Source organism: Barbus barbus (genome assembly GCF_936440315.1).
Source record: "Barbus barbus genome assembly, chromosome: 19".
Lineage (NCBI taxonomy): Eukaryota > Metazoa > Chordata > Actinopteri > Cypriniformes > Cyprinidae > Barbus > Barbus barbus.
In genome coordinates, this window is record NC_136747.1 from 29,650,902 (window position 1) to 29,722,990 (window position 72,089).

Here is a 72,089-nt window from a genome sequence, read left to right on the forward strand (position 1 = left end):
CCATTTTATCATTTAATCTGACTCCATTTTAGCTTGACCTCGTATTTAACTTGAAATACAAATTGATTGCTTGTCCATTTCTAATTTATTATTCTGATATTTGATTATTCTAGTTAACTCTTGACTTTATATTTACTCGTTCATTCAGTTGCTCATGTCTTTAACAAGGATGCAACGTAATCTACTAGAGTCAATAATTACAGAGTAAAACAGAATAAGGTCAAATGTAACAATTTATTATCAGTCAGGTAAATACTGTATATATTATGTCAATTCCACGGCAATTCAAAGAGATCAAATCATATCAATACAAAACATCGAATTCTCAAAGATAAATCTATGAGTAAAGAATGCATACCTGACTTTATAGAAATACATAGTGTGAGCATTGAGACCATCACTACGGGCTTCTGGTTACAGAATCGCCCTGATCCTTTTGCCAAATTTCTTTAAGTACTTCAGACCAGAATAAACATCCCCCAAACTCGAGACAGGAACTAACAATTTGGATTTGCTTTGATCAAGCCAAGTTGGCACCTTTTGGGACAGAAGGTAATTTGCATGAAAACCACTAGTTGTTGGTCCGCCCTCTACAGTATGCAAAATGTCTCTGAACTCTTAGGATTTGTATTACCTTTTAGTTTACTTCTTATAAGAATGAGACCATTGTGCCAGTCGCCCTGAGACAATTCAAATGATACCAAACATGACTGTAAATAACACTTGCATTAATGTAGAATATTACATTCTTCTATTGATCATTCTGAGTGAAGGGAGGGATGGGTGATGGGAAGGAAGGGATGAAAAGGAGTTTATGCATATGCGAGGGAGGCATTTTCCCGCATTTTCTCTCAGTGGGATGTGGAGACAGATGTCTGTATGTTAATGCACTGTGTGTGTGTTGTCCATCTCAGAAGTTCAAAGTGTCTGAGATTCTGTAATCCTTACAGTTACTATATAATATACAGTATGGCTTGTTGTGTTTCTGTTTCCGTGCTAGTGATACCAAGGACATTTTCAATGCAGAATGTATCTGTGATATGATGTTGGTTTTAATTAGTGGGGTACTAATATAATTATTAGATTATTACTGAATATCATAAAACCTGTTGTTTAGTACATTTTTTATTACAAAGTCATAACTTTTTGTATAATAAACTGTGTGTTTTTCAGATGTATTGAGGGCGTATGGGCAAACGAACGCCCCCTGTGTGACTCTTCAAAAAACCCTAAAGACTGACAGATACTTTCCAGGAAGTGGTTTTCAGGTGTTGCCTGCAAAGGCGGTGAGGAATGTACAACAGAAATCTACAGAAACAACATGAGATTTTGCACTCCTGTCTGAGCCACGTGTACAACAATATTACAATAAAAATACATTCACTGCTGCTTTAAAAAAATATAGAATTGACATTCAAATATATTGTTATCTAATATTAATACACCCTAAATCAACTACAATAGGAGTACATTGCACATGGTAAATATGTTGCTTATTTACACTGAGAATAACACTGCCTTCCTAAACACATGAAGTCCTTTATCACTTTAAATGACTGTAAGGGATAGCTTTATTAAAAGATCACTTTTATTCTGATTGTGGATGTGCAGATTCATATCTGGCTGATGGTTTGTTGACTTCAGCATACATGGTGAGATTTGGCTTGCTCCTCTCTGTGAGTGATGCACTCTGAAATAAAGCACAACAATATCAGCTGCAGTTCATTTAACCCTTGTGAATTAAAATGGTTTTTTTTTAAGTTACACATAGGTCCATAGTGGACAAAAATGTCCATGTCAAAAAACAGGAATAAAGCGAGTATTTGCTTTACAGACCAAACCTGAAAAATGGCATCATCTGGTAAGAAAGTAGTAAAAAATTTAATTGTAAAGCATAAATTTATGCAGTTGGCAATAACGCAGGCAAAATTATAAAAAAAAAAAAGAATAAAAAATGAAAAGGACAGAAATGCCCAAAAGGTTGCACAAGGGTTAAAACAATTTTCCAAATAATAATTTAAACAACTACAGGTTGCAAACTGGCAGGTTGTTTCCCAGACATTAAGTCACAATTATAATAACTTTATCATTTGAATGTCGTTCACTGAAACTTGTCTTCACCTTTATTCCAAATTAAGATATTTAATCCAAATTAATCATCATTTAATTTTCAATGAATTGTTACTAAGTGAGATTAGAGTCATTGTTTAATCTTCACCTGATTCCTAGGGTCGTCGTTGGGTGTGGTGGGGTTGGTAACATCAGTTTGTCCTGACTCTCTTGCAGTATCATACACTGTATGATGAGGATTCTCTGATTTCTCCAACATCTCCATCGACTTTTGTCGCTTGATGTTCTCCTGCGGACACAAACCAGTCTAAATGTCAGACTGCTGGTTTGGCTGAAATGAGTGGGGAATGCTTATACACAGATACTATTAGCGACATTCAGTAGCCACATAGAGTATAGTGGGATAATCCTTCTTGGCTCATTTGTGATTGGTCATTACCATCAGATAGAGTACTGATCATTTCTAGCTTGCTTTTGATTTATTTGATAAGGCATGAGGCATTGAACACACACAGCATTTAAACCAATGCAGTAAGATCAACAGAAAGTTGGCTACCCACCCCTATTTTCATACCAAATTATTCACCATAAGAAATAATAAAGAAATTAGAAAGTGATCACCTGTGCCCATGTGACAGTAAATAACCAATAAGAAATAACAGTGAATTAATAAATTAATGCAGACACTAAGTGTCTACACTCTCTGAAAAAGGTACAGAGCTGTCACTGAGGTGGTGTCCTTTCAAAACGTACACCTTTGTACCTTATTTACCCCTAATGGGTGCATATAAGTACCTTAAAGGTACATATTAGTACTTAAATAATAAATATTAGTATCTTTTGAAAGGGTACGCCCAAGTGACACCAAGTTTGTACCTTGTGTGTAGGATTTTACTACCGAAAACCGAGATACAGAACATAATGTTGCTTACTTGTTTTAAAAGATAACAGATGGTGTGATACCATTTAATTAGTGTCTGTGGTTAATGAAGAATAGTTGTATAACACTTACGTCAACTTCTGCGTAGATTGTTTGTTCATTCTTCTGGGTGCCTGTGATGTTTAAACAGAACATCAGTTTTCAAGACAATTTTCTGTGTATAAACATAGAATATACCTTGTTGCTTTATAAAGCTTTTAATAATTTATCAGCATCCTTGGCTGTAATAATATAGTTAATGCACTTCTAATGGAAGCAAACAAGTGCGTTATAAGGGTTTAAAAGCAGAAGTGTAGTTCAAATGAAAATGAATAGGAAGTTGGAAGGCCATGTGGTGTGGCATGTTATATTCTGTTTACGTTTAAAGCACATTAAAAATTAAACTAGTTCAGCTATCTGTAAAAAGAACAAACTAGGGAAGTGAAGTTACCTTAAACTGCACTCATATGCTCTGAAAAACCTCTGTAGAATTACATTACTAAGGAATGTCAAGCTTTGTGTAAAGACTGTTTGGCTGTTGGCTTTTCTCACTGACAAAATATTTTTAATGGATGTGACATAAGCATATTGTCAGTCCTGTGTCTTGTTTTCCCCTCCTCTCGTGTCTCTATTTTGCCTTCCTGTTCCTGTCATCGCTCCCTATGATCCTTAGTTAATTAGTCCCAAGCCCCGTTTGATTTAGTCCGCACCTGTTCCTGTTCTTCCTCGTTAACTTCCCCATGTTTATAAGCCCTGTGTTTCCCTGCCTCTGTGTCCAGTCTGAATGTCATTGATGTTCGTCTCTCCCCCAAGCTCCTCGTGTCTTGTGTTGGATTTCAATAAAGTGTTATATTTGGAATCTCCACGTCTCCTCGCTCCTTGTGCCCCGAGAGGGAACTGACACATATATAGCACAAATATCTGACATTAATATTTAATCCATAAATTTGTGAGACATCTGAGGTATGACTTGATAGTCGCGGGGAAGTCGTGGCCTAATGGTTAGAGAATTGGACTCGTAATCGAAAGGTTGCGGGTTCGAGTCCCCGGCCGGCAGGGATTGTAGGTGGGGGGAGTGAATGTCCAGCGCTCTCAATACCACGACTGAGGTGCCCTTGAGCAAGACCCGGGCGCCGCAGCATAAATGCTGTCCACTGCACGTCCTGGGGACCAAATGTCCCCACAAGGATAGTAATACCAGTAAATCTTAATCTTGTGGGGACATTTTTTGGTCCCCATGAGGAAACAAGCTTATAAATCATACAGCATAAAGTTTTTTGAAAATCTAAAAATGCTGCATGTTTCCTGTGAGGGCTAAGTTTAGGTGTAGGGCAATAGCACATACAGTTTGTTCAGTATAAAAACCATTACGCCTATGGGATGTCCCCATAAAACATGGAAACCCAACATGCGTGTGTGTGTGTGTGTGTGTGTGTGTGTGTGTGTGCGTGTGCTCACTACTCACTGCTGTGTGTGTGCAATTTTGAGTATGGGTCACCATACTTGACAATACGTCACGACTTTAGAGAAATAACCTACTCTTGGTCTGTTCAGTAGCAAGCTATATGAAAGTATAAAAGTGTTATTGAAATTCTTTATGATGTGTCATAAGATAACTGCAGGATTAGATGCTCTGTACCTTTTATTCCTTTGTAAATACAAAAGCTGATCACTGCCACCAATGTTGATGTGAATAGGCAAATAGAAACAATGATCCAAGGCAGAAACACTGATACTTCTTCATGTTTTCCTGTTTATAGACATGAAAAATAAGAAAATATACCTTCAGTTTTCACAGATTGAGGTTTATATTAACAGGAATTTCAGTCCAGTGCCATTTAAAGTGAAGAGTGGCACATCATACAGTATTTTATGAAGATGAAGTATTTTTTTTTCTATTTCTTCTTCTGTGAGTGTTTACAGCTCAGAGCGGATACAGGATGTACTAACCTTGCTTAGAGCAGAGTTCATTAACCTTCTTTACTTGAGTCTTTGAGCTCACTGGGTTGCTGTAGTTACACATGATGGAGTCACCACTGCAGCTCAGTCTAAGAGTGTGATTATCAGCTGATGTCACTTCCTCTTGTGAACAGCTGCTACCATTATAGACGGAGCTGATAAAAATGTTACTTCCTTCACATGTAACGCTACAGCGGTCAGTACTGGACCAGCTTGAGTTTACAGCCAGGACCGGATGCTCCACTTCATCTGAAACACACATATTTAAGGCCACACACACAGATTCAGAGATGCGAGAACTTGCCGATTCAAAACTTAAGTAAACCAAGACCAAACTTAATTTGTTAATACTATTTTGTTCAGACTTCCTCAAATGAACATAAGTAATGCTGTTAACATAGTAAAATATGTGCAGCACGTTTTCATATTAAAGAAAAAATAACATTAAATATAAAGAATTTAAAAAGCCAGATTTTCTATTGTTTTCAAATAAACTATAACTGAATATAATTAACATATAGTCTTATAGATACATCATTAAGCAGTACACAACACACTCACCTATAACAGATACTCTGTATGTAACAATAGTTTTTTCTGATTCTCCAATTGTTTTTGCTCTGTAGAGTCCACTGTCTGTCTTCTGCATGTTCATCAGTGTCAGAGAAAAGGTTGTTTTATTGAAATCCAATCTGTCCTTGTAGATAGGGTGATGTTTTACTTCTTTACTTCCACTTATATATGTAACTATATTTTCTGATTTATCATTACTCCAGGATAACACATAAAACTCTGGTAGGTCTTGTGTCTGTATATCCAGTTGAACAGAAGCCCCCGTCTGCACAAACACAGAGGTCTCAGCACTGAACCCTGAGGAGAGAGAAAACAAGTCTTTGTTTGTAGGAAAAAGTTTAGTAGCTGTTTACATACTGCTATTTTCATACACAGTAATCATACAGTTGACAGAAACTAAAGGTTTTAGTTGAATTTTGATTAAGTTAATGGGCTTTGTGGCATACAATACCTACAGATATAATAGGAACAAAACAAGATGTTGTTTCTTTCAGTAAAGAACACAAAGTTAAAACCAAGATCAAGTCCAACTTTCAACCAATAATAACATTAACCTTTTCTCACATGAGTTTAAATATTCTAGCTCTGAGCCCCCAGGATGAGTTTTTTTAGGCGACCGTAATTTTAGAATGTATCACCTTATTGTTTCCATGACACATTGATTCCACAATAGAGTGGGGGAACTATGATGTCACTTTGTAGACGGATCGGCTGTTAGCATGAAACTGGTTCCTCGACAAAAACCCAATTGGATTTTTCCACAGGCTTTTGGATTATTGCAAAAAAATCAGCTCTGTGTTCAATCATAGGTCATGATACTTACACGTTTTGTCCATCAAGATAATCTTCACAAAATAATATAACTTTGACCAGTGGCAGCTCTAGGCTTGACGGAGCTATAGTCCCATCAGAAACTTGCTTAGCCCCGGCACAGCCGTTAAACAGGTTGTTTTTGAAAATCAGAGCCTGAAATAAATAGTCACTGATGACTGCAGCGTTAATAATTTTAATTATAGGTCTATAATTCATTGTATAAATTAATAGACCTGTTTTAAAAAATTATTTTTAAAAACATTTTCAATGAGGAGTAAGCTAATAGCCTATGTTATTATCCTCACAGCGCATCATGCGGTGATTGTGGAGCAATAATTTCATGTAATTTATTAATAAAAGTAATATAATAATAATAATAGGCCTAATAATAATAAGAATGTAACAGGCCTACATTAATTGGAAATGCTAAATCCTCTTGATATTGCCAATTTTATGCTTATTATCTCTGGCTATCATCAACATGATACCATGCAAATCAGCAGTTCAAGTCAAGTCAGCTTTATTTATATAGCGCTTTTAACAATACAGATTGTGTCAAAGCACTTAACAGTATCAAATTGGAGGATAGAGTGTCAGTAATGTATAAAAATAAGATTAAACACTTAATTTTCAGTTAAAGACATTTCATTATTGAATTCAGAAATGTCATTGTCTAGATCAGTTTAGTTTAATTAGTATCTGTGAAATCAAATTGACGATGAGCACGGGGAGGTTATCACCCACAATATGTGCCCTTGTGGAAATAGTTTTATGAATTAAAACTAAAAAACTAAATTGTAGTTTTTAATTAATTGAAAATAGAAACAATCCCAACTTTCTCTCTTTTCTATATTTGTTCATAAATTATATTACTTTGTAAGTGTCATATTTGGCAGTTGGCATTAATATATTATTAATAACAGTGGCATATGAGAAGTTTAATATCACAGAAAAAAGTTAAATATGCCTTTTTTTTGAAGCTGTATATAAAAAACTGATAGCAAGAGTATAGGCGTTACTTTTTCTCAATTTAATTAGTTTTTTAGCACCCCCTCTGAACTGTTAAGCCTAATATACCCCCCCCCCCCATATTATATATATATATATATATATATATATATTAGGGGTGGCACGGTACACAGATGTCACGGTTCGGTACGTACCTCGGTTCGGGGGTCACGGTTCGATACAATTTCGGTACAACAGGGGAAAAAAAGACATCTACTTTGCTCAGTTTCTTTTATTTTGATGTGAAAATGCTAAATATTATTACATGTTATATATATAAAATCTGTTTTGTTTTCATTGTGAGTGTACACAAATAAAAGCAGACCTTTAAATACAAGCAACAGCACAAATAAAAATACAATAGAGTAAAGATACAAATAAAATAATCAGTGATTTTCAGGGGGTTTTTTAGGTACAGAAATTGAAGTATGATTAAAGTAATCAAAGGTAAAACAGCATTGCATATTTGACTGTATAAATTAAAGATTACTCTTTATTAAAGTTACAAAAGCGATTCAATCAAGAGCAGTGAGTGATTTCTTTGTTGTTGCTGTTTATTTAATATTAACTGTCACTTTAAGAGAAAGCACTGATACTGTACGCCCAGCCGGCTATGTCTGCTATAGGATACTTACCAAGACGGGCATTTTGACAGAATTTTGTGTGAATTTATCCATTAAAACACAATACTTCAGAGAGAGCTTCATATTTGCGCGCGTTCTGAGGCGCAGGTTTGCACGCTTCTGATGAGCGCACGCACAAATCTTCTCACTGCGCGCGCGAGCTCGCGTCCTCTGGCTCTTAAATATTTGAGCTGGCAAAGCTTACATGACTTTAGTCTAAACACCGATATCAACGTGTGCTGTTCAGGTCTCACCTGTGCGCGCGCTATCAGCACCCGGGTGATGACAGAATAAATGCTCATATTCCAGCATACGCACTCGCATTGAACAAGAGTGAATGATTTGTCCACTTATTTTTTTCTTTCTCATCGCTGTTGTTATAATGTACTGGGAAGCCAGAATGCGCATCCATTAACAGAAACATACATTAGCCGAACCCTATTTGTTTTACGTGTTAACCACATGCGTTGTCAGAATTCAGTTGAACCGCGGTCCTAGCGCGTGCCGAACCGTGTGTGGAGAACCGTGCGGTTCGGTTTTTTTCCGCGAACCGTGCCACCCCTAATATATATATATATATATATATATATATATATATATAATGGGGGGGGGGGGGGGTGAACTATCCCTATAAAATACACTTTTTTCTGTATATACTGTACTTTATTATAACAAATCAGTTAAATCTCATAAAATCCTGGTAACATTTTCGAAGTGAAATAATTTAAAAAAGACACAATATGTCAAAAAAAGACTTGTTAGTAAACATTAAGAATTAAAAGTTAATTTCAGAGAGAATCTTATACCCTTCAGTTCAGTGATCATCACCAGAAGGATATTTATTTATTATAATAAAATAGTTGGATTATCTACCTGTGTTGTCCGTAAGAAGAGCAAATAACAGGAACAGCCTAAATGGCATTGTCGCATACAAAGATGTTTCTCAAACCGTTTCTGTGCGGGTCTCAGTTAAGGGTTAAATAAATAAGAAGTGCTACTTTGAGCCACATAACCACATATACAAAAATACTCTGTCATTTCCTCTATCACTCTAGTGCTAGTTCAAGTCAAACAGAAGACTGTAACATAAAATATATTACTCCTTTGAGAGCACGTGAAAAGAAATTCCCACCTAAAGAGTCACAAAGTCAAAGATGGTCCAGAGCAACATAGCAAAATCAAACAAAACAAAAATATTGTAATAATTTACTTTACATTACATTAATGTAATTTACCATATTTGTTTTCATTCCACATTGTTCATAGTTATTTATTTACAGGGAAGTCGTGGCCTAATGGTTAGAGAGTCGGACTCATAATCCAAAGGTTCGAGTCTCAGGCCGGCAGGAATTGTAGGTGGGGGGAGTGAATGTCCAGCGCTCTCTCCACCCTCAATACTACGACTGAGGTGCCCTTGAGCAAGACACCGAACCCACAACTGCTCCCCGGGCGCCGCAGCATAAATGCCCACTGCTCCGGGTGTGTGTTCACGGTGTGTGTGTGTTCACTGCTGTGTGTGTGTGTTCACTGCTGTGTGTGTGTGTGTGTGTGTGTGTGCACGTTGGATGGGTTAAATGCAGAGCACGAATTCCGAGTATGGGTCACCATACCTGGCTGAATGTCACTTCACTTCACTTCACTATTACTAAAGCCTGTAAATTTAGTTTGATTGAAGGGCTGTTACTATGGCAAGCCATTTTGACTTTTATTCCTTCACATGATATGAATTCTTGATATCAACGATTAAATTTTTACTAGTTAAAATGCTAATTCTTGATATCAAGAATTAAATTGTTGATATCAGAAATTACCCTCCCAATTGTTGATATCAGAAATACATTTTCAGATATCAGAAATGAACATTGCCACTAGTGACAATTTAATTGTTGATATCAAGAATAGATATATTTACTAATATGAATTGTATTTCTGAGATGTGAAATTGGAATTTCAACTCCTAACAATGTTAATTTTTGATATCAACAATTCAATTTTCACTAGTTAAAATGTTAATTCTTGATATCAACAATTAAATTTCAATGGCAGCCTATGGTGACATTTAACTAGTGAAAATACAATTACAGATATCAACAATTTAATTCTTGATATCAACAATTAGCATTTTAACTAGTGAAAATTGAATTGTTGATATCAAGAATTGATTTCTTACTAGTAAAAACCTTTATTTTTGATATCAGTAATCACGTGGTTACTACAGACATAATTGTTGATATCATGAATGTAATTGTTGTAATTGCCAACCATTGTAATTGTCAACAATTACATTCATGATATCAACAATTACGTCTGTAGGCTACTAGTAACCACGTGATTACTTATATAAAAAAATAAAGGTTTTTACAAGAAATCAATTCTTGATATCAACAAATTTCAATGGCAGCCTATGGTGACATTTAACTAGTGAAAATACAATTACAGATATCAAGAATTAGCATTTTAACATGTATGAAGGTGAAGTTACCACTGGAGTACCAGCAGAGGCGATCATTTCCCCAACAACTGCACACGGACTAAAGACCAGCGAAATAGCGCATTAAACATGGATTTAGATGACTTCAGGACACAGGTACCTCTCACAAAATACTCCATTGTTCCGTGTTTAAATGAAGTTATTAGTTTAAAATTTGCTTAAAGGGATCGTGTAAAGTCCACACATTTACCATATTTTTACCATATAACTGTCACTCGACCATGTCATGTGTAGTCAATGCACAGTAATCACAAAATATGCCATGCTTCTCACCGTAACCATAGTTTACTGTGGTATTTGTACTTAAAATACAATACCCTCGATGTGTACTATGAGTTTACCTCAGTAACCGTATTTTACTGTGGTATTTGTGGTGAAAGAACCCCAATATTTACTATGAGTTTACCTCAGTAACCATAGATTTACTGTGGTATTTGTAGTGAAAGAACCCCGATATTTACTATGAGTTTACCTCAGTAACCATAGATTTACTGTGGTATTTGTAGTGAAAGCACAATAATCTTGATATTTACTATGAGTTTACCTCAGTAACCATAGATTTACTGTGGTATTTGTAGTGAAAGCACAATAATCTTGATATTTACTATGAGTTTACCTCAAGGGAGGATGTGATGTGACCGTGTCTCCCTCTCTCACACACGCGAACACACACACACTGCGCTGAGACCCCCCCCCCCCCTCCTCCTCCTCCTCCTCCTCCTCTTCCTCTCTCTCTCTCTCTCTCTCTCTCTCTCTCTCTCAATTAATTTCAGCTTTATTAGCATGACTGTGTAACACAATGTTGCCAAAGCATTAACATATATATAAAACAACAACAACATAATAATAAACAAAATCCATCTAAATGGATATCACTATATGATATCTCAGTATCACTAAGTTCAGTAAATGATGGGATCAGGGCTTCAAATCTGGGGAGAAAGGTTTCGCTCATATTGGGATATTTAGAACAAATCAGCAGAAAGTGTTTCTCGTCCTCTATTTGCTGTAGATCACAGTGTCTACAGCTCCTCTGCTCTCGCTCTGTCCATGTTTGTCTGTGTCTTCCACTCTCTATTTCTAAATCATGGTTACTTCATCTGTATTTGGAGAGGATTTGTCTCTTTAAATGGTTTAATCAATAAATAATTGGCCAATTTAGTGGTTCCGTTTAGGGTTGGGTAGCATTGGAGTTTATTTTGAAGGTCAAAGTGTATTTTTAGAGATTCATCATGAGTGTCTTTTAGATTTTTGTAAATTTCTTTAATCTCTCTCTCACACAACGAACAAGACGTGAGGCGTGCGGATCCATGTGCAAGCTTTTATTTATAAACATAGACAAACAGGCAGGGTCAAACTATGGCAAACAGGTATGGTACAGGCAAGACAAAGAGTAATCCTAGGGCAAGCGTGGGTCGACGATCGGCAAACAATATCCAACAGGGCAAGGCAGAGAGATAATCCAGGTACACGAGCAGTAGCTCAAGAGAGGTGCAAACTGAGTCCAAACGGCAAGGCTAAGGGTTAATCCAGGAAACACGGACAAGAATCAAAACAGTAGAAAACACGCAAGGCAAGGCAAGGCAATGATAACTGAGTGGCTCCGTAGAGTAGCTATCGCTATGAAAGTGATAAACGCAATACAATACTCGGCGCTCACAGAGAGAAAGTCCAAGGCTTATAAGACTGTGTGATTGGGTGATATATTGTGAGATAGTTCTCAGCTGTGTGTGTGTCGTCCGTGCAATAGATGATGGGAAATGCAGTCCAGTGTGCTGTGTGGTGTGAGAGTTAATACGATGGAGAGGCGACCTCTGGTGGCTATCGGGTGGAAGGCCACAGACCGGATTCGTGACACTTCACTTATCCATACTGATCAAGGTCTTTGAGTTCTCTTATTGCGTATGTCTTCTTCAGGAGTTCCATTTATCACTTTGCAATTTCTTGTCCATGTAGCTTGTATCTTGTTCTGTTTCCTCAAAATGCGTGCACGTCTAGGGATGTCAGCATTCTTTTGTTTAAGATGTTCATTCAGGTACACCCACATACCCTTCAACTTCTGTGCCTGCCTCAGTAACTCGGCTTTATGTTTCCGATTCACAAACCAAACAACTATTGCAGGCTTCGCTCCGCCATTCCTTCGTGGAAGGGTATGACAGGCCACAGCATTATCGCTCTGAATGATCATATTCTGGCTTTCAAAGAACTTGATTACTTGCTTTTCCAGCATTTGAAGTTCCTCTGGCAGGACGTCTTCACCGTCTCTGTCTCTGGTCACTGTACTGGCGTACGTCCGGTGTTTTGTTTCCAGTACGGTTATAATTAAATCCTCCATTCTTGTATATTGCTCCAGTTTGTCAATCCTTCTCTCCAGTCCTTCAATTTTCTTGTCCTTCTCTTTCACAAGTTGTTTAACTTCATCCATCAGATCAAGTAGCATAGTTTGTAGTTTAGCAACTTTTCTCAGCTCGTCCGACATGAGTTTAGGGATTTTCTAATCTCCTCCAACTCATCCTCAACCACGCTGCTGATTTTCTTCGGTGGCATTTTGGTTTGTTCGTTTTTGTCTCGTGTATTTACAATATCAATTTAACTTAGTTTATTATTAACACTTTGTTCTTTTCTAAAGCAGCTGCACGCCACGGAGTGCCGCCATCTTGATGTTTCATTCAACATTAATTTTCAATAAAAATGAAGGAAATATTCAAAAAATTGAAATATTTCAGTAGGAGAGGAGAGGAAAGGAGGAGAGAGTCAGACAAAGGGCCTCGTTCATGAAACAAGAGGAGAATGTATTTTTGTGTAAATCCTTCACTCATTACTATCGGAAGCTAGCCATCCTAGACAACATAGAAATAACTGCATCAAAGCAATGAGCCCGACGCTATTTGAAAACAGAACAGTTGTGTAAGAACCACCCACCGGCTCAACAGAAAAATCCAGCAGCCTGGTCGAAGGTGTTCTGCATGTATGTCTTTTACTTGCGCTTCTGCAAATTTCACTTAATTTATCAGGATTTAGTGTCAGTTTTAATCTAGCTCTGTGTTTAATCTGACTCAATTTTAAGTGATCATTACAATTACATTGCATTTCTAATTGATCACAAATATCACAAGTGATCACAAATATCAATTATGTATTCATTTAGATTTTTGATTATTTGGACTTACTATGAATCGCAGGTCTTGCGATCACAAACTCGCCAGTCTGATTTTAGTCAGAGGGTGTAGGTTTACTAATACTTTTTTTGTCGGCTGCCTACTGCTTTCTCTTGACAAAACATATAGTTTACTTAGTCTTTTCAAGTACAACTTGCTGACATCAGTGATAAACAGAAATCAGAGGGTCTCAAATGAAGTATCTACTGCTCCGTTCATTCATGAGTCTTAGGAGGAGTTGAAGTGACATGCTCTATGCTTCGGAAAAAATATACTGTCAGTCTGTTAAACTGTTGCACATTTATTTTCACGAACACAAAAATGCAAAACCTAGAAAAATTCTTAATTCATTCAGCCAATACTTCCAAACTCAAATTCCTTTGAAATCTTACATGTCTTATAGGGCACCTATTATGCAAAATCCACTTTTACATGGTTGGACATAAATGTGTGTTGGCAGTGTGTGAACACAACCACCCTACAATGATAAAAAAAAAAATCCATGCACTCCTCATTTTTTAATCCCCTTTAACCCAATTCAGTCTCACTAGGCCTGCCGTTTTGATTCTCACCGTAGCGTGACGTCACATTTCGGGGGGACGGGCCACGGGGGTTGATTGACAGCCCTTCATTGCTATAGTTTCCACAACTTTCTTTAGGTTCTTGGTCAGCGCAGATACTTGTGCAGAAAGTTCATGAATGGCATCGCGATTGGCTTTAACTTCTGTGTGACTCGGGGGGGCATATTGCACATCCACATCATCCTGCTGTGTGACACTTGCAACTGTGACTCTGGGTTAGTATGTGTGACCTGTTCGTTTTTGCCTTTCAGTTTCCTCACTGACAGACTGTAATCAGTACTAGAATGGTTGTCATCTGTGGTTGATCATCTGTGGTTGTCTGTGTCGCTATTGCTGCTTTGATGTCCCTCTGGACAAAAGTGTAGTTTTCATTCGGACCCTGATACAGTGAGTGTAGGAAAACACCTTGGACTGGTTTACGATCATACTGAAACTCAGATTCTGTTTGTTCTGAAGCAAACAACAATCTCTGTTTAAGCCCCATTAGCCTATATACAAACTGTTGAGGGGATTCTTTGTCCTGTTGTTTTGCATTACTCAGCTCCTGAAATAATTCAGTGCTACTTTTATCCCTAAGGTGAGCTCTAAGGAACCATTTTAACTCAGGCACTTTAAGGCTGTCTTTAGTGATAAGCATCTCTTTAAAGGTACCAGGTTTGATGAACACTTTATCACTGTTCGAATAATTTCTGACTCTGTGAAATTTTCTGCAATACCTTCGTCAATTTGCTTGCAAAAGCTGTTAAAATTCAAGTCTGAATTTGAATCAGAAATCTGTCCACCATAAATTTTGAACTCTCTATGTGGCAAATAGGATGCAACATCAGATCATTTAATCAGACCAGTCATTTGTTCTGACACTCTAGGTAGTGGAACAGTTTGTTGAGCTCTTGCATGTGATGTCAGACCTGTAGTTTGTGCTACCTGCTCCCTGGCAGCTGCTGATGTCGAGGCAGAGGGCGATACCAGTCCCATAGTCTCTTCGTTTTCTTCGATGTTGGATGCTAAACCTTGTTCTGTAGAAGTCAACTCACGAACGAGGTCATGAAGGGTCAGCAAGCGGGCCATTCCTTGGTCCTCTAGACTCTGCAGTTGTTCTCCTCGCATGAAATCAACGATGAAGTCATAGAGTCCACTTCCGTCGCCTCCACGCCTGGGACCACCCCTCCTTCCTCTTCAGCACAACACCGGGCTACTTTATAGAGTACGTTGCAGTTCGAAGAGCTGACCAGCAGGTGGAGCTGCTTCTCGATCCCCCACCGTAGTTCTCGAAGAGTGGCCATGACTGGACTGCTGGTGTCTGCCGTTCAACTCACTGGTCTGGGATAAAAGACGTTTAACCACTGTGGTCCTTTAATGATCGGCACCTGACCACCAGGTGGCGCTGATCCCGGACGAGCCCCCAAGTTGTTACCCGCCTTGAGTCTGGGAAGCCTGAGTGGGTAAATTGTATGTACAACACTTGCCAGCACTGTAGAATAATAAGAAGAGACGATGTGAGACACGAGAACTGGCTGCAGTCTTTGTCAATTATTTGATGAGCATCTGACAACAGAATACCCAACTTTAGCCTTTCGCCTATTTTCACAAAAATATAATCTGAGGAGAAACAGAAAGGCATTAATTGTTGTAATGGTCTTGTAATCATTTTTAAAAGTCATCGAAAACATTCATATTTAAAGATGAGTAAAGGAAAACCAGAAAACACATGCAGATAATTTGGATAATTTTACCGTAAATATGAAGTTGGTACGTCCTGATTTGTGGCTCCAACACTGACTGTGCATTAATGTAATAGATTTCCAAAAAGTATTTCCCAGCATCCCTCAGTCTCAGATCCTCGATGATGACGTCACATGCTCCTTTTCTACATACTCGTTTACTGCAGTATTTATTTTCATAAACAAGGATGTGTTTTGACTGTCTGTTTAAGCGAATATGAAAAATCTCTCTGGCCGTAAAATTCACAGGGCAGGATGACGCTGCCTCCCTTTTTTCCCATCGCATGTGTAGAGATGGTTTCTGCAAATACAGACAGTTTAATAGTTATTCAATAAAAGTGTAAATGCTGTTTGTGTATTTGATCATTTAAGCCCAATAAGGTGTCAAAAATAACTCATTTCAGTGCTCACGCTCTGTGTGAGAAGCAGCTGAAATGTGTGCTCAGAAACCTTCATGTCCCTGTTGACGCACACTATGCACTTATATAATATCAAGCACATAATGTGTGCAATTCATGAGGTTATTTTGTCATTTTAAAACACCCACCGTAAGAATGTAAAGTAAAGCCACCTAGATGTTGTTCTACAAAATCAACTAGATTAGAATAACTCCTAATAAAATCAAAATGTGTTACAAATTATAAAGAAAAAAATACTGTATACTCACCACTGTAACTGAAAACCCACAACAGCAGCAGAAGTTTTAACCTGATGATGAAACAGAAAAGCTGGTTATGTGGTTGATACAGGCTACATAGAGTTCTACACAAAAGAGGTTCATGTAGGAATAAATGCTTTCCTCAAATAAAAACCAAAAACTTTCACTTTCACATTTTGCATGAATATGTAACGTATGAATGTTACATGATAAAAATGTCTGATTTAAAAACAAATAAAAAACTAACTGAACCGGTTCATTGAAACGAACTGTCCGAAAGAACCGGTTCACGGAAAAGAACCGGACTTCCCATCACGAGTACAAAAGTCCTAAATTTAATGACGCTGGTTCCACCTATTGGACACTTTAATTTGTTGCCTTTATCCTTTATACATTATGGGCCTCATTCATTAAACATTCGTAAAATATAGGAGTAATATGGTAAAACGGACTTTCCCGAAAACTCTCCTCCAGATTCACAAATGCTTCGTAAACATCAGATTTGATAGTTAAACATGCATATGTTAATGCATTCCAATCATTCGTAAATAGGGAGCTCCTGCAGCTCATTCACAATTAGCATAACCCCTGCCTATGAATGACAGCTACGCAAATTGCGTGTCCAGGAACGCAGTTGAATATTCTGGTCTACTTTCTCATGTTTGGCTCCAGTATATTGCATAAATGTAGAAAAAGACTAATAGGCCATGCCTAACAAGAAATTTTCAATTCATTTATTATAATTATTATTTTGTGTTCTCCACATAGTATTTAAATTTCGTCTAGGACTGAGGACTTCTCTTTAGATATTCACTGATCTGCCACTTAACATCATTGAGCAAAACCCAACACATCGGTAGGTCTACAATATTTGCCTAATATCAGTTCAGGCTTATCGGCATGTTAGTTATAGTGGGTGACAAGCTACAGAATTAAGCTTGGTAACCTAATAATCGCTCACAGAAAAATACATCGGATATCATCATTTTTTGTTATGACTAATTTTTTAATGATCCAGCATCATCTGTATTAAATAGACTAATTTTTAATAATTAAATAGAATTAAATTTCCCCCCCCCCCCCCCGGGATTTACGCCTATACGTTTTGCTGTAATTGTAAATAACTATGGCAGTAGCGTATTACTAGTATCTCATTTTGAAGAAACTTACTGAATATAAAAATTAACAAGCAATATTAACTTCTCTATTGTTGTTCAGTTGTTGTACAAGTAGGATGATTGGTCGGTGTAGTATTTGTCCCGCCCCCCCTACATTGAGTATAGTCGGCTGGGTACAAAGTGACAGTGACAAGCGCTGCGTTTTACCCAAAGCTAAACAGTTATCAACTCTCAGCTACCAAATAAATAAATAAATAATAATAAAAAACAAAAAACAACTTGTAAAATATTAGGATGGCAGTGCATCAAAATTCAGTGTCGTCAGTTTGCCCAAAAAAACTGACATTTACATTTCTTTCGTACCAACTAACATTTTGAAAATACGAACACTTTCATGAATCCAAAAATTTACGTCAGAACGGCTTTATGAACGATTTACACAAAAATTTGTTCTGCTCGTGTTTCATGAGTGAGGCCCAATGTCTGAATCACGTGATCATTATTTCTGTAATTTCTTTGGTTTAAAGCAGCAGAACTAAATGTCAATCAAAGACTTTTCATGTCCAGACACGTATAATAATACAAATGTAATGTAATGCGTTTCAATTTGGTGTTTTCAAACAGTGATGTTTTTTGTGGGCGGAGCCTATCTGGTGCCTGAAAATTACAGTTTTCAAGTGACGGTCTTTGGAAACCATGGAATAAAAATTAAAATTTGAGTTTATATTTCAAAATTCAGACTTTATTCTCACAATTCTGATAAGAAATATCAACTCTTCATTCTCTCTTTTGAGTTTATATCCCACACTTCTGGCTGCAGCAGCAGTTTTAACATTAACTGACATGACATATGACGCACAGATGCCATTGGCACATGCCACTATGCTCGGTGGCACTTCCGTTTTTCAGTGGCATGTGTCACTAAAACCTGTGACACATGTCAATAGACTGCGTCTTGTGTCACTGACATTGGGACTATACAGGGGATAACTTATAAGAAATATCCAATGTAATGCTTTAGTTCAATTTTAATGTTAGTTTAGATTTTAGTTTGAATATCGATTTATAACTGAGTAAACACATTCTTCCTTTAAGTTACAAAAGCTGCTTCCGGTGATCATGTGACGTCATAGAGAGATTGACAGCAGCTGGGGCTAACTAGTACACTCGATCCACACTCGATTAGTTTATGTGGGAGGGGATTTGTCATGTCTATCATAGCATCCAGTGCAGACAGCATTAATAGAAATATATATAGATCAGTGGTTCTATTGTATTTTGTCGCGTCGGGTGAAGCTTATTAATTGGCTTATTCTACTTACGTTTGTATGTAAAGTCAAAATAAACCCCAACTTTGCTTTAAAATGCATCGCAAGATCTCCTAAGTGAAGATCACATGATCACAAATGGAAATCACTTCCGTGAAGTGATCATCGCACGTTCCCTTCGCTAACGGACTTCTTGAAGGGCCCTTCATCAAGGGATTCAGTTGTTCACTTTCATTTGGAACATCCCTACAAATGGTGTCCCCTTCCCGAAGCTCCCTTCAAGGGCCCAAAAAGCCGTTTGGAATCCGCCCCTTGTCTGTACTTGTGTTCTTGTGAACTTGTGAAACGTCATCAGTCATCGCCCAAGTACTGTTCCAATTCAAAGTTCACATCTAGCCAAGTACAGTTCAAATCCCCGGATGTGTTCTTGCTCCGCATCCAGAGGTGACAAACTTGTGCGAACTTGAGGCAGCCAGGTATCCCAGAACGTTAATGGCGGAGGGGAAAACCGCTAAATTATTGTGTCATGAAATGCCATTCTAAGAGTATTTCAGGCGAGAATGTAGTTGTTTAAAACTCAAATCTGCGGTTTATTTATAAAGATAGCGCCTATTTGAAATTTTGTTTCGCCAATTCGAGTTCCAGGCGATCACCGGGTGCCCAGTGCTCGTGTATCTGCCGAGAGAAGCCTCACAGCTGGCTCTGATGTCTCTGTAGTGATTAAACATGAGGTAAAATTAGTTTTGGGTATATCTAACAGGCAATCTTTGGTCTCATGAATCTATTATTTCTTCCAGGTCATATCGTTTTGGCTGAGCACAAAGTTATGTTTCATAAATTATTTATTTATTAATCCCAATACAGCGCTTTGTTAACGTGACTGAATTGTTTGCTTTTGTCTTTAGGCCTATTTCTATTACATAAGTCTCTTATACTTTTATAATGGCTATTATTGTTCATTAAAACTGACATTTAACAAAAAAGGCAGAGTTGTGGTTGTCATATTTCATTTTATTATACATACAGTGAATCGGTGAGTATATGTGCACATATTAACTTACCTAAACCACATATTAATATTTGATATTTTTAAAATGAAAATGAAAAGATGGTTGTGTTTGATATTTAGTTTAATTGTAATGCGTGTACGCGTTGCATGAACCACATTTTTGTGGCTATTAATATTTTAAATGAAACAGAAAAGAGGCAACGCTGTTTGATATAATATTTAGTTTCACTGTAATGTATGTACGTTCCCTGAACTACATTTTTGCGGCTATTAATATGTTTACATGAAAACAAAAAGAGGCAGTGGTGTTTGATATCATATTTCGTCGTATTGTAATACAGTGTAGATAACTTAGGCGATCTGATTGACGTTATCAAGTACACTGCTGTTCCATTTGCAGAATTACTGGACTTGCGTCCAGGGGCGAACTTAGTGATTTAGGGGCCCTAAGCAAATTTCAGGTACGGGGCCCCAACACAATAACTATAACCCAGCTAACAGGGAACGTTCCCACAACTTTCATTAACATTGTTTCAAAGGTATTTAAACGTTAGGACAGAAAATTCTTAAAATAATGTTTATAGGATGTTCTAACAACGTTATTATGGTTGATTTACATTCTTGTAACATTAAGAGAAAATATTCTTATAATAACACTCTCGGAACGTTATTTTGATGTCATTTGTACACAATTAAGGTTGTCCTAATGGTTAGAGAAAATGTCCTTAGAACAACATTCTCAGAACATCCTTGTGATGTAATTTGTACTTGATTGTTCTCATCATATTAAAATAAAACTTTCTTACAGCATATGTATTTAAGAAACAGCCTCAAAATGTTGATATAAAAAGTTTTTAGAAATATAATGTTATCATAACGTTATTGTAATGGATCTGTCACTTCGGTCTAGAGATCCCTGACACTCCCGTCATGTCTCTGTTTTCTTGTCAGCATGCGGCTTCGAGTGCACTCTCTTCTGCGTGCCCTGTTTCCTTGTTTCATGTTGGAGTATGGTGATCGGATCCCGGCACTCATGTCTTGTTCAGGCTCATTTTTGGCTCCGTGTCGGTGTTCGAACACTCATGCTCCATGTTCTGTCTTGTTGTGTGAGCATACGCTTCTCTGTCCACGTCAGTTGTGTTGTGTTTTGTGTAGCACGCGGTTCATGTTCGGCCAAGTGCTTTTTTCATTTTCTTGTGTTGTTGCATGCAGTTCGTGTTTTTATCGGCTGCGTGCTTTCATGTTATGTTTTGTCTTGTGCTTTGTTGCACGCAGCTTGTGTTCTTCATTGGCTGCATGCTTTCATGTTGTCATGTCTTGTGTGAACACGCGGCTTATGAGTATTCTCATTAGCTGCGTGTTCTGTGGATGGTAAAATTCACCAATTCGCACCAGGGTATCGGCATAAAAGTTAGCGATGCGATGCATCAATTTAAAAAGTGTGCATTGGATACAAGTTGGCATTTATATCGCGATGCATCGTTTGTAACATTGATAGCATTGGGGTTCTGTATTAATAAAATACCATCTACAGGTCTACATTCAGTGCCTCTCCATATTAAACTGGTTAAATGTACATTAATTTAATCGTACCCTGCGATACATGAACAGTGTTGATCCTGCATGTTGTCATCCACGATCGTGATGACCGACCGTAATATGACACTTCTCCCGCTTTCATTGTGATCTGTAAACCCTCGTTTCGAGTTACCCACCGTATTTATTTTTTAAAATTTTATAAATCCCTCCATGGAATATTTAATTCCCATTTGGTGGCCTTCTGTGTCCAAAATTATGCAAAAACATCGTGGGACGAGGTTTTCACACTGCAGCTGTCATTGTAAGACAGTGAGCAAACATTTGTTTGTCCGAGGGAGCAAAAGTAACAAAGGGGGCGGGGCTTACAGATAGGTCAATTGGTTCAATTGATTCAATGCTTTGAAAAGCTTTGTTTCTCCCATCACTAAATAATTTTACTACAAAAAAACAAATCGAAACAACAACATAAAGATAAAAGGTAACAAGAAGTATAATTATACCTTGTTCTCCATTTAAACCAGGAGCTAAAGCCTTTTAATTTTTTGCGAACCATAAACTTTTGATGCCACCAGTGTTAATTTTGGCAGGCATTTTTGATTTAGTCTTAGTCTTTATCTTGAGACGAAAATGCTTAATAGTCTTAGTCACATTTTAGTCATTTGAGTCTATCATAGTTTTAGTCTAGTTTTAGTCGACGAAAAGTCATAGCATTTTTGTCAACTTTTAGTCATTACTTTTAGTCAAACTGCAGTTACCAACATTTATTTTGGTAGCTATTTTATATGTAGTATTCAAACAAAAATAGTCATTAATTCTTCTCTATTTAGACCAAATCAATTAAGCTTAGTTATGAGAAATTTGAATCAAGGATTGAATTTGGAAAAACTGGAATACATTTTCATTTTTTGGTAGAAATATAAATTAAACTCATTTTTCAGATACAGTAGGTTTACTTAACAAGTATACATTTATTTAACATCTTTTGTTGGTTAACATTTATGACAGATAATTAGGAATGCTGTCCATTTAAGACAGAAGGTATGTAATAGCCTACTGACATACATTCAGTTTTCACCCACCTGTTTAAGCTCACTTAAACCATAACGGACTGTATTTCCGTGAGATACTCTACATGAGAGACATGTGGACTGCTGTGTGTGTATTTGAGCGCTGAGAACTGATCGCGCGCTGTATGAGAACTGAAGAAGTGGAGCGCGCGCGAGAGAGAGCACTTCTATCAGCGCGTTTCCACCTATCGCACCTTCACTAACTAAGTTAATCGACAATGAATTGTGACTCCCGGGAAAAACGGGACGTCTGGTCACCCACTCCCTAACCCTTCGGGTGCTGCGGCCATTGTTTCAGATCGCTAGTTCGCGTTTTGGTAGTCTATCCGTCCACTGCGGCTGCCATACTGAGACTAGATATGCAAACGCACCTTATCCAATGACAGAGACGCACATTTTGAAAGACAAGACAGTTAACTTAGCCTATAGGATGTATTTTGAGTGTCCGGTAGTCCTCAAATAACATTTTAGTCCCGTCTCGTCTTGTTAACGAAGACGCGCATAAATTTCGTCATAGTTTTTATCATCAGATATTAGTTTTAGCTCGTCAACGTCTCGTCTTAGTCACAGAAAAAAGGTTCCTTGACGAATATTTTTCGTCGTAGTCTTCGTCAACGAAATTAACACTGGATGCCACGACCATGTGCGTATGGGTCTCCTTCCTGTCAGAAATCTTCTTCTTCCGTTCATTTTATTGGCATATTATCACACTTGCACTATATTGCACATGCTAATGAATGTCAAAATAAAAAACATCCGTTACAATAACACAAATGAAACCCAAGATCAAAAAAATGAAATGCCACTCAAAAATATCAAGAATAAATGAACACCAATCTAAATATCAATTATAAAAATAATGAACTTCACGAGTTCGCCCTTGCGTATAATGAACAGAGTCAAGGTTTATGCGTATTTGGCGTGCTGTCCGGGGAGAGGGCTCCGAGCTCGGTAAATTACTCCTGAACCCGGGGCACTCCCCCTGTCCGGGGAGAGGGGTCCGAGCTCAGCATTTAGCCCAGACCCAGAGCGCTCCCCCCAAAGATGCGATTAGCGTGGGACAGCAGCCGGAGTGGGGCGTTGATAACCCCCCGAAATTTGCAAGGCTTAAGGATGGAGGGGCGCTGGACGTCGCTTGGAGTGATATTGTTGCGGTGGTATCTGGAAAGAGAGTGAGGCTTCTGTGGAAGCGGCTCTGCTGCAGCATCTGGAAAGAGAAAGCATCTGAAAGAGAATGTGGCTTCTGCGGAAGCGGGCACTACTGTGGCATCTGAAAAAGAGTGTGGCTTCTGCGGAAGCAGGCACTGCTGCGGCATCTGAAAAGAGAATGTGGCTTCTGTGGAAACGGGCACTGCTATGGCGTCTGAAAAGGAATGTGGCTTCTGCGGAAGCAGGCACTGCTGCGGCGTCTGCAAAGAGAATGTGGCTTCTGCGGAAGCAGGCCCTGCTGCGGCGGTATCGAATGAACAGGGTGCTGCTGTGGCATCTGAAAAGGAATGTGGCTTCTGCGGAAACGCCACTGCTCCGTCATCTGAAGGCAAGGCAAGTTTATTTATATAGCACATTTCATACACAGTGGTAATTCAAAGTGCTTTACATAAAAGAAAGTGAAATAGACATTAAAATCAATAAAAACATGGAAATAAGAATAATAAAAACAAGGAATTTTAAAATGATATAGAAAATTATTTAAAATAAATTTAAAGAAAATGATTATACATAAAATATATTGCAGTCAGTTCGGACATATAGCACAGTGCTCATTCAAATGCACAGTTAAACAGATGAGTTTTGAGTCTTGATTTAAATGTGGCTAATGTTTTAGCACATCTGATCTCTTCTGGAAGCTGGTTCCAACTGCGGGCCGCATAATAGCTAAACGCAGACTCCCCTTGTTTTGTGTGAACCCTTGGTATTTCTAACTGACTCGATCCTAATGATCTGAGTGGTCTGTTTGGTTTATATTCAGTGAGCATATCAGCAATATATTTAGGTCCTAGGCCATTGAGTGACTTATAAACGAGTAAAAGTACTTTAAAATCAATCCTAAATGTAACTGGAAGCCAGTGTAAGGACCTGAGGACTGGTGTGATATGTTCAGATTTTCTGGTTCTAGCAGCATTCTGGATGAGCTGCAGTTGTCTAATGGTCTTCTTGGGAAGGCCAGTGAGGAGACCATTACAGTAATCCACCCTGCTGGTGATAAAGGCATGAACAAGTTTCTCCAAGTCTTGATTGGAAACAAACATCTAATTCTTGCAATGTTTTTGAGATGATAGTATGCTGATTTAGTTATTGCTTTGACATGACTACTGAAACTAAGGTCTGTCTCCAGAATCACCCCAAGATTTCTGACTTGATTTTTCGTTGTTTGACCCCTAGAGTCAAGGTATGCATTCACCTTGAGAACTTCATCTTTTTTTCCAAATGCAATGATTTCAGTTTTCTCCTTGTTTAACTGAAGAAAGTTCTGGCACATCCAACTGTTAATTTCATCAATGCATTGGCAGAGGGAGTCAATGGGGCTGTAGTCATTTGGAGATAAGGCTAGGTAAATCTGGGTATCATCAGCATAGCTGTGATAGGCAATTTGGTTCTTCCTCATTATCTGACTTAGTGGGAGCATATACAGGTTAAACAAGAGCGGTGCAAGAATTGAGCCTTGTGGGACTCCACATGTCATGGCCGTCCACTTAGACTTATGCTCTCCTATACTCACATAATAACCTCTCCCTTCTAAGTATGACCTGAACCATTTGAGTGCCATCCCAGAAAGCCCGACCCAGTTTTCCAGTCTCTCTAAAAGTATGTTATGATCGACAGTGTCAAACGCAGCACTAAGATCTAGTAGTACCAGCAGTGATATTTTGCCAGAATCAGAATTGACGCGAATATAATTTATTATCTTAATGAGTGCTGTCTCTGTGCTGTGATGTGCTCGGAAACCAGATTGAAAATTGTCCAGGTATCCATTTGACTTTAAGTAGTTGTTCAGCTGATTAGAAACTACCTTTTCAATAATCTTACCTATGAAAGGAAGATTTGATATGGGTCTATAGTTGCTCAACATGGTGTTATCAAGATTGCGCTTTTTCAGAAGGGGCTTAACAACTGCAGTTTTAAGGGAGTTTGGAAAAGTCCCAGAAAGAAGTGAGGCGTTCACCACTTCTAAGAGATCAGCTTCTAAACAGTTAAGCACATTTTTGAAAAAGGATGTGGGAAGTGTGTCAAGATAGCAGGTTGAAGATTTAAGGTGCTGTACTATTTCTTCCAAACTTTTGTTATCAATTTCTTTAAAAACACACAGTCACTTCTTTTTTAAATTGCGGTTGAATCTGTGTGACCTCTGCATAACTTGAGGATGTGCCAATCTCCTTTCTGATATTATTGATCTTCTCAGAAAAGAAGGAAGCAAACTCATTGCATTTGCTGTCGGAGAGCATTTCACTGGGAATCTGACTTGGGGGGTTTGTCAGTCTCTCAACAGTCGCAAAAAGAGTGCGGGTGTTGTTTAAGTTACTTTTTTTTATCTGAAAGAGAATGTGGCTTCTGCGGAAGCAGGCACTGCTGCGGCGTCTGAAAAGAGAATGTGGCTTCTGCGGAAGCAGGCCCTGCTGCGGCGGTATCGAATGAGCAGGGTGCTGCTGCGGCATCTGAAAAGGAATGTGGCTTCTGCGGAAGCGCCACTGCTGCGGCATCTGAAAGAGAATGTGGCTTCCGTGGAAGCGGGCACTGCTGTGGCATCTGAAAGAGAATGTGGCTTCCGCGGAAGCGGGCACTGCTGTGGCATCTGAAAGAGAATGTGGCTTCTGCGGAAGCGCCACTGCTGTGGCATCTGAAAAGAGAATGTGGCTTCTGCGGAAGCGCCACTGCTATGGCGTCTGAAAAGGAATGTGGCTTCTGCGGAAGCAGGCACTGCTGCGGCGTCTGCAAAGAGAATGTGGCTTCTGCGGAAGCAGGCCCTGCTGCGGCGGTATCGAATGAACAGGGTGCTGCTGTGGCATCTGAAAAGGAATGTGGCTTCTGCGGAAACGCCACTGCTGCGTCATCTGAAGGCAAGGCAAGTTTATTTATATAGCACATTTCATACACAGTGGTAATTCAAAGTGCTTTACATAAAAGAAAGTGAAATAGACATTAAAATCAATAAAAACATGGAAATAAGAATAATAAAAACAAGGAATTTTAAAATGATATAGAAAATTATTTAAAATAAATTTAAAGAAAATGATTATACATAAAATATATTGCAGTCAGTTCGGACATATAGCACAGTGCTCATTCAAATGCACAGTTAAACAGATGAGTTTTGAGTCTTGATTTAAATGTGGCTAATGTTTTAGCACATCTGATCTCTTCTGGAAGCTGGTTCCAACTGCGGGCCGCATAATAGCTAAACGCAGACTCCCCTTGTTTTGTGTGAACCCTTGGTATTTCTAACTGACTCGATCCTAATGATTTGAGTGGTCTGTTTGGTTTATATTCAGTGAGCATATCAGCAATATATTTAGGTCCTAGGCCATTGAGTGACTTATAAACGAGTAAAAGTACTTTAAAATCAATCCTAAATGTAACTGGAAGCCAGTGTAAGGACCTGAGGACTGGTGTGATATGCTCAGATTTTCTGGTTCTAGTCAGAATCCTGGCAGCAGCATTCTGGATGAGCTGCAGTTGTCTAATGGTCTTCTTGGGAAGGCCAGTGAGGAGACCATTACAGTAATCCACCCTGCTGGTGATAAAGGCATGAACAAGTTTCTCCAAGTCTTGATTGGAAACAAACATCTAATTCTTGCAATGTTTTTGAGATGATAGTATGCTGATTTAGTTATTGCTTTGACATGACTACTGAAACTAAGGTCTGTCTCCAGAATCACCCCAAGATTTCTGACTTGATTTTTCGTTGTTTGACCCCTAGAGTCAAGGTATGCATTCACCTTGAGAACTTCATCTTTGTTTCCAAATGCAATGATTTCAGTTTTCTCCTTGTTTAACTGAAGAAAGTTCTGGCACATCCAACTGTTAATTTCATCAATGCATTGGCAGAGGGAGTCAATGGGGCTGTAGTCATTTGGAGATAAGGCTAGGTAAATCTGGGTATCATCAGCATAGCTGTGATAGGCAATTTGGTTCTTCCTCATTATCTGACTTAGTGGGAGCATATACAGGTTAAACAAGAGCGGTGCAAGAATTGAGCCTTGTGGGACTCCACATGTCATGGCCGTCCACTTAGACTTATGCTCTCCTATACTCACATAATAACCTCTCCCTTCTAAGTATGACCTGAACCATTTGAGTGCCATCCCAGAAAGCCCGACCCAGTTTTCCAGTCTCTCTAAAAGTATGTTATGATCGACAGTGTCAAACGCAGCACTAAGATCTAGTAGTACCAGCAGTGATATTTTGCCAGAATCAGAATTGACGCGAATATAATTTATTATCTTAATGAGTGCTGTCTCTGTGCTGTGATGTGCTCGGAAACCAGATTGAAAATTGTCCAGGTATCCATTTGACTTTAAGTAGTTGTTCAGCTGATTAGAAACTACCTTTTCAATAATCTTACCTATGAAAGGAAGATTTGATATGGGTCTATAGTTGCTCAACATGGTGTTATCAAGATTGCGCTTTTTCAGAAGGGGCTTAACAACTGCAGTTTTAAGGGAGTTTGGAAAAGTCCCAGAAAGAAGTGAGGCGTTCACCACTTCTAAGAGATCAGCTTCTAAACAGTTAAGCACATTTTTGAAAAAGGATGTGGGAAGTGTGTCAAGATAGCAGGTTGAAGATTTAAGGTGCTGTACTATTTCTTCCAAAATTTTGTTATCAATTTCTTTAAAAACACAGTCACTTCTTTTTTAAATTGCGGTTGAATCTGTGTGACCTCTGCATAACTTGAGGATGTGCCAATCTCCTTTCTGATATTATTGATCTTCTCAGAAAAGAAGGAAGCAAACTCATTGCATTTGCTGTCGGAGAGCATTTCACTGGGAATCTGACTTGGGGGGTTTGTCAGTCTCTCAACAGTCGCAAAAAGAGTGCGGGTGTTGTTTAAGTTACTTTTTTTATCTGAAAGAGAATGTGGCTTCTGCGGAAGCAGGCACTGCTGCGGCGTCTGAAAAGAGAATGCGGCTTCTGCGGAAGCAGGCCCTGCTGCGGCGGTATCGAATGAGCAGGGTGCTGCTGCGGCATCTGAAAAGGAATGTGGCTTCTGCGGAAGCGCCACTGCTGCGGCATCTGAAAGAGAATGTGGCTTCCGTGGAAGCGGGCACTGCTGTGGCATCTGAAAGAGAATGTGGCTTCCGCGGAAGCGGGCACTGCTGTGGCATCTGAAAGAGAATGTGGCTTCTGCGGAAGCGCCACTGCTGTGGCATCTGAAAAGAGAATGTGGCTTCTGCGGAAGCGCCACTGCTGTGGCATCTGAAAAGAGAATGTGGCTTCTGCGGAAGTGGGCACTGCTGCGGCATCTGAAAAGAGAATGTGGCTTCTGCGGAAACGGGCACTGCTACGGCGGTATCGAATGAGCAGGGCGCTGCTGCGGCATCTGAAAAGAGAGTGTGGCTTCTGCGGAAACGGGCACTGCTGCGGCATCTGAAAAGAGAATGTGGCTTCTGCGGAAACGGGCACTGCTGCGGCGTCTGAAAAGGAATGTGGCTTCTGCGGAACCAGGCACTGCTACGGCGGTATCGAATGAGCAGGGCGCTGCTGCGGCATCTGAAAAGAGAGTGTGGCTTCTGCGGAAACGGGCACTGCTGCGGCATTTGAAAAGAGAATGTGGCTTCTGCGGAAACGGGCACTGCTGCGGCGTCTGGAAAGAGAATGTGGCTTCTGCAGAAGCAGGCACTGCTGCGGCGGTATCGAATGAACAGGGCGCTGCTGCGGCATCTGAAAAGAGAGTGTGGCTTCTGCGGAAACTGGCACTGCTGCGGCATCTGAAGAGAATGTGGCTTCTGCGGAGACGGGCACTGCTGCGGCGTCTGAAAAGGAATGTGGCTTCTGCGGAAGCAGGCACTGCTGCGGCGTCTGGAAAGAGAATGTGGCTTCTGCGGAAGCAGGCACTGCTGCGGCGGTATCGAATGAGCAGGGCGCTGCTGCGGCATCTGAAAAGAGAATGTGGCTTCTGCGGAAGAGGGCACTGCTGCGGCGGTATCGGATGAGCGGGGCACTGCAGCGGTAGTACCAAATTTCACTAAACTGGTCAGAGTTAGATGGCTTCCTTTGTGGAAATTATTGGTCTTGATATCGCTCTTGAAGGCGTCCGATGACCATTGACCGAGAGCTTGGATCAGCAGTTGGATATGAATGGATGGTACTGGGTGAACCTGCTTGGAGAAAGGAACTTAGTAACATGCCGAGGAGAAGTTTTGAAGGATGTGTTATAGGGATACGAGTCGGCGATGGGTCCGCCTCCGGAGCCAGCACTTAGAATTTCTGTGAGAAGCTGAGACTTGATGGTTCTGAGACTTGATGGTATTGGCATACGGGGTGGTTCTGGAGCTGCAACATTCAGTGGGGTAGGTAGTGGGACTGCAGTGAGTGAATGAAGTGTACTGGGGTTTAGATTGGAGAGAAGGGTTAAAAAGAAGATAGAGAGGGGCCAAAACCGTTTGCGGAGGCAGCCTCGCGCACGGATTAGCCTTTGGTGCATAGGGAAGCATGTAGGAAGAGGTAGAAGGAAATGAGGGAGAAGGCCAATAAGCTTGCATTGCTGGCTGATGATGCCCTACTTGGATGTCTGTAGCAGGGGCTGCTGGCCATTGATGGGGAAAAGGAGTAGCGAAAGGATAAGTGTAAGGTGGCTAAGCTTGAGTGGCTAGCAGAGGCAGCCTCACGCTAGCGTCTGCCGCCAGAGGTAGAAGGAAGGGAATGCGAAGGATGGGAGTTTGGGAAGCTAAACCAGCAGCATTGCATGTGGCGCTGTAGCTGAAGGCGCCGCAGTGATTTATTGAGAAGAGGAGAGAGGCAATGCAGTGTGAGGAGCGGCCGAGTCTGGGGCGTGGCCCATGCTTGCTGCTGCGTCTTGAATCTCGAGGGGAGCCGGATCTTGATATGGAAAAAGACAACGTTATTTTGAAAGAAGTAGGGAGCTCTGGGGGAAAGGAGCATGGGACACAACTGACAGCAGAGTAGGTGTCAAGTGTATTTTACTGTGAGGTGCCCACACTTGAAAAGGACCAGACTTGGGATTTCACTCAGAGCAATATTTATTTTGATCACTTCATGTGGCAATGTAGTAGGATCAGATGTAACAGGTGAAAAACCTTTAAATAAATAAAACACAAACATTTTAACCTGTTAGCCTTCACCAGAGCGACCTCGCACTGAACGCTCTTTGTTTGCATGTGTCATTGTTTTCTAATAGAATAAATGAAACGGGACAAAGTTAATCTTGACAAACTATATATCATTCTGAGGGTCTAAGCATCAAGCATCGACGACAGATCGCTGTTTTTCGATGGAAAGCTTATAAGGAATGAGTGGCACAAATTTGCTACATTTGTGTAAGCAGTACACATCCAAACACGCAGAGTAAAAAAGCCGTACGTACCTTTATCATTGTAATAACGAGCCACAAACGCGTCCACTGCTGAAATCCCAGTTTAGTTAGAGAGGTAAGGGTCCACAGAAAAACATCCCAGCGAGCACTTTTAGTCCAGCGAAACAATAACGTTGTAATAAGGATGAATATTCCTTTGTTTACGTTTCATTTCTTCAGAGAGTTATTGTTCGCGTCCGTTATGGAATAAATTACGCTCAAAAACAGCGTCTTGGTGGTAAAAAAACAAAACGATGTTGTAGAATACGGTCTTACAAACATAATGAGACCGTCTACGGAAAAAAAAGTCTCAGAAAAGCGGAATATAGATTATTTGAATTTGGCGCTCCCTCCTGCCGGCTCTGACGCACACTGTGACACGCACGCTGTTATCTGAACGGGGCGTAACTTAGCGATCTGCTTTATCCATAAAAAACTGTTTTTTTTTTTCTTCTACATTTTTTATATGTGTGTGTGTGTATTGTGTGGGGAATGTGGCCGTGTCTGCATGATTATAATATGTATGGACGCACATCAGCGTGTTTATTAGCGACTCTATGACGGCTATCATTGTGATTCATTGATCAGCTATTATTGATTATATGGCCCATCTGTTTGATTATAATCTGAATGGAAGCACATCAGCGTGTGTTTACTGACTCTATGACCATGTCTGGCAATATCACTTCACGTCTGGCAGTGATATTTATCATTGTAATAACGAATAACGAAGAATACTTCAGTATACATACTATATACAAAGCATTTTTTTTCTATTTTTTTTCCTTTTTTATTACTCAAATAATTATTTTTGTATTTTTTAGTGCTCAAATAAATCTGTCTATTATTTTATAATTGAAAAACTATGCAGGAACATGTATAATGACTAAAATTGCTTGTATAATTCTGTAATCCATTTGGTGGTTATTTTTCCTCAAACAGGGGGGAGGGGGGGACTATAAATAGTTTCAGAAAAAATATTGCAGGAATCTCATTTTTCATGGTATCTTCTTCAAATTTGAAATATGAACTGATGAGACACATGGCTTTCGATCCATTACTTTTCTGGATTGCTCCAGGACTTATTTCATGTATTTGTATATGAAATAAAAAAACATTCAGTGTGGAAAAATATTTTTCAAGGCACGTCAGTGTCTATAACTTTTTATCTTTTTGAGCATTATCAACTCTGGATGATAGATAGTAAAGCCCAGAGTCTCTTCTTTCCAAAGATACCTAATTTGTTTGTGTAAGCACACTTTGTCACAAACTGTTACCATTTTAATTCAGGTAGGTTATTTTCACCTGCGAGGCCCTAAATGGGGTTGAAGGTTAACAGGTTAAATAAACAGGTATTTTCCCAACACAGAAAAGGTCAAATGCATTTTTACAGGCAACACAGCTTGATCTTTTACTCTGCATGTTACAAGCAACACTATACCAATTCTAAGCATTTGGTCTTATCAGTTATCAGTATCTCTTTAAACCATGCAGTAATAATTACTTTCAAACGTTATCTGTAACATTTACACATTCCCCACATTAAATACCAAACAAAGTATCCAAACAAGAGTCTATTAAACAAGAGTCCACGTGAGCTTACCGATAGCCCGTCATAATCAAAAAGTCCCAGTTCCTCACAGTGAATGAGTTTGTGCCTCTGCCGACCTCTGTCCGTCGCACACCAGTCAAATGACTAATGCACGTATTTGAAACACTGAACTGGGCGCGAACTTCTAATTTCCCCAACTCAGTTCACCTGATTGAGCACGCACCAAAGTGCGCGCACAGTCACGTGCGGGCTAGCAATGCAGAGCGCGCGCAGGGGAGGCGGCATGCAGGAGAAAGAAATGACGAGTACACGGAAGACTGCCACACCTCCACCGGGTTAGCGCGACAGTAGGGCTGTCAGACATGGCTGAAAAACAATTGAATTCTCCACCTAAATATTATCAATATTCGAATTCTATTCAAATTTGAAAGGCATAATTTCAGTTAGGGGGAGAAAGCTTTTGGCTTCTCTCCTGAGGCCGCAGGAAGGTGCATAGAGCAGAATATTACTAATGCACGTTTATTAAAGCAATAAAACATGACTATCTGCGAAAAAGTGCATAATCTTTATGAACCAAATATAAATCAATTAAGTTGCTTAAACAATGGTGAACAAAACAGCATCATGTATGCATAGTTTAATATAAAGCGACGAGAGCCAATAAGACATGTTGCATGACTTTCTAAACATGCTTCTCTTGTGCGAGATAAGAGACTAAAAGTGATGTCACTCTAGAAAATGTGCAAAATACGCCTTCTGTGTGCTACTGATAAGGCTGCCTGACACGCCTAAAATTCGAATGCATCGTATTGACAACCCTGCAGCAGAGGCAGCCTGACTTTAAATAGACCTCTGGGCTAGTGTCTGCCATGGGAGCTGGAGGCGACTGAAAAGAAAAAGGGGGTCGTTAGAAAAGCCCAAGATGTGTGGGCCTGATTTGCAAGCGGAGGCAGCCTCACGCTTCCTTCAGCCATTGTAGACCACAGGAGTGGGGTTTTTTGACATCCTGAAAAGCCTGCGCAGCTAGCGGAGGCAGACTCACGCTAGTGTGTGCTATGGGAGCTGGAGGCCACTCAAAAGGAAAAGGATTAGAAGTAATGGGAGGTAAAGACTGAGATGTGAGGGCATGTGTTGCAAGCATAAGCAACTTTGTGCTCGTTTCAGCTTCTGTAGCTGTAGGCCGTGGAGGCTTGTGATATTCTGAGAAAAATAGCTGGAGAGCCTGTGCCGCTAGCGGAGGCAGACTCACGCTAGCGAGTGTTGTGGGAGCTGGAGACCACTGAAAAAGAAAGAGGGGTTGGAAGTAGCAGGAGAAAATATTTATGAAAATACATGTTTTTCTCTTAACCATGCGAAAGGGAGGAAGTATTGAAAAAGCTGGCCAGCCAAGCCGCACATCGGTTGGTAGAGACTTGAAGAGGGGTGCCTAGTAGTATGCACAACACATGCAAAGTGGGTTGCATTTGTTCAATGATGATATAAATAGTTCTTTATGATACACCTTAGTTGTTAGTTTGCACCTATAATTGTTCATTTAGGTACAATGATTTCGAAAAATTAAGTTCAAACAATCTTTTACATCTTATCTGTCTATCTGAGTAATGTGCAATTTAAAATACAGGTAAAATGCTAGTTGAATTTAATACGGAAAATTAATCATTACCTTGTGTGCTCTACGCAGTTTGCGTCATGGTTGCCGACATGACATCACCATCCATAATGTCATCGCATTGTTTAACAATTTTTTATTTTTTTTGCAACAAATGATGCAAACCATGTTGATGTTTGCAACACGGCCTGCGCCGCTACCGGAGGCAGCCTCGCGCTGACTGCTACGAGAGCTGGAGGTCCAGCTATATACGGCACTGCGGCCGGAAGAACTGCGGAGAAAAGAAGTGAGTGAGTGAGGTTTTGCTGCGGTGAGAACTGGGGTGCGGCCTAGGCTCGTTTGAGGCCTGGCGCTGCGACCCAGCGCTCTAAGGGAGCCGGGTCTTGTACGGGACAATGATGGTGGAGAGTGAGGCAAGATCGGGGCTTTGCTCAATCTATTGGTCGCCTTGCGCCTGGAGTGGATTTAGGAGTGCAGTTGGATAATTTGCAGTGTAACGAATGGATCGCACGTATCTGCTTTGTTTGCCCTCCGCGGGAATGATTCATCAGAATAAATCAGTGTTTGCTTCTGGCTTAAATACTGTCCACTTCCGATCAGAGGATATATTGGAATGGCCGAATGAGACAAGGATGTCGGTTGAGGCAAGGTTAAGCCTCAGCTTTGTGGAGCATTGTGTGGCTGGTCGAGCGGAGCAACGGCTGTGATGAAGCCTGGTGCTCGGCGGTGGTGACTGACGGAAAAGGAGTGAGCCTAGAGCTTGCAGATTGCGATGGAGGATACGAAAAATCCCCGGTCCAGGTTCTTTCATTTTCCAGAAAAAGATGCATCTGTGCTATGATAGCAAAGGAGCAAAACCGAATGCTAAAACTGTAGAGAGAATGAAGGTAAGATGGCTTGGTCTATTTATAGAAGTTCGCTCTTGGCTGATAGGATAGACTGTGTGATTGCTGATGGTGAATTGGCCGTGTTAATTATCTGCGCTTGCTCCTCCCGAAATTTGTTAATAAAACATCACAAAAAATAATACAATCAAATCATTAACAGTGGGTCCCTGTGTTCATTTCACTGTGAATCAAGCTGCTCAGAAAATACTGTGTCATAAGCTTTGATTCATCAGAATTGGAATGAGGGTAAGAAATAATGTCTGATGTCTATCTTGCAAAAACTAAATTGTGTGAAAATATTTTCTGCACACAAAAGAATACATTTATGTAAATAAAGTGCAATCTCAAAACAAAACAGACACTTTCACTTTCAGGTATGTCACATGATTTCAAAGAACACTAGTATTGCTTATACTTGTGTATATAAACTGAGAAGATCACTTTTGTTTGCTATTTGAACTTCAGGAGATGGACACACAACACAGAGAGAAAGACATCAACACTCAGGTTTGACTTCATTGCCTAAACATATCAGTTTAGTTTTATTTTCATTTGTTCAATGAATGAATGCATTTTAAGATTAGAACCAGAATCAGAAAGTAATTATTTGCCAAGCCAGGGATAGAGGATAGAGGAGAATTTGTCTTTATTGTTGGTACAAGAATATATATTACAGTGCAGTAAAATACACAGTACAATAAAACACAATAGAACAACGTTTCACTTTTCATAACCAAAATTTTACTGAAAATGAATATTTCATAAGCACAGTAATAATTAATTTACTTTACCAGTAGTAAAATTACAATACTGTCTTTATTTCTTTCCTTCCCAGCTTTAAACTCCCTCAAACTTTTATTTTGTTAGAAAACTGCATGGAGACTTTCCCATGAAGTCTTTGTACCATTAAAACATTCAGCAAGTTTTATGGCTTAAAATGACCTCCTCTTTATAAAACAACAACAACAACAACAAAATTATTTAGCCAAGCTTTATTCCAGTGTTAGATGGAAGTGGATGGTTTATTTTAATGCCGTTCTGTATTGCCATTAAAATAAAGAAAAAAAATGTAAAGTCGGCAACACCAAAGCTCCAATATTTTATTTAAAATCAAAAATTTAATAAAAAACTTCAGCATTTGTGACGTTTCGAGCGCGCAGGTTCTTCATCAGAGTGTCTGATGAAGAGCCTGCATGCTCGAAATGTCACACGCAATGCAGAAAGTTTTTTTAATAAAATTTTTGATATTTTTGGAGCTTTGGTGTTGCCGACTTTACATTGAAAAAAATGTTGTACTTGTTTCTTAGTCGAGCACCCATTCGAGATCGATTTGCGTGCTTTTGCTTGCTCTTTATCATTAAAATAACAGTACAATAACACATGGTAGAACAATGTTTCTACTTTCACGCAGAGAAACTACCCTTAATTAAAGATATAGTTATGAATCCCTGTGAAGTCTTATTGCTTTGATGTTGTGCAAGCACATAAAAGTAAACAAGGTATATTTGCATCCTGAAAAATCTTTCTTCTTCAAAATATCTTATTTTGAAGAAGAAAAATATTTCAGCTTTTTTAATCCATATTATAAATAATCAACAAAGAAAATAATTTTATTGTATTGACAAAAGAAAAACAGAGACACCATTAAAAATAGCTGTTCCCTAAGTTAGTGCCCTATTTAAGGGTATTTGGTGGGCGATTTCGGATACAGCCCAGGTTTATGTGCATGCTCCAAGTCTTCTTCTCCGTTTTTAGTGTATCTCTGTGGCACAATTGCATAGCCACATACTGGTCTGGCCTGTATTTTACATCGTTTTGAGTCTGTTTCAGTCGTTTCGTGTGTACACAAATATTCCTTGAGATGATGCCGTGTTTACGGATTTTTTTGTAGAACAAGGGGAAAAAAGATCAAATAGGGAAATTTCTGGCTTTATGTGGATGTGGCCACAGACTGTTATTATATTAACACAGACTGTTAATTATATTATATTATGGAATTTACTGTGGGTGTGATGACGTTTTGTGCATTTTAGGTGGAATTTAATCTTATCCTTGTGCTGTGAGAGCAAGTTTTACCGTGCACACTGAGCTGCTTCCGGCCGTCTTTGCAAAAGATGCAAATGAGGTGGCAATGCAGCTGCTTGAAAACTATGCTCAGGAAGTCACAGAGTTTGTCTGTTTCAACACGTGCAGGTTGAGTCTAAACTCACTTCTACGGTTGAGCTGGTGTCTCGAGATTCTCCAGTTTCATTACATCATTCATTAAGAAGCAACGTTTCAATCAGGACTGCTAAAAGTTGGGGGTATATTAATAATATGGATGTGTTTGAACGCTTACTAATATGCAGTTTCTGTAAATGGATTACTAAGGTTAATTTAGTAATAGTGATGCACTGAAATGTTTTTAATTAGATTTTAGAACTAATTTAAAATTTAAATTGTTTTGTGATGCGTTTAATTAAGCTTGTATGAAACTGAAAACTGGACTTGAAGTCGTAGTTCTTGTGTTTCTCTTTCCTCCAGTGATTCTGCTCGTTATCATCAGGTGTCAATTTATCATTTAAGTACCTAATTAACTCTAACACTGCTTCAATGTTATTCTGTAGTATGGTCACATATGTACACAGAGGACCTGTCCAAACGAATGTGGGTATTTTCAAAACCGCAGATTCTTCTATGCAGTTTGGCCGCTCATCCACATGCATGCAGCACCAGGTCACTGAAACCTTGTGCCGTGAAGATTTTTTAAAACTCTGGTTGCAGTGGTTTGGCATGCTCTTGATAATGCTTCATAGCATGTTTTTGAGTTATATTTCCTTGGCTGCAGACCACCAGAGGGCATAACTCCCTGCAAAAAATATTGTTTACCGGGTGAGTGTGGTTCTTTCCAAACCGCCCGTAGGCATCTGGTAAATATTAACAAAATAAATTAAATACAATTGTAGGGCACTGGTATACCTGATATAGTCTAAGAAATATGTCGGCACGGTGTTCGTCCTGCAGATGCAGATGGAACTTGATGATGGTCACGACCAGTGTCCAAGCTGCCTGGGTGTTGAGCATCTTAGGGAAGCTCTGGAAGATCCATGCATCCATTGCCACATGATGCCCCTAGCAATGCAACATGCTTGCCTTGCAGGGTTAGGCATGTTTCCTGAAACAAAAGAAAGGTAAAAAAAGAACTTGTCCGTAGAGATGATGACGTGACTGATGGAATAGGGAAAATTCAGGTGGTTTTGGCAAAATTACAACCCTAGCCAGCTTCTGAGATTTCGGAATCAGGCATCCACTGGTATCCCGTCTGTCTCGCTGCCTGATCACACATTATTTCCAGATGACATTGATTGTGTCTCCGTGGCAGCTACAGATTTGCTGTTCTCGGAAGAACAATTTGTTTCAGATAAGGAACCAGGAATGATAATAACAGTGATGATAATGCGGATGATCAGAGTGAGGGATCGTTTATGTCTGACGATCTAGTACGCACAATAAAAACGCTTTAGAAAAGTTGGGACTGGTCCCCAAACCAACAACGGGAACTGTGCATACAAATCTCCTTTGCCATTTGTTTCCATGGACTAACGCATTTGCTATTCCACAATCACCAGATTTTACAGAGGTATTTTCACAAGCATTTAAATCCGCTCATTCAACCAGGCTGGATAGCGTTTCGCATCTGTTAGCAGCAATGGAGGATCTGAGCGATGCCTCGAATAGAACCCACTGTGGCATCTTTAATTGTCCCTTAATAGGGCAACTTAAAGGGATTCATTTTTCACCCAAAAATGAAAATTTGCTGTTAATTTACTCATCCTCAGGCCATCCAAGATGTGGGTGACTTTTTTTCTTCAGTAGAACAGTAAAGAAGATTTTTAAGTGAAACCGTTGCCCTTGGTGATTCATAAAATGCAAGTCAATAGCTACCGGTTTTTGAGATTCAAAAAAACATATAAAAACAAGACCAAATCAATACCCGTGGCTCCTGCTGATACATTGAGGTCTAATGAAGCGAAAAGATTGGTCTATACAAGAAACTGAACAGTACTTACAACAGTATTACGTTTAAACCACATCCTGGGCAACCGGCTGTCAGCACGTTCATGACTGTCTAGAGCGCGACCTTTCTGTCGCATGACGACGGATACACGGGCGCGTACTCACGTGAGCTGACGCTGTTTACTAATATTATACAGTTAACTCTGGATTCAAGAATTAGCTTTTCAGTAGGGCAACTACAAAGGAGAATTTTATAGTTCTAATAAACTTTAATATGAATTAAAAATATGAATTCCATAATTAAGAGCCTGCAATATAATGGAAAATTTATATTGTTAAATGCATTTTAAGTATTCAAAAATATCATTTGTTTTTCGTCTGTTATTTATTAATAAATAATTTATTTATTCCAATTGCTCTAACCCCAGCAACCATTTATGGGGGACTGTGTGGGCCAGATGGGCTGAATTTTAGCACCAGTCCAGCCCTGATGATTCTCCTCTTCTAGGGCCAGAAAGAAGACCTTCTAATAATAAAACTATTTAAAATAAACTGCTTAAGGGAGCTGTATGTACTCAAAAGTTGTTGCTGTTTCTGGAAACCTGTTTGCTTTGACTTCATATCTAGTGTTAATGTATTTATTCTTGTAATGTATTGTAGCCTGGAATATTTAGTTTGCATACTCATTGTATCTCTGTGTGTTGGAGATTTGATTAAAAAAATGAAATAAACAAAAACGTGGTAGAAAACATTGTGGCACCAAGATACGTTACTATGAATGGGGGTCCTTGGGTTTGCTATAGCCCCAGGTGTTCTTAATCCGGGCCTGCCACTCAGTTATGCCCTCTGGCGGTCTGCAGCCAAGGAAAGAGAACGTTGCATGCATGTAACCGTGGTTCTATGACCCTCTGGTCACTCGGGTCAACGAGAAGACTCGGAGGAAGTGATGACATGTAGAGGTGGTATGTATAGATAGACACGTCATTAAGGTCACGAGGTGACAGCTTTTATAGTAGGTTCTCAACAAGGAGGAAGACGGGAAGATATTCCACTCACTTATGCCCTCTGGTGGTCTTTCGTCAAGATCAAGATCATCACAAAGGGGTGGTGATGGCGCAGTGGATAAGACACATGCCTTTGGTGTGAGAGACCCGGGTTCGAATCCACTGTGAGACACCAATGTGTCCCTGAGCAAGACACTTAACCCCTAGTTGCTCCAGAGGCGTGCGACCTCTGACATATATAGCAATTGTAAGTCGCTTTGGATAAAAGCGTCAGCTAAATGAATAAATGTAAATGTAAATCAATTCATGATCCAAGCTGGCTGTTACACTTTCAACAGACCGGGAGATGAGAGGGTCTGTATTATTTACTATTGGAGAAAGCGTAGCGGTCAACTTGGATCCCGTGTGCCTTGATAACCAATCACATTACAGCCTTGACGTCATTGAATTTCAGTCAGAGAGTTGTGCGACACGCAGTCGCCGTTTATGGATACCATAGGAATGAATGGGAAGAGCCGTAAACTTAATCCCACCTGTCACAAAAAGTCTGTGACTTGTCTTATAAAACGCCACTTTTTTTGGTGTAAACTCTAAAAATAGTTCAATCCAAAAGTATTGTTTAGTGTAAAATCTTGACCATATATGCTGTATATATTGCTTGTAACTGGGATAAAGTAAACATCTGTTGAGTACTTTAACATATAATTTTTGATTGTGTTGATCAAACCCAGCAGGTCCACCAGGCCCATGAACACTGGCTGAGTAACAAATATATGAACACCACACAAGGGTTAACCAATAATTGACAATGACGCTTTTCTGAAAAATTCATGAAGAGTTAACCAAGTTTACACTTAGTGATGGGCACTTTCGAAACACTGCTCCATGAAGATTGGAAACTTTTGCAAATCTTTTGTTTCGAATCAGTGGTTCGGAGCGTTTTTCTAACACTCTGCTAATGGTTCCCATACGAACGCTGATCTGTGTTCATTTAACACTGGGGTATTTATAGGTAATGATAGTAAGTAATATTGCTTAACTGCTGTAAACTATTTACTAACAACAGCATTTTATGAAACTATTTAACACCCACCTTGCCTTTCTCCCTTTTAATAATCATGTCAACTAGAAAACAAAGTGAATTCAGTGGATACGCTTAAACCTAAAGTAAGCCAGTTTCTTTTCTGTTAATTATCTTAAATTATTTAAGATAAGTGGCTATGCATGCAATATTTCCTATATAAATTTCCTATATAAAGTTTTTCTTAATCACGTAGTAAATATTTCTAAGAGCAATATTCATACTGCTTGCTTATGGATGAGTTAATTAATTTTCCCTTTGATCAGAGACTCGAGCAGAAATATATCTGTCTGTCAGTGATGGAACACTCCAAATCATGGTTTGACATTTGTGGGAATCAACTAGAGAAGACATGTGAACGGTAAGCTTTTCTTGCTCTAAACTTCAACTTTATAAATATGTATTATGTCATTTATGTTTGTATTATGACAAGTATTACTTTTAGTTGTTAAAATGTAGTCACACAGTCTCTGTGGTAATCCTGGTGTTATGGATCAGTGGGGACATGCACGTACATGTAAAAAAATTGGCTTTCCAGCAGATGTTAGACAATGACAGATTCACTGCATGTGATATTATAAACATGACTCCCCCAAACTATACTCATGCTGTCAAATACATGAGAACAGAGAAAACAACACAGTTTATTGATGATATTCAACTAATGATTACAAGCATGTTTGATTTGTATTTCTGGAAAATAACATAACATAAAAAAAAAAAAAATGTTGCCTCATGGGAATCCAAGTAAAATGAATTGCCTGTAAGGGCATGCATGTCCCCAGTTGACCCGATCCCCATTTGACTGATAACACTGGCAATTTATAAAATGCACACATTTAAAATAGTCTCCAATATTCCAGGAAGCTTCTCATTTTTGATGACATCAAAACAAAGATAAAGATATTGAACTTAGATTTTGACAGAAAGCATCAGTCACTCACTGGTCAAATAAAGAAGCTCACTACCATCACTGATGAACTGGAATCCATGCACAAGAACACTACAGTGGGCAGTTTGACAGGAGCAACAATGGGAGCAGCTGGAGGAATCACATCTATAGTGGGTCTGGCTTTGGCCCCGTTCACATTAGGTGTTTCTTTAGGTCTTACTGTTGTTGGTGGTGTTGTTGGAGCAGCTGGAGCAGCAACAGGTGCAATATGCAACGACAGGAACAACACCGAGCAGAAACGCCTACGAGAGAATATTGAGAAGATCACCAATGATTTCCAGAACACAATAAACGCAATACTCGAGATTCTGAAAACAATAATTAACAGCACAGAAGACATTCAACAGCTGGTGCAGCAGGATATGAATTATTATATACCAGCAAGGATGATGCACGGAGGAGTAGATAAAGTGAGAGGTGTTTCAGCCATTTTAGGACCTCCTAAAGCTGAAATGCCCCAAAAGAGTGAAGCGGCTAAACAGTTTGATAAAGCTGTTTGTTGGACTAAAGCGGCTACCAGAACCTTCCAGTCCTGTTCAGGTGCTGTCAGGTCATCTTCAGAGACTGTCAAATACATTAATTCAACATCAAAGTTTGTCAAAACCATGTGTTTGTCTTCAGAGAAGGTCAAAATTGTCACTGTGTCTGCAACAACTGCAAAAGCTGTCTGTTCAGCAGCGGCGGTCAGTGGTGTAATCTCAGCTCTGTCTGTTGCTGTTGAAGTTTACTGCATTGTTCAAAATTCAATGGAGATCTCTGAAATGAATCAGTCAGCAGGCAAAAGAAATGCTAAAAATATCAAATCAGATACTTTGAAATTCATTCATCAGATGAGAGAATCAGCTGCTCATTTTCAGAAAACTCTGAATGAAATTAAAGACGCTAGAGACACTGCTATCAAAGAGTTTAATAAAGAGTGGGAAAACGGCACATCTGTCCTGGTTAGACAAAAGCACAGAGGCAACTATAATGCTCCATTGAGCATTTTTCTTGTTTTTTTTTAATCTGTAGGTTTTTGGAGTAACTCTTTACAAAGAAACCACTTGATCTGGGTTGTGTTACCATAGTGTAATGTAATTCAACCTGCATTGTAAAGAGAACTGTCATGATTGTTTTTCTCTACTTCTGGATCCAATGTACAGTATAATTAACAAAAACTAGTACAAAGAAAAAAAAAAATTATGTTTGTGTTCAGAGGGTGCTGTTTGCCGACAGTAGAGTCCAAGACAGTAAATAGCCTTGAAATAGACTTTAAATAAGGTCCTGTTTAAACCTGCTATTAAGATGTGTTTTGATCAATCAATTATTAGGGGTTCAAGCACGAAGTGCTGAAACCCTATTGTAACTTAAGATTTGTATTATTATTATTCTTCCCTAAAACTGATCGTGCAGAACAAACTGTAAGGCCTAGAGAGCTGAAACTTTGTCAGAAGGTAGTAGTCTGGCTCGCTACTCAGGCGCAAAGACTCGCCCCAATCGGCCTATGGGGGGCGCTACAGTGAACAAAAATGCAAAATTGCTCATAGCTCCTAAACCACTTGTGGTAGACTCAAAAAAAATACATTTTTGGAATCCTTGGGTCAAGGCCGACAAAAGGGACAGATTTGCACTGCGAAGTATGGTTTTTGTCCAAAACCTACTTTTGCGAACTAGTCCTAGGTTTTTCACCCAATCTGAACCAAACCAGTGCAGAAAAATTCTCTGGACAATGAATATCAATAATTATATATAAAAAAAAAAAGCTGAAATTTCGACTCACCGTCACAATGGGGCGCCAAAACGTTCGAAAGCGGAGGGTCAATTTTACGAAAAAGGCTATAACTCGTGAACAAAATGAGATAACTTCACCAAACTCGGTTCACATGTGTGAGAACTCAATCTTTGGTAAAATAAAAAAAATTGTACAGCTCTGCCACTTCGTGGCGCTATAAGGGAGAAAAACACAAAAATGGCTATAACTACGCAAGCGTTAGTCCAATTGACCTGAAAATTGGTATGCAGTGTCTTTGTCCAGTGTGCCATAAGTATCTATGAGGACATTGGTGTATCTAAAAAAACATGGCCGCCATTGGCCAATGAAATTTGAGCACCTATTAGACAAGGTTAACCGTGGCTGATCAGAACGAAACTCGGTGGGCATGTTTGACCCATGGCCCTAAAGGTCTGTAAGAATTTTGAAAGAAATCGGCTACTAGTTGGTTCTAACGACATTTTTTGGCTCTGTAATCACGTGGTGTTTCACACATCTACACAATATGCATGTCATTTGATAGATCTCCTCATAATGAGTAATTTTGCCTGTTACGACCCTTTGGTTTGTATTTTGCTGTCTCTCTGTTGTTTTGTCAGTCTCTCACTGTGTCTGTCTAGGAACGTCATCTGTTGGATTCCTGCAGGATGATTGGAACGTCATCGGATTGGTTCCTGCACGATGATTGCTGCTCGATCCTGATTGGTGCAGCGTGTTTTATAAAAAAAAAAAAAAAAAAAAAAAAAAAAATCACTTCCTCGGGAGAGAAGGAAGGAGTGGGTTTTGTGTTTGGGCAGAGAGAGAGAGAGAGAGAGAGAGAGAGAGCGCGAGCGCGAGCGCGAGCGAGCTTGTTGTTTGAGTGTAAAGAGTATTTGTGTGTGAAAGGAGTATTTTGAGGGTTAAGAGTTTTGAGACTGTGAGTACCGTTTGTTTGTTTGTTTGTTTGATTTGAAGCTGTTTTGTACCTAAATATCTCATTGGCCCTGTTGGCACATTTGACCCCTTTGCCTGTTTTATTGACACTGATTTGGACTGCCCTTACAGTTTGTTTGCCTGGTTGTACATATTGTAAATACTGGTTTATTTTTGGGAAAGTAGGGAGTTTGACGCCAGTCTTTTCTTTGTTGTAAACTGTTTAATCTCTGTTTTTGGTTAGGGAGATAGGTTTATCGATTGTATTTTCGTTTTCTTTTCTTTTGGGTTAAGGTTTAGGAAAGAGGTTTAAATTTAAGGTTGTTTTGTTTGTTATTTTGGCTTTGTCAGCTCCTGAATCATATGTCCCAAATTAAGGAAATAAATAACTTTTGTTCTAATTCCTTGCACATCGTTGACTCTTTCATGTTATCCCTTTTTCCCTAGACGGGGTGTAACATGCCTCAACAACCATTGCTGTCAATCAAATTGTTCGTTAATTATTCAGAAATGTTTAAAACTTACTTTTACGAACTAGTCTCTGGTTTTTCGCTCAATCTCGATCAAACCACTGCAGTAATAATCTCTGGACGCTCTCGATCAATAATTATAGAAAAAAATTACAATTTTGTCCTTTGGTTAGCTATAAATGGCTCATTTAAAAAGGAGGGAGGGGCCACATAGACCCAAAAACCTATAAAACCTAAAAAAAAAAAAACTTGAAACTTTACGAAAGTTGGTGGAAACATCTTAACAAGCATACAAAGTTTCATGGAGATCGGACCATAGTTGGCGCTATAACAGTAAAAAAAAAGCCTTCAAATACACAATATTTGTATATAAAATAACTTGAAATTGTAGAACATGTCCATATATTCACACAAACCCTAGATCTTCATGAAATATTCTCAATTATGTTAAAAACCTACTTTTGCAAACTAGTCTCTGGATTTTTGCTCAATCTCGATCAAACCACTGTAGTAATATTCTCTGGCCTCTCTAGATCAATAGTTATCAAAAAAATATTGAATTTTGTCCTTTGGTTAGCTGTAACGGGGGTCATTAAAAAGGGGTGTGGCCAAATATACCCAGAAGCCTATAAAACCTAACCAAAAACTCGAAACTTTACTAAACTTGTTGAAAACATGTGTCAGATGACGCTTAACAAGCATAATACATTTCATGGAGATTGGACCATAGGTGGCGCTATAACAATGAAAAAGGCCTCTAAAACACAGTATTTCTATAGTAAATGACCTCAAATTGCAATAAAGTGTTCATAATATTCACTTATACACTATATCTTCATATCATACGATAGATCTTCTCGTTCTGATCAACTTTGCCTCTAGGATCACTGCTGTCAATCAAACTGTTCTTCAAATATTTGAGATTATTTAAAAAACCTACTTCTGTGAACTAGCCTCAGTTTTCAACTCAAAATCAATCAAATCAATGCAAGGCAAGGCAAGTTTATTTATATAGCACATTTCATACACAGTGGTAATTCAAAGTGCTTTACATAAAAGAAAGTGAAATAGACATTAAAAATCAATAAAAACATGGAAATAAAAATAATAAAAACAAGGAATTTTAAAATGATATAGAAATTGATTTAAAATGAATTTAAAGAAAATGATTATACATAAAATTCATTGCAGTCAGTTCGGACAAATAGCGCAGTGCTCATTCAACAAATGCACAGTTAAACAGATGAGTTTTGAGTCTTGATTTAAATGTGGTTAATGTTTTAGCACATCTGATCTCTTCTGGAAGCTGGTTCCAACTGCGGGCCGCATAATAGCTAAACGCAGACTCCCCTTGTTTTGTGTGAACCCTTGGCATTTCTAACTGACTCGATCCTAATGATCTGAGTGGTCTGTTCGGTTTATATTCAGTGAGCATATCAGCAATATATTTAGGTCCTGGGCCATTGAGTGACTTATAAACGAGTAAAAGTACTTTAAAATCAATCCTAAATGTAACTGGAAGCCAGTGTAAGGACCTGAGGACTGGTGTGATATGCTCAGATTTTCTGGTTCTAGTCAGAATTCTGGCAGCAGCGTTCTGGATGAGCTGCAGCTGTCTAATGGTCTTCTTGGGAAGGCCGGTGAGGAGACCATTACAGTAATCCACCCTGCTGGTGATAAAGGCATGAACAAGTTTCTCCAAGTCTTGACTGGAAACAAAACATCTAATTCTTGCAATGTTTTTGAGATGATAGTATGCTGATTTAGTTACTGCTTTGACATGACTACTGAAACTAAGGTCTGTCTCCAGAATCACCCCAAGATTTCTGACTTGATTTTTAGTTGTTTGACCCCTAGAGTCAAGGTATGCATTCACCTTGAGAACTTCATCTTTGTTTCCAAATGCAATGACTTCAGTTTTCTCCTTGTTTAACTGAAGGAAGTTCTGGCACATCCAACTGTTAATTTCATCAATGCATTGGCAGAGGGAGTCAATGGGGCTGTAGTCATTTGGAGATAAGGCTAGGTAAATCTGGGTATCATCAGCATAGCTGTGATAGGCAATTTGGTTCTTCCTCATTATCTGACTTAGTGGGAGCATATACAGGTTAAACAAGAGCGGTGCAAGAATTGAGCCTTGTGGGACTCCACATGTCATGGCCGTCCACTAAGACTTATGCTCTCCTATACTCACTGTTACGCCCCATAGCTCGAAAAGGACGTAACAAAAATGGGGACACACAAGAAAGTGCGAATAATAAACGATTTATTAATTAAAGCGAAAAAACACAAAGAAAGAAAACAATGTAGCATGTAACAGTCAGGAATCAGTAGTGTAAAGTTAAGTGAATGCATGCAAATGTAATGGACTATACTAGTGTTGAATGTATAAAATAAAACAAGGTTAAATCAAAACCAAACAAAGCCAAGTCCAAAGTGCAGCCCTTCTTCAGGCCAATGGTCATGCAGCTCTTTAAAGGGTGAGACCGGCGAAACAGGAAACCAACAGCAGGTGTCCTCGAACCCATCAGAGAACAATTAGCTGAGAGGCGGAGCAGTCACAAGGATGACACGCATAACACATGGGTCGTCACACCCCACCCCTTAAGACAGGGGTCTATTAAGAATCCCTGTAATAAAAAAAAATAAATAAAAATTAACGAAAATAATTAACTGCGCTTCAATTACCCAGAGGAGCACGCGACAGTGCATCAGCAACGATATTTTCAGATCCTCTAATATGACGAATATCAAGGGAGTAAGCCTGTAAGAACAGAGACCAACGAATGAGCCTTTGATTTGGGCAATGAAAAGAATTCAAAAGCGTCAACGGGTTGTGGTCCGTATAAACAACAACGGGTTGACCCAAACCAACATAAACATCAAAGTGTTGTAACGCCCAAATCAAAGCTAAAGCTTCCTTTTCCACCACAGAATAATTCAGTTGATACGAGTTAAACTTGCGAGAGAAAAACTGACAGGGCGAACCACGCCTTCCTCATCGCCCTGCTGAAGGACAGCCCCTGCACCAACTTGGCTTGCATCCACCTGTAATGAAAAAGACCTCTCAAAGCAAGGAACAGCAAGGACAGCTGAAGAACACAATAAAGATTTGACATTGTCAAACGCCACTGCACAATTCACAGACCAAACAAATTTTGCCTTGGCCTTTAAAAGATCAGTAAGTGGTGCGACAACTGAAGAGAAATTTCGGCAGAAGGAACGGTAATAACCGACCAACCCTAAAAAACGCATAAGCTCCTTTTTTGTTATAGGAACAGGATAATCACAAATTGCCTGAACTTTGGCGCTTAATGGCCGTACCTCTCCGTTCCCCACCACTTTGCCAAGGTAAGTTTATTTATTTTTATTTATTTATTTAGTCATTTAGCAGACGCTTTTATCCAAAGCGACTTACAAATGAGGACATAAGAAGCAATCAAAACCAACAAAAGAGCAACAACGTGCAAGTGCTATTACAAGTCTTGGTTAGCCTAACGCAGTACAGATAATTATTATTATTATTGTTATTTTTTAATAAAAAGACATAGATAAAATACAATTAGAATAGATAGTGCTAGTAAGTTATAGTAGCCTGAGCAAAACTACATTTTGCCAGGTTTACCGTCAATTTGGCCTCTGACAAACGCCTCAAAACCGAACGCAAACGGTTTAAATGTGAATCCCAACTATCACTGAACACTACAAGGTCATCTAAATACACTGCACACCCCTCAAGGCCTGTAATATAAGCTGAAATATCACACTTTAACCGTGGCCAAAAAAAATAGCGCAGAACCCGATCATAGGTTTTCTTAACCCCAGAATGACCAGATTTTTCATGAGCCACTTCCAAAACAACAGAACGAAACTTTGCAGGAACAACCACCTGAACAACAGGATCACCAACAAAATCCTCACCATGAGGACTCCACTTCCTCAGTAAAAGTCCGTCCTGAACAAAGTATGCTCTGGCAACATCGGATACGTCACTGTCAGAAAAAACAAGAGAAAATAATTCAGCCAGTGAAGAATCTGAATGTTGTTCCTTACTCCATTCATCTGAGGAGAAAGGAAAAGACAGATCAGACAAATCAGGTATAGAAAGAGAAACCACTGCTCTTGGTACTACTTTGGCTTCATCTGTCAGCCCATATTCAGTATTTTTAGTCATCGACCGAGTTGCAACAGCCACAGGGTCTCCCTTTGAAACTACCTGAATAGCATCCCCTTTCAACAAAACCATAGGAGACGAAGATACATTAGGCCAAACACGACTTCCTGCCAATTTGTTACCCAAAATAAGGTGAACCCCTTCAATTGGTAAAATAGGACGCAGTCCTACCACTACCTCCCCAGTCACCAAATCAGAATGAAGCCTCACCCTATGTAAAGGAACTAATAGTGTATTCAAACCCATTCCCCGAACTAACATACTCTCTCCAGTCTCAGATTGCGAGGAAAATGGCAAAATGGACTCTAAAATGAAACTATCCACAGCTCCAGTGTCACGCAGAATTTTAATGGGAACTTCCACAGATCCATCCAATAAGGACACTCGACCTTCTGTAATAAAAGGAGCATAAGTAGATAAATAATCATTAGGAGGTTTAATCTCAATCTCACCCAAATGAACAGAACTGGCCATTGCAACAGGCTTGAATTTATTCGTCTCGGCACGTTTATTTTTACTTTTAAGTACCAAACAGTCCGCTTTCCAATGTCCTTTTCCATGACAATAATTACATATTTTTGATGAATCAAATTTGTTGGAAAAAATGCGACCGGGCTGGGAAGTGGTATTTATCAAACGAGCTACACTCGCTTCCTCCCGTGTCTGCCAAACAGCCGCAGTAGTCCTGTGAATAAGTACAAAGTTATCAGCCAATGCAGCAGCCTCCTCTGGAGACTGAACATTGTGTTCATTGACATGCGTCGCAATTTGATCCGAAACAGATGTTTTAAACTGTTCAACTATAATCAACTCAAGCAATTTATCAAATGTTTTCACATCAAGAGATACGCACCAACGTGTAACATGTCGCCTTAAATCTCGTACAAACTCCAAATGGGTCTGGCCTGAAACCATCGTGCATGACCTAAATCGTTGACGATAGGTTTCAGGCACACACTCATACACTTTTAACACTGCCGACTTAACCGTATCATACTCTTTACACTCATCAGTAGTTAAAGCAGAAAAAGCTAACTGTGCCTTACCAACTAACACGCACTGTAACAACAACACACAGTTTGTCTTGGACCAACCCTGAATTTCAGCGACACGTTCAAAAAGAGAAAAAAAAACATCCGGATCATGTTCATTGAATTTAGGAACAAGTTTTAAATTTTGATGGAGTGGAAAACTTCCACAAGCAGCAGATTCCACTGAACTATCAGTATTCAACTTACTTTCCTGTATCAGTTTGAGTTTTAAATACTCCAGCTCCATTTTTGCCTTTTCTAACTCAAGTTTACCCTGTTCCGATTTTTGCTTCATTCTCTCATGATCCATTTGTAATAATAATAACTCCTTTTGTTGATCAAAGGTTAAAACTGACTGTAAAGCAGATACGCTTTGTGCCTGCACGTCTTCAGTCTGCTCCATTTCAATTGATAAAATTCCTTTTTCCATCAACTTATTTTTCAACTCACTTTTAATAGTATTTTCTTTGAATCTCTTATCACTAATTTTAATTTCATAAAACTCTGCAATTTCTAAAAGTTGCCCTTTTGTGCATTTATCCAACGACACTTGTAATGGCGAATTAACAAACTTTTCCACATCAGCCATAAACACTTAACAGACCGTAAGCAACTAATTGTGCAATCAAACACTCAGAATTTCCCCCCCATCTACCTTTCCAGATAAAACAACCTAACTTACTAAACCCTAATCTTCATGCAGTTACCGGCGGGGGGAAATTAAGCACATGAGCCCAATGGGTGAAATTGCAACCAGTTAAACCAGCGACAATCACAACACCATGGAAGTGCTCCCGAGACAACCGCTACTACCCGCTTTCACCACAACACTACAACAAAACGACATGTCTCAAGGAAACAAGTCGCTAAACCTAACAGGGAAAACTCCAAGTTAAACAAACAAATTTGCACAAGAGTCACTTACCTGTCTGTGACCTCAAACGGCGATCAACTGCACAAAATCACTTTCAGGTGTCCCCCTAACACATAACTAAATTGCAATGTGACGTCAAATTATTCAAATAGGATTTCTCAAAACGTCACGAGCAAACAAACGTTCCAAACTGTGTTCAACCGAATGAATGAAAAAAAAAAAAAAAAACGATCGAGTTTATCCAATATTTCAATCATTCTCACACTACCAAACTAATTTTACTACAAAACGGACGAGCCCCCACTTATTACGCCCCATAGCTCGAAAAGGACGTAACAAAAATGGGGACACACAAGAAAGTGCGAATAACAAACGATTTATTAATTAAAGAGGAAAAACACAAAGAAAGAAAACAATGTAGCATGTAACAGTCAGGAATCAGTAGTGTAAAGTTAAGTGAATGCATGCAAATGTAATGGACTATACTAGTGTTGAATGTATAAAATAAAACAAGGTTAAATCAAAACCAAACAAAGCCAAGTCCAAAGTGCAGCCCTTCTTCAGGCCAATGGTCATGCAGCTCTTTAAAGGGTGAGACCGGCGAAACAGGAAACCAACAGCAGGTGTCCTCGAACCCATCAGAGAACAATTAGCTGAGAGGCGGAGCAGTCACAAGGATGACACGCATAACACATGGGTCGTCACACTCACATAATAACCTCTCCCTTCTAAGTATGATCTGAACCATTTGAGTGCCATCCCAGAAAGCCCGACCCAGTTTTCCAGTCTCTCTAAAAGTATGTTATGATCGACAGTGTCAAACGCAGCACTAAGATCTAGTAGTACCAGCACTGATATTTTGCCAGAATCAGAATTGAAGCGCATATCAGAACTATTCTGATGATTCAATGCAGAACTATTCTTTAGACTCTCTAGGTCAATAATTATCAAAAAAAGTTGAACATTTGCATTCGCACAACTATAAATCGGTAATTTTATAATATGTTCTTTACATAGTGTACCCAAAAGGCCTATGAATCCTAAAGGAAAGCCATCAAATTCTCAAAACGGTGTAAAATTATGCGTAATTTCATGCAACATTTGAAGAGAGATTGGGTAAAAAAAATAACACTATAATAGTTTTAAAGGTTAAAAACAATGTGTTATATGAGAAACTGCAATTTATAACCACTAGATGGCAGCGGAAGACCACTAAGGGGCTCATTCAACTAACTCAGTGGTTCTCAAACCTGTCCTGGAGTACCCCCAGCCCTGAATATTTTGATTGTCTCCCTCGTCTATCACACCTGATTAAACTCATCAGCTCATTAGTGGAGACTGCAAGACCTGAAGTGGGTTTATCAGATATAGGGAGACATATAAAATGTGCAGTGCTGGGGTACTTCATGGAGAGGTTTGAGAACCACTGAACTAACTGAAACAGTACTATTCTTAGGTTTGATGGATTCATGCTTAGATATTATAAAATCACTGTTATTTGAAATCACATTTAGTCAAACTTTACCATTTTGTTTATACAGACATATCACAGGGTTTCCGCTGGGTCTTAAAAAGTCTTACATTTAGTTGTATCAAATTTAAGGCCTTAAAAAGTCTTAAATTGTACAAGATATTCTTAATTATGATTTCAAGAGGTCTTAAATTTGGAGACGGAAAGTCCAGAATTGCGATATGGCAGAATATGAAGATTAAACTTCAAAAGGCTATGATTTCATTAAAAATGCCCGGTGCTTTGTTTTCTGTCTTTTCTGGGAAAACCATTATATTTCAGCCAAACGCGACACCTGCTGTCAGAGAATGAATCAGATAACAGAGGTTAAACTAGTGCGTGTATGAGTTTCACTGCACAATTCAGTCTATTAAAATACATTTACAATGATCACATAATTTAAGATACGGGGGCAGAAAATGTACAGCCTATATTTACGGTATATCATTTCATATAGTTAATATCACACAAAGAGTGCCAGTCTTTTCTTCAAAAGTCAGCATGATTACAAATGTGATTTTGATTTTATGCAACAGTTCAATAAACAAGAAGTTAATATTAATAGACTTACGTTCCTGCTTTTGCTCTATTTCTACAACAAAAATAATTCCAAACACCTTTTTTGCGTCTCTGAGCAACATGACGGTGATTCTTTCCTGAATGAATCAACCTTTTAAATGATTCAGTTCAATCGCAATGACTCACTTATTAACAGTGACTCACTTGTAAACAGGTTTTAATTTCACATTTAAAGTATCTTAATTTTTTTTAAATAATTTCAAACATCAGTTTTCAATGTTTTATGTTTCAAATATCAAAACCGTATTTATGAATTTGTAACTGCAGGTTAGCATTCTATGTAAATCTAACAGACCACTCAGATCATTAGGATCGAGTCAGTTAGAAATACCAAGGGTTCACACAAAACAAGGGGAGTCTGCTTTTAGCTATTATGTGGCCCACAGTTGGAACCAGCTTCCAGAAGAGATCAGATGTGCTAAAACATTAGCTACATTTAAATCAAGACTCAAAACTCATCTGTTTAACTGTGCATTTGTTGAATGAGCACTGTGCTATATGTCCCAACTGACGTCACTGTATTCTATGTAATCATTATCTATTCTTAACTGTTTTAAATTCATTTTAAATCAATTTCTATATCATTTTAAAATTCCTTGTTTTTATTATTATTTTTTAATTGTTGTGATTTATTATTTTTAATGACTATTTCACTTTCTTTTATGTAAAGCACTTTGAATTACCACTGTGTATGAAATGTGCTATATAAATAAACTTGCCCCTCTGAGCTGCATTAAAGAGTGTGTAAATACATCTAAAGGCCACTTCAGATGCATTGCAAAGATATGTTTTGTTTATACTGATTTAATTTGCTTGGTAATTGTCCAAATGCAATAATTTGACTCAAAAGACGATGCACACTTTTAGAAAAAATGGCTTAAAGGTTAAAATGCCCATACAACGTATTGGAAAATATTAATTTCTATCACTGCTGTGAACTGACCACACAGAATGTGAAGAATATTAAAAAAAAATCAGGAGTCAGCTGTCTATGGTAAAATTTAAGATACCAGCACAATAACACACTCAGCAAAATATCGTCTAATTATTGTTATCGATAAAATCCCAGAAAATATCAAGATATAATTTTTTTTGGTCAAATTCGCACACCCCTAATTCATGTTATTTAATTTATATAATAATTTAATTGTTAAAATAAATAATTAATACTTTTGACTTTTGGTTTAAAGGCTGAAATGTAAAGTTTATCATTTTATAAAACTTTTTGTTTTTGTGAAAACTTGTATCTGAATGCTTTTGGCAGTCATTTTACAGTTTAATATGGTACTATAGACATTGCTCTGTCCCGCTCATATGGTATTCATTTTATTTGTGCAGGTTTTTTTGACTACTGTTTTTTACAATTATGCCAGATTATGATTAAAGTAAAACCTGAAAATGACAAATAAACTCTTAAAAAAAGAAGACTTGCAATAAGTATTGTCACTTATTTATTTCAAATATATATCTCTGCAACAAAAATGAGAGTGCATGTATGTCTGTGTGTGTGTGTGTGTGTGTGTGTGTGTGTGTGTGTGTGTGTGTGATTGTGTGTGTGTGTGTGTGTGTGTGCATGTTTATGTGGTTTATGAGGACACAAATGTGTATAATGACATGGGTATGACAGAGGTATTACAATATGAAGGTGGTTTATGAGGACACTGCCTATGTCCCCGTAATTCAAAAGGCTTAAAAAACATACTAAATGGTGTTTTTTTGAAAATCTAAAAATGCACAAAGTCTCCTGTGAGGGCTAAGTTTAGGTGTAGGGTTGGTGTAGGACAATAGCACACACAGTTTGTTCAGTATAAAAACCATTACGCCTATGGAGAGTCCCCATAAACCACAAAAACCAACATGTGTGTGTGTGTGTGTGTGTGTGTGTGTGTGTGTGTGTGTGTGTGTGTATTTGTTGTGTCTGTAAGCCTATTCTCCATTTTGGATGTGTTTAACTGTCAGCCATACATCCAGGTTGGCCAAGACCATCTTAAGTGCTTGAACCCCGGTAATTGCTGCTTGCAGCTATATTTGTGATTATTTTCCTAAAAGGCATTGTGTCTATTTATCTTGTTAATCCTTCTAATTCTTTTAGCCTCGTGGGAAGCTCTAGGGAGAGGGTGCCATGTTTTCATTTAAATATGTTCACCCCTGTTTTTGGTTAGCAAGAGAGTAGAGGGAAGCTTATGTTGTTTATTTAGATTATTTAGTTCTCCTTCTGGCAGTTAGTCACTTTTTTGTTTGTTGTTTTGGCTAAGACCCTCTCCTAAAGATTAATTGCTTCCATTTTTCTTATGTTGTGTTATTAAAACAAATAAACAATTTGTATTTTCCACAACAAGTGGTTGTCTCATTTCTGGGACAGAGGACTGAAGGGATGTTTTATTCCTCAGTGTATTATATTTGTTTCTCTTTCTGGTTAATTTTACCCTATTACCCCCTCTCCCAACCCTAGACTGGGAGAACACTAGCAACCGTTTGACAGCATGAACACTGTCAAATAATACTGTGGCATTATGGCAGTAAATCATTTTATAAATAACAACTTTTTAAAGTTAAACAAACATAAAACTATCCCATTAGTTAAAACTATCCTATAAATATCCTATTTGTTGGCCCGTAAGACTAAAAGAGATATGTTGTTTAAGAATTTGGTCAAATTGACTCCTTAGGTTTGACAAGTCTCTGTCATTTTTGACCCAGATTTAACTTTTGACTCCCATGTTAATAAGGTGACAAAATTTTTTCAATTAAGTAACATTCAAAAAATTGACTTTTTTCTTTAAAACCAGAAAGATACAGAAATACATGCTTTTATCTCAAGTAGACTTGACTAGGGTAATGCACTTTTTACTGCCCCCCCCCCCCCCCAAAAAAAAATAAAATAAATAAAAATTGATAGATTTAAGCTTATCCAAATTTCGCCAGCTCAGAAATTAGAACTAAAAAGGAGAACATATAACATCAGTATAGTTGCTTTGCACTGGCTTCCTCTCCATCGTTTTCCTGAATGCAGAGGTCGTGCCTGACTCGTAACTAAAAGGATGCTTTACATTTCCAGTGACCAGCATTTCTAGTCAAATTAGCATGTTTTCCAAGCCGATAATCTAATGTTTACCTATCAAAGCTATTAAAATGGTTTAAAAAAGCACATGGATCCATAGCTCCATCACTTTACAGTGACTGTCTTTTGTCAGTTCTTCATCTGTCAGAGTGTGTATAGATGACACAAGGCTGCCAAAGTCATATTGAAAACAGATGGGGTTCCTATGGAGACCGGAACTGAAGAGCATCCAGTCGGAAGTTAGAATTTGTAATGACGGTGCTCATCGTTTATGCAGGAAAAAGGTGGATAAGTCCTCCTCATTACAAACAAAGCCTGTAATGGGCAAGGACCTAATTATATTGCCAGTTCTCTTGTTTATTATAAACTATCAAGAACTTTAAGATCATCTAATACTGCATGTTCCCAGCTATAGACGATAGAATAGCAAATTACGCTCCAAAATTGTGGAATACATTACCATCAGATAGGGAAAGTTAGTACACAGCATTAAATTAACACTCAGTATTTATATAAGTGGTAAAAAAAGTTAACTATTAATGAAAAAGGTTAATTATTAAGTGATCAGTCGAGTGACGATTGAGCAGTAATGATGAACACCTGCTATTACAGAATTGGTGAAGGAACAATGAATGAGAGAAACCCAAGAACTACAACTGACTTCCAGCCAATGCCTTAGATGAAATCAACTGAAGATTAAGAAGACATTAAGGGGCTGTTTAAACAATTTAAGCATTTAAAAATTGGGTTTCAAAGTGCAAAGTTTTGAAAACGATGCCTTTACCTTCTCCAGGTAAACAACAAAAACGTGAATGTGTGAAAACACTGACGTCATGCACATGTGTATTATTTGTTCATGCAGACATATTACGTTTTTGCTGGGTGTTGCTTGACATCGCCAACCACTAACCTGGCAGGCATAATACAGATTTTTTGTCATTTTAACAGATTTGTGTGAATGGGGATCAATTTGACAACATTGTCATCTACCATCTATATGTCATGCTAACATTCATCTCTCAATATCAGCAGAGGAGGAGAAAACAACCTTACAAACAGCATCATCAGCTTCACTTATGCTAACCAGACTGATTATTTCTGTTAGACATCTACAAAAGTTCTTATTGAGAATTAACAGAGTGTCTTATTTCATGTTTAGTTTGATGTCATCATTATGGAGATCAGTGTTTGGTCTTTAGTTGGGATCTTGCCCCTCAAATTTATCTCTGGCTGTCCCCTTGAGATTTGGTCATTTGCTGTTAAAAATAAAACTATATGTACATTTTTACAACTAATATTATACTATATGTTCAAAGTTCAAACCTGTTCATTATATAAAACGATCTTATTCTGTCACAATACTTAATTGGTACTAAGAAACTGGAAATATTTTGCCAGGTCTGGCCTTTCTTCACAGTCTTCAGGTCTATTATATTGTATTCATTTTAAAGTTTATTTATAAGGGTCTACACAGTTTGTCTCCTCAATACATGTCTGATCTTTTCTACTACAATCGTACATCCATACACCTCCGATCATGCATGTTACAGCTGAATGTTTTGCCATAAACTGAAAGGTCAGTGTGCCTTTTCAGTTGCTACTCCATGACACTGTATATTAAGTCAGTGCCCACATGTGATGGTTTTAAATAACTCACTTATTTGATGTTGATTTTTTATGCGCTTTATAAATGAAAGTGACTGACTGAATGAAACACCTTTCCTTATTTGTCACTTTGAAGAAAAGTGAAGTTAGAGAAGAGAAAAGATTACTAAAAAGGATAAAAGATACTTTTATCCATTTTGCTCAGTGTATTTAAATCATTTGATATTTTGGTGAATTTTAGTTGATGTATGAATTCTGAAGTCTGGTCAATCGGGTTATTTTTCTTTCACTCATTTTTGTTTTATTTAATATTGAAAATTGAAAAACGAGAATTCACCTTGGTTTTTCGTTCAGGGATAGAAAAATTAATAAACAGCTTTGATATTCGATTTCCACATGTGGACGGGAATGAAATGGCCCTTTCTGCTGATCGGTCAGCCGAAAATCAATCCTTAGCTGATGTAATAAATGCATGGATGACCATGAATTTTCTTAAATTAAACACTGATAAAACAGATCTACTTTTGACTGGCCCTCCTAAGTGTACATCCCATCTCTGTATTGGCTAAATTGATATTGCTGGTTCTTGTGTTCAACCTTCCACCTCTGTTAAAAAACCTAGGTATACTTTTAGATTCTTCCCTGTCTTTCTCTTCCCATATCACATCCCTCACTGAATCTGCCTTTTTTCACCTTTGAAATATTGCTCGTTTATGTCCATTTTTAAATAGCGATGATGAGGAGACCCTAGTCCAGGGGTAGGCAACATCAGTGCCGATGTCCTGCAGAGTTTAGCTCTAACCCCGAAAAAAATAAATAAAATAAAATCCTCACCTGCCTGTAGCCCTAGTAATTATGAAGACCTGATTAGGGTTGGAGCTAAACTCCAACCCTAGTCCATGCTTTCATAACTTCCCATTTAGACTACTGTAATTATTTTTTCTTCAACTTTACATAAGCTTCAATATATTCAGAATTCAGCAGATAGGGTACTTAAAGCTCTCCATGAGGCATGTTTCCATTACAGATTTGTGCAAAACTTTGATGATATTTTATAAATGTAAATAAAAAAGTATTGCGAAATGACGCCGTTTCCATTAACCAATGTTACGTGACTAAAATGTCTCGCGATAAGTCATGGCAACGGATTTTGGTGGGATTCTGACAGATTTTGGCTGTATTTATTCAAAGGAGGCATATGCGTGTATCTTTACAGAAGCAGCGTGGAGAGCCGATTCAGAAACATGCATGGCACGGCTGGTATAAACACAAGCGTTGACTAGAGTGGCCGCAGTGAGCTTCAGTAGTCATGTCAGAGCCACACTGAACCGCAGGCGTGTGCAGTGTACAGTAAATTGTATAAGCATTAATGGCAGAGAAAGCCACTCAAGAGCAGCAATGTATGAAGTATTTCTTGGAGGTTATAGTACATTGAAGAATGATCATATGAATTTTTACATACGCCGTGTGACATTCCAAAATCTTTCCATTGCAGTTTTGCTAAATATTCTTTTTTGAATTGCCTGAAAAACCACCTCATGCAAGCGTAAAAACTTTTTTTGCAATATATGGGTTTTTGCGAAATTGACGTGTTTCCATTAGACGTATTTTCAATTTGCAATTTTAATTTGCGCAATTTGAAGGGTAATGGAAAGGCAGCTCATGGTTTTGCCCCTCAGTATATCTCTGATCTCATTCACACCTACACCTGTACACTCTTGCTCTGAATCTGGCCTATTCTAGTCCCTCGGAACAAACTAACATCATTTGGTGGTAGGGCCTTCTCTACTGCTGACCCCACTCCTGGAATTCTCTTCCCCAGCATATTCAGAACCTTTTGTCATTACATGAATTTGAAAACGTATCCATTTACTTTTTTTTTTCTAGTTTTCCTGTCTCCTGATCTGGGGTGCGTTTGCCAAAAGCAACTATGGTTGCAAATTCCGTCGTTACCAATAGGGTTCAATGGGACTTATCACCATAGTTAGCTAACGATGCTTTTGGGAAACGCACCCCTGGTTGTGTTTTGTGTTCTATACACTCAATGTTTTTGTATGCAAATGTATTTGTACTCTGATCACAATGTATGTTTTCTAACTTCCCTTCTTCTGTTCTGGCTGAGTTTGTGTTCTTTGCACTCAACGTATATGCATGCCGATCCTTATTTTTGTTGTTATGTTTATGGATTCATCATTGTAAAGCATCCTTGAGTTTCTTGGAAGGTGCTATGTAAAATAAACATTATTATTGTTATTATTAAACAAAATTGTTTTATTTTAGCTTCAGTTCATTTTCAGTTTATTTCAACAAATACTTTCCTATAAAAGATCACACGATTTGGTGAATATGTTTGTGAGATCAAATGTCCTTTTATTTTGCAATAGCTAATTTGGTCTTTACATTACAAAACAGTAACATACACAACAAAAAGAGCAAATAAAATGGAGGCCCATAGAATTTCAGAAGAAATAAAAATATCTAAACTCTAGTGCAAGTGGTTCATTTACAAAGACTGTTTGCAAATAGAGTTTATCCAAGGTCATACAGAACCAGAAAAACAAGAAAAATTACTGCAGAGTATTAAGACTACAGTATTTAATGGTCACATATAATTACAAAATTATTGACAAAACATTTATGCTTTACCTTATTTTTCTGCAAATGAAAAACTGTAATGTGAGAGTTTGCATGTATCACTAACCCTTCAGTTTTCAAGATTTCAGTTTAAAGTGTGCCGATAAATTGACAAAACTAAACAGAGCAGTTCAGTCATTTCTAAAATGATTTTCTTGACTGATTTGTAATGCGCTGTTAATAGCATCTCTAGCATGTTTAATTCCATCCAGAGTCTCCTGAAATTTACCAGCCGTTTCTCTCATTTGACAAATAAATTTCAAGGTTTCTGATTTGATTTCTTCTGCTTTTCTCTCTTTTTCTGAATTCATTTCAGAGAGCTCTGCTGAATTACAATAAATGGTGTAAACATCAAGGACAACAAATAGAGATGAGATTGACATAGATAGTTTGCCAACCACTTGAAGTGTTTTGGCAGCTCTTGCGAACACTTTCCCAATTTTAGTAGTTCGAAGCACAAATAAAAGTTTACTTATGCTTGAAGCGGTTTTCACAGCTTTAACACTTGTCAGTACTGCCTTATTTTTAAGAGAATACATGTGCTCCACTTTCTGAAGATTTTGTATGGTTTCAGAAATTGTATTCAGAAGCTCAATCAATGGGTCGATTGTGTTCTGGAAATCATTGATGATATTCTCAATAGTCTGACGCATGTTTTTCTGCTTGTACATGTTAGTGATGTTAGATGCTGCACCTATTAATCCTCCAGTTACTCCGACACCCATAGCAGTAACACCAGCAGCACCAGTAACAGCTATAGAAGCACCAAATGTAAATGGGGCCAAAGCTATACCCAGCAATGTAATTCCTCCTAGTGCTCCTATTGATGCTCCTACCAAACTACCCTTCGTAGTGTTCTTGTGCATGGATTCAAGTTCTTTGGTGATGCCATTCAGTTTCTTTATTTGATCTGAGAGAGTTTTATGATTTCTCTTGTATTCTGAGTTGAGTTTCTCAATGCTTTGTATCAGTTCATCACTGAGGTCTTCAAATTTCCTGAAATATCAAAAGTTTTTGTGAGAAGTAGACAACACTGGATGTTTGGGCACAAATTCTATTAACCTTTATGCAATTAGCATGCTGCACTTTTGCAATATAGCAAACTAACAACACTAAGCTAAAACTTTATATTAATGGCTCCATTGATACATTTAGTTAATTCATTGGCTGTGCTCCACTTCAGCTTTTTAATTCCTTCCTCTGCTATCTTCCCTCCATCTTGGATGTTTTGTTACACGAGTGTCCAGTTGCATGCTTGTGTTAAATAAAACTGTGTTAAATAAAATTGCAATTATTTATCACTCAGGCTAGTTCATCATTTTAGTTTTAATAAAGTTAAAAAAGCATTAATAAAGTTAATAGGTCATTTGAACTAATGTAGTTAACTAATGTTAATCGTGAAACCTTGTAAAGTATGTATTCATAATGATAATAATCAGTTGATTAAAAATAATAAAGATAAAGTCAAAGCTTTGAACAAGAAATTCTTACTTCTGGGACATCTCGTCTGGTTGATTCACTTCACCTGTATTAGACATTAAACATTTTCAAAAGATTACTCTAACAATAATGCATAACTCACGATATACAGTTCAGTGATAAAAGCATGTGATAATGTACAGTTGTACTCAGGTTTACATACCTATGCAGAATCTGCAAAAATTTCAACACAGTATATAGTACTATTCTGAATAAGTTGACTTTTTTCTTTTGCATATTTGACCCCTTGCCAGCAGTGACTGTATGATTTAGAAATTTAGATTTTGACTCAAACACAACTATTACAAAAGGTTCCAATGTTCACTGATGCTCCAGAAGGAAACACAATTAGGAGTTTGAGGGTGAAAACTTTGAACAGGATGATGATGTGTAAGTAATGCATTGTTTTTCCTTCTGGAGCATCAGTGAATGTTTGCAGCTTTTGTAACAGTTGTTTCCAGTTGTCCTCAGTGTGAAAAGATTGATCTCAAAATCATACAGTCAATGGGTAGAACGGGTTCAAATATGCAGAAGATATTGGAAAACCAAAAAATTTGTGTAACATGGAGGATTTATCTGAAGAACAGTGGCCAGTGTAACTGTGGATCATCCAGTTAACGACACACAGTTTTAAGATTCAATGGTATGTAAACTTTACAACAGGGTCATTTTTTATAAATTCAGCTATTATTTTGGACTGAGTAAACATTTATTATGTCAAATATCTTATTCAGGACAGTATATAAAATAGCATGCACATTTTTCAATCTCTCTTATTTTGTTAAACAATTCTCCACATTTTTTAACACAACATAAAGCAAATATGCCCAAGCAAACCATGGCCCAAAAATGACAAATAAATAAATAATGACTTATGACTCACGCTGTACTGAAGGATGAAGTCAAATGCTGGGATCTGAAACACTGCTGCCTAAGGTCACCAGTCTGTGTGTGGTCTTTCAAACCCTGTCAGGATGATAAAAACATAAAAGTTATAAAATATATATAAATTTATTCCACCCGCTGAATTAAAACTACTGTTAGCACACACACAGTAAAATTTTTAATTTGTTAATCAGTATTCTTTCCAACTTGTTTGTTGTTTTGGAAAACAGGGCTCGACATTAACGCTTGTCCGGAACAAGAAGTGGATTTTATGAAAATACAAGTGAATGAAAATTTTACTTGTCTGACGGGACAAGTAGTTAATCTGATTAAAACTTCAGTGACAAAAATAACTAGAGAAGCATTAAACGCAAGAATTCGGTGTAAACGGTGAATGTATTTCTAGTTACAGGGAGAGACTCATGTGGAGAAATCAAAACAAATGTGTAAATGCACACATAGCACAGAGGTTGCTTAAAACATGTTTATTTTTAGCGACTTAGGGGAAGTCGTGGCCTAATGGTTAGAGAGTCGGACTCGTAATCCAAAGGTTGCGGGTTCGAGTCTCGGGCCGGCAGGGATTGTAGGTGGGGGGAGTGAATGTCCAGCGCTCTCTCCACCCTCAATACCACGACTGAGGTGCCCTTGAGCAAGACACCGAACCCCCAACTGCTCCCCGGGCACCGCAGCATAAATGCTGCCCACTGCTCCGGGTGTGTGTTCACGGTGTGTGTGTGTTCACTGCTGTGTGTGTGTGTTCACTGCTGTGTGTGTGCACGTTGGATGGGTTAAATGCAGAGCACGAATTCCGAGTATGGGTCACCATACTTGGCCGTGTGTCACTTCACTTCACTTTAAAACAACTGATATAGTTAAGCAACTTAAAACAACTGTTAACACAAATCAGCTGTTCTGATGAATCACCATTGCAAATGTTACATTGATTTATAGTTCAGTAAAAAAAGCACTATTTTTTGTCCTATCTCACCAACAAACATAGTTCCAAAGATCACAGCATACTAATGCGCACTGTCAATCTCAATGCAACTGAACGATTCAGCGTTTTTTTTCTTCTTTTTTTTATTAAACAGTACAAACATTAACGTAATATTTTCCTGTATTTTCTTTTGAATAGTCAAACAATCCAAAGAAAGCATCCTTAAAACAGAAAGAAAAGTCACTTACAAAATAAGATTGGATAAACACTAAAAAGTCTGACCAAAATTTTCCAGTGTAGGTGCATTGGCAAAACAAATGAATGAAGTCTCCTTCAGATGAATGACAAAAACTGCAGTTCACTTCAATGTCTGACTTATATTTCCTAAGAAAGGTTTTAGTTGGGTAACATTTGTGAATCAATTTAAATGTTATTTCCTTTATTTTATTGGTAAGCAGATACTTATGAGGCAAAGTCCATACTTTCTCCCAAGGTATATTCTCCACAATATTATTCCAATATGATATTACATAAGGAATTGTTGCTCTCTTTCTGGATGGGAGATCTGATTTTACAGTATTTCTTTGTTGGTCTACAGAAAAGCACGCACTTCCGATCATTGTGTCAGTTAAAGATAGAGAGTAAGTACATGGCCATGGAAATGTGGTACCTTGCAAAAGAAAATACACACCAGGATTCAGCGTTTTGAATGAATCGCTTGAAATATGAATCACTCATCGCGGGTTTTTTTTTCTTTTCTTTTTTTTATGGGGGGGGGTGTATATACACATATACACACATATATATATGTCACCCTGTCTACGTAAAAATCAGTCAAATCATGTAACATGAATGTCGTACAGCCTCTTGCTTGAGATTAAAAAAAAAGGAGTTGAAAGCATACCGACCCGCGGAAGAGATCCTGTTTCTCGAGCACCTTCCGCGAGCGCGACTCGAGATGGAGTGAAACATGGACAAATGCGTTTCATCCATTCTTTCATCCTTAATCTCAAGCCCTGGGAAAAATCTTTTGGAATTAAAATATGAATTTTGAACTAATTAACGTCATGCACATTTTTTCTCCAGTTTTAACAAAGTGTTGTATAATTTCTAAACTAAACAACCAAAATATAAAATCACCTGTGTGTATAATCAGTAATGTAATCAGTTTGAGACACAAATTTAAGTATGAATAATCTTACCAACCTGGAGTCAGTGAAGAGCATCTGAAGAGTGATTCTCTCGGCCTGAAGTATTGCTCTATTTATATGCACCCTTTTTTTATCCCTCTGAGAACTATTTGAGTATAGAAGGAACAACATACTTTCACATCTCTATAATGTTATACTGTTGCGAAATTATCAGGTTCATCTTTTGTGTTTGGGAACAGTTTATTTTCTCTTTCACTTTATGTACCGTTTTCCAGAAGACATTGCTTTTCCAGCAAACTAATTCAGCGTGTCCTGAAATGTCTGAGTAGTTTCTTTTACTGTATTAATGAATTTCAGTGTTGATTTGTCCATTTATTAAGATTTGTGCTAGTTAGTTTAGCAGTATGTGTGCCATTATTTCATGCCCCATAAAACATATCTTAAAGCAGACGCCAGTTTGCACTGCTCTTGATAGATTGTGTTGGTCTCTGTGTGTGCGCTTTGTCAGTAAATCACCTACAGAAATGTTCATTCCCATTGGTGATTTTAACAAACTAATAATGTGACACAAAAAATGTAAAATCTAACAAATCTTGTAAAGTAACTACAAAATGACTCTGAGATGTGGTCACTTCAAAATAAGTTAATTTGCTATTGATGTTATGTGAACAAAATTATGTTTGTGTTACTTTATTGATGCATATAATTCATTCTTGTGTATGATTAAATCATATAAATCCAACACATTTTTTTTACTGAGTATGTTCTTTACAGATCCACAGCTAAACATGCATTTTTGAAACTGCTGAGCAGAGTTTGACATTAAGTCTATACTTAAGTAATGTTCAAGTATATTTTTTAGTATACTTCATGTAGTAAGTATACTAATATATATGTACTAGCAGTATACTTGTAAGTGTACTATTTCAATACCGCTTGGGACTAAATTGGCCCACATTTTAGTATACAAATGTATACTTTAAGTGTAACAGTAGTTAGAGTACACAACTAGTTTACATCTGTTCTTAGTTTGTACTGCAGTTATACTAGAAGTGAACTTACAGGTATAATGATAGTTTATACTACACTGAACAAAATTATAAACGCAACACTTTTGTTTTTGCCCCCATTTTTCATGAGCTGAACTCAAAGATCTAAGACTTTTTCTATGTACACAAAGGGCCTATTTCTCTCAAATATTGTTCACAAATCTGTCTAAATCTGTGTTAGTGAGTACTTCTCCTTTGCCGAGATAATCCATCCACCTCATAGGTGTGGCATATCAAGATGCTGATTACACAGCATGATTATTGCACAGGTGTGCCTTAGGCTGGCCACAATAAAAGGCCACTCTAAAATGAGCAGTTTTACTGTATTGGTGTGACCACCATTTGCCTCACGGAGTGCAACACATGTCCTTCGCATAGAGTTGATCAGGTTGTCCACTCCCCTTCAATGACTGTGCGAAGTTGCTGGATATTAGCAGGAACTGGAACACGCTGTCGTATATGCCGATCCAGAGCATCCCAAAAATTCTCAATGGGTGACATGTCCGGTGAGTGTGCTGGCCATGCAAGAACTTTAGAGTGGCCTTTTATTGTGGCCAGCCTAAGGCACACCTGTGCAATAATCATGCTGTCTAATCAGCATCTTGATATGCCACACCTGTGAGGTGGATGGATTATCTCGGCAAAGGAGAAGTGCTCACTAACACAGATTTAGACAGATTTGTGAACAATATTTGAGAGAAATAGGCCTTTTGTGTACATGGAAAAAGTCTTAGATCTTTGAGTTCAGCTCATGAAAAATGGGGGCAAAAACAAAAGTGTTGAGTTTATAATTTTGGTCAGTGTTGTTAAATACTTGTAGCGCATTTTTTAGTTTATGAAAGTACACTTTGAAGTATACTCTAAGGAAAATACTTGTTTAGTAGTTTTATACTGCGGGTATACTTGTAAGTTTTCTTTAAGTGAACTTCACATCATACTTTAATTATTACTAGTACTACTACTGTTCCTATTTAAGTATTAATTGTTTATACATGAAATATACCTTTAACTGTACTTTAACTCTTTCCCCTCAGCATTTTTTTTAAATAGTTGCCAACAGCACCAAGATTTATGATCATTTTCATGAAACTTTCATGGCCCCCAGAATAATTTGTTGTATGAATATCTGAACATACAATACAGTATATCAAAAGAAAGAACAGCGCATCTGCTTTTAAACAAAAACATTTTATTCTAGATTCATGCAGTCTTTTTTTAACAACACTTGAATGTAAGCTCTCCTATACCCATGGGCTTCGTTGCATTGGGGTAGTTTCTTCGAGCTCTAGGCCTATCAGACAAGCAACTGCTTCATTCTGCTGTCATCTTCAGATATTTTGTACAATTTCAATTATTTGTGAAATTGAAATAACAGTAAGCTGGCAAATTTCAATAAACTGTCTGAACACGCTCTCCATATTTTTTGCTTATTTGTTTAGGGGAGGGGGGTTGGAAAACAAAAGGTAGATAACTTGCGACATACACAAAATTAAGTATGGAAATGGGTCAAGGGCAGATTTCTTTTGCGATAAACCAAAACTTATGTGATAATTCGCTTTCGTCATTCGCGACGTCATCACGCACACCACTTTATCGGTAAAACACTAGTTGGATGAAACATGCTGGAGACGGCAAATATCGCAAAGTTTTTTTCCCGCACAGTCACTTTGTCGATAACAAAACAGCGCAAAAACTGGATGGAAACTTTGTTACTGATTACTACTTTTCCTATTTAAGTATTACTTGTTTATACATTAATTATACCTTTAACTGTTCTTGAACTCTTTCCCCTCAGCCTTTTTTTTTTAAATAGTTGCCAACAGCACCAATATTTATGATAATTTTCATGAAACTTTAATGGCCCCCAAAATAATTTGTTGTATGAATATCTGAACACACAGTACAATATGGTATATCAAAAGAAAGAACAGCACATTTGCTTTTAAACAACAACAACATTTTATTCTAGCTTCATGCAGTCTTTTAACAACACTTGAATGTAAGTTTCATAAACAAACAAGCAAAGCCTTTCTGGGGTCCGTTCTTCGTACGTCGCTAACTTAGTTAGCTGGATTTGATTGTTGACGATTTGGCATGATCTTGGATTGTTTGGTTCTTCAATGCTCATCCTGGAGTTGCTGTCATAGCAACGGGTTGGTAAGCTTAAACCTGCTCGGGAGCAGGCTTATTTCATGTAAACAGGATTAGATTGCAGCTTTATAAGCGGAGGAGATAGGGAAGTCTGTCGCAGCCATGTCTTGTCCATTTTTACGACAGCAACCTGTTGCGGAAAGTGCAAGAATAATTCGCAGAGCTTTTCGAATTAATCGTGTATTGCAGGATAGACAGGATCCTTTGGCGCAGCGCGAAAGTGTAATTGTTGAGAGATATCGTTTTTCTCGTGAGGGTGTTATTTACATCATTAATTTGTTGGAACCACACATTAAGTGTTCAACATGGAGGAGTCGGGCTTTGACAACTGCACAGACTGTGTGCATTGCCCTGAGATTCTTTTTTTTTTTTTATTATGCAAACAAACATGCTATTTACAGGATTACAAATCAGATACAGAGTAACCAGGGTCAACAAAACATACATGACAGCCAACATGGTTTGTGTGAGTATGAGTGTGTGGGTGTGTGTGTGTGTGTGTGTTTGTGTGTGTGTGTGTGTGTGTGTGTGTGTGAGCATATCACACCAGTCCTCAGGTCCTTACATTGGCTTCCAGTTACATTTAGCATTGATTTTAAAGTACTTTTACTCGTTTATAAGTCACTCAATGGCCTAGGACCTAAATATATTGCTGATATGCTCACTGAATATAAACCGAACAGACCACTCAGATCATTAGGATCGAGTCAGTTAGAAATACCAAGGGTTCACACAAAACAAGGGGAGTCCGCATTTAGCTATTATGCTGCCCGCAGTTGGAACCAGCTTCCAGAAGAGATCAGATGTGCTAAAACATTAGCCACATTTAAATCAAGACTCAAAACTCATCTGTTTAACTGTGCATTTGTTGAATGAGCACTGTGCTATATGTCCGAACTGACTACAATAAATTTTATGTATAATCATTTTCTTTAAATTTATTTTAAATCATTTTCTATATCATTTTAAAATTCCTTGTTTTTATTATTTTTATTTCCATGTTTTTATTGATTTTAATGTCTATTTCACTTTATTTTATGTAAAGCACTTTGAATTACCACTGTGTATGAAATGTGCTATATAAATAAACTTGCCTTGCCTTGCCGTGTGTGTGTGACTGGGTGTTGGGTTTGGAAGTATAACTAAACAAAATAATAATAAAAAAAAAAATTAATTAATCCAAAAAAAAAAAAGAAAAAAAAAAGAAAAGTACAACAGTAATGATAACAGTAATAACAATAATAATAGTAACATTAATAACAAAAATTAGAGGATAGTAATTAATTAAAAAATAAATAAATAAATGTGGGGAAAGTTGGAGGATTAGAAAGAGGACAAAATAGTAATAATAATAATAATAGTAGTAATCATAGTATTAATAACAAAATAATAATAATATTAATAATAGAGAGAAAATAATAATAAAGAGTAAGATATTGTAAGGCTGCCTCTGGGCCCTCCGTGGGCAAGGCATAGTTTAGGCCCAGGTCGAGCCATCTAGGAGAGGAGCTGCAGGGCACAAGGACCAAAGTCTCACCCCCGGCCGCCACTCACATGCCATGTTTACCTCACATATGTACTGTATATGTATTGTTAAGTGTATGATGCATTAAAAAAGTGTGACGTGCAGTGTGGAGCCCTGAGATTCTTTGCGAGTGGCACTTTCCTTTACACTATTGGAGATGCAGAGAACTTAGTAAAAAGTGCTGTCTGTCGTGCCATTCGCAAAGTTTACCTGGCACTCAAGCAGTTTTTAAGGGTTTTTGTGGTATTTCCAAGCCACTTAAGACCCCAGGTGGTAAAGCAGAAGTTTTTTGCTATTGCAGGTACATTTAATTGTTAATGACAAGCAATCATGACCATGCCAAAAAGTATGACTAACAGTATGTGTCCTTCAGGTTTCCCTAACGTGATTTGGTGCCATAGATTGCACACACATCCCCATCAAGGCCCCACCAGGCCCCAATGAAGGGGATTTTGTGAACAGAAAGGGGGTTCACAGTATAAATGTGCAGGTAAATTACTATTACAATTTATAATATTCCAGATTAGTAATATATTACATTAAAAAAAAAGAAATGGATCAAAAAATATGCAGTTGACTGACTAAAATCTCTTAGATGGTGTGTGACGCTATGTTCCATATAACAAATGTGGAAGCAAAATGGCCAGGATCAGTGCATGACTCAAGAATGTTCAGAGAGTCACATTTATGCACATTATTTGAACGTGGTAAGGGAACATATAAATGTCAAGCTCACAGTATTACACACACTTATGCTGAGCCTAACAAAACTGCATTTTTCCATTATACAGGGGATTTTGACGGGATCCTGCTTGGAGACAGGGGCTATGCCTGCAGGCAGCATTTTATGACGACCTTCCCTGACCCAAACCCTGGACCACAAACCCGTTACAATGCAGCTCTAGCCAGAACAAGGGCACGCATTGAAATGACCTTTGGGCAACTAAAGGAAAGATTTCAGTGTCTGAAGGGTCTGAGGGTTGCACCTGACAGGGCCTGTGACATAATTGTTGCATGTGCCATCCTCCACAATATTGCCACCATCAGAAAGGAGAGGACCCCTGTGGTGGAGGTGCAGCCTGATGATGACCTCCAGCCAGTGCACTTGGACCAACCTAGTGGCAGAGCTGCACGGGACAGAATTGTGGAGCACCATTTTTGAATGTGTAAAATAAAAGACAAGAGAAATATGCTTAGTTCCTGGAGTTTTATTTAAACAATGTTTTATAAAGAAAAGCCAGCAAGTCATCTTTTGCCTGCAATAAGAGATAGTTATGTAAAGTCAGCAATACTACTATGTGTCAAATGGTGTATTAGCACTTACTCTGAAGGTCCATTTGAAGCAACTCTATCTCTAGTGCAATTGTTCTCTTTTTCAAGTTGTCGAGTTCAATTTCTCCTCTTAATTTGTGTTTTTTCAGGTCAAAATACTCAATTTTTTGTTGAAGATGCCGTTTATATAGGGAACGGATGTCACCCTGTGTCATTTTGTGAAAGAAAAAAAGGGTCAAAACATGCCTCATGCAACAAAAGTAAAAAGTAAAAGTACAACACTGTCAAGTCACCTTTATTTTATATAGCGCTTTTTACAATGCAAATTGTGTCAAAGCAACTGCACAATATCAAAAAAGGAAAATAATGTGTCAATAAGTTTAAATAGTGTCTTTGCAATCAGGTCGATGATATCGCTGGAAATGAAGCGTCCCCAACTAAGCAAGCCAGAGGCGACAGTGGCAAGGAACCAAAACTCCATCGGTGACGGAATGGAGAAAAAACCTTGGGAGAAACCAGGCTCAGTCGGGGGGGCAATTCTCCTCTGGCCAAACAAACCAGCAGTTCAGTTCCAAACTGCAGCAAGTCAGATTGTAAGGGCTCAGGTGGTTCCAGTGGTCTTTCCTGATGACTGTTTAAGTGGCGGGGTCCTCAATGGGGATCTGTCTCAGGCGCTCATCCAGGTGTCTGGCCTCTGCCTACGATCAGGGCCACATACGTCATCTCCCGGCGCTGATCCTCCATCTCAGGTGTTCGGTCATCTCAGATCATCACACTGTCCACCTCTGTATCAGTTCTTTGTGCAGACTCTTCTGCAAGCCTTTCTCTAGGTGTGGACTCCTGCAACTCATATTGCA

At 38.3% G+C, this 72,089-nt stretch overlaps 2 protein-coding genes and 1 long non-coding RNA gene across 13 annotated transcripts; 1 reads left to right on the plus strand and 2 right to left on the minus strand.

Moving 5' to 3' along the window:
• Nucleotides 1–216: 216 nt before the first annotated feature.
• Nucleotides 217–32,839, minus strand: LOC306885531 (CD48 antigen-like). Of its 5 annotated transcripts, XM_079442121.1 has the most exons (10): nucleotides 32,706–32,839; nucleotides 16,584–16,624; nucleotides 15,929–16,217; nucleotides 15,104–15,666; nucleotides 5,510–5,818; nucleotides 4,940–5,197; nucleotides 4,629–4,739; nucleotides 3,083–3,123; nucleotides 2,219–2,359; nucleotides 217–1,690 (listed from the first exon to the last, which is right to left on the minus strand). In XM_079442121.1, the coding sequence occupies exons 4-10, from the start codon at nucleotides 15,300–15,302 to the stop codon at nucleotides 1,589–1,591; spliced, it is 1,161 nt and encodes a 386-aa protein (XP_079298247.1). In that variant the 5' UTR covers nucleotides 15,303–15,666; nucleotides 15,929–16,217; nucleotides 16,584–16,624; nucleotides 32,706–32,839; the 3' UTR covers nucleotides 217–1,588. The 5 variants fall into 5 exon arrangements, with proteins under 5 accessions (XP_079298247.1, XP_079298246.1, XP_079298249.1 ...); XM_079442120.1 differs by lacking the exon at nucleotides 32,706–32,839 and having other exon boundaries at nucleotides 16,584–16,713; XM_079442123.1 differs by lacking the exons at nucleotides 15,104–15,666; nucleotides 15,929–16,217; nucleotides 16,584–16,624; nucleotides 32,706–32,839 and adding an exon at nucleotides 8,839–8,936.
• A 612-nt stretch (nucleotides 32,840–33,451) lies between these two features.
• LOC306885294 (uncharacterized protein) lies at nucleotides 33,452–45,246 on the plus strand. 7 transcript variants are annotated; one of them, XM_079441724.1, is made up of 5 exons: nucleotides 33,491–35,150; nucleotides 35,616–35,657; nucleotides 41,280–41,317; nucleotides 41,498–41,592; nucleotides 42,095–45,246. In XM_079441724.1, the coding sequence occupies exons 4-5, from the start codon at nucleotides 41,531–41,533 to the stop codon at nucleotides 43,185–43,187; spliced, it is 1,155 nt and encodes a 384-aa protein (XP_079297850.1). In that variant the 5' UTR covers nucleotides 33,491–35,150; nucleotides 35,616–35,657; nucleotides 41,280–41,317; nucleotides 41,498–41,530; the 3' UTR covers nucleotides 43,188–45,246. The 7 variants fall into 7 exon arrangements, with proteins under 7 accessions (XP_079297848.1, XP_079297849.1, XP_079297850.1 ...); XM_079441722.1 differs by lacking the exon at nucleotides 41,280–41,317 and having other exon boundaries at nucleotides 33,452–35,150; XM_079441727.1 differs by lacking the exon at nucleotides 35,616–35,657 and having other exon boundaries at nucleotides 34,889–35,150.
• A 15,255-nt stretch (nucleotides 45,247–60,501) lies between these two features.
• Nucleotides 60,502–65,319, minus strand: LOC306884904. The gene is made up of 4 exons (XR_013785494.1): nucleotides 65,291–65,319; nucleotides 63,146–63,228; nucleotides 62,275–62,308; nucleotides 60,502–61,779 (listed from the first exon to the last, which is right to left on the minus strand). It is a non-coding gene; the product is annotated as an uncharacterized lncRNA (long non-coding RNA).
• Between the last annotated feature and the right edge of the window lie 6,770 nt (nucleotides 65,320–72,089).

Bases quoted from the DNA above. Each gene is read 5' to 3' on its own strand.
- LOC306885531 (XM_079442121.1), bottom strand. From the start codon at position 15,302: ATGCGAGGAGAACAACTGCAGAGTCTAGAGGACCAAGGAATGGCCCGC. The intron at 4,740-4,939 runs GTTAGTACATCC...GTCTATAAACAG, and splicing joins TGAACTCTGCTCTAAGCAAG to GAAAACATGAAGAAGTATCA. The intron at 1,691-2,218 runs GTGAAGATTAAA...GCTTTATTTCAG, and splicing joins ACGACGACCCTAGGAATCAG to AGTGCATCACTCACAGAGAG.
- LOC306885294 (XM_079441722.1), top strand. From the start codon at position 35,088: ATGCATCTGTGCTATGATAGCAAAGGAGCAAAACCGAATGCTAAAACT. The intron at 35,658-41,497 runs GTTTGACTTCAT...CCCTTTGATCAG, and splicing joins AGAAAGACATCAACACTCAG to AGACTCGAGCAGAAATATAT. The intron at 41,593-42,094 runs GTAAGCTTTTCT...CCAATATTCCAG, and splicing joins CTAGAGAAGACATGTGAACG to GAAGCTTCTCATTTTTGATG.